The sequence below is a fragment of the Eptatretus burgeri genome, chromosome 11 (assembly GCF_056783735.1).
Source record: "Eptatretus burgeri isolate ZD-2024b chromosome 11, Ebu_testis_v1, whole genome shotgun sequence".
NCBI lineage: Eukaryota > Metazoa > Chordata > Myxini > Myxiniformes > Myxinidae > Eptatretus > Eptatretus burgeri.
In genome coordinates this window covers 56517556-56589644 of record NC_140971.1, presented here as the reverse complement: position 1 = coordinate 56589644, position 72089 = coordinate 56517556, and the positions used below count along the sequence as shown (strand labels likewise).

The window sequence follows — 72089 nt, the reverse complement described above, 5'->3', positions numbered from 1 at the left end:
TTTTGCTGACCTCTGAAGGATGACAGGCTTAGTCAAACCCAACTGGTATTAATTCAACAGCAAAGCAGGATTTCACCTCAGGACCCTGGGATCCCAAGCCCCCCATTCGGTGAATCTTTTTCTCGACCAATTTACAGAAACATTGACAGTGAGTCAGTAAATTGCAAACATGGTGAATCTTGTTTCCTTATTAATGTGGACAATTTTCTGTTTAAATACAGGACTTGTACATTGTACATCAGTTGTAGACTTTCTAAAGTTCCTATCTCAACACAAATATTTCCATGAACTTTTGCACATATGATATTGACACTGAGTGCTGGGAATTGATCGCTTCCTGTCCTTGCAGTGTTTGGTGAAAGTACGGATGTGCACCTACTGGGAACAGGATAGCCAGCTTGATGCATTGGTATTTTCAGTAACAGGATGTTGAGAAAGGAGTTCGCTGATATATTGTTGCGGTTATGGAAAATGGCCTACATGCATTCAGACACGTAGCAGTTCCCAGAGTCAGTTATATCTTCAAGTTATATCCTCAGAATAGATTTCCTTCCCATTGTTTAGACTTTAGAGGGATGAGGGACAATTGCGTTGTGTGGGTTAACCTATGTCTTTCCCCTTCATCTAACTTGCAATCCACGCTCCATCCACCTTCGCATCCAGTATTGTATCCAGTATTTGTTCCCCCACCACGCTATGCTCCTCACCCCAAATATGTCATTCCCCGCAACATCTTCAGCATTTTTACTGTGATCCCATGTAATGCCCTCACCCCCATGCCTATCAAACCCAGAAACCCCCATGGAAAACTTCCATCGCTTAAATTTAAACCACTCGTTCGTTCCTCCATCTCATACATCCCAACCAATGAGAGGAAACCACGAGCGAGTGGGAAGGGCCTCAAACAACGCCTGCGCTGGCCCCAATAAAAAGGAAATGTGCGGGTGGACAAGCGCAACCGCCATGGAGCAGAACCAGCGAGAGGGAACAAAACTCTGCCTGAACGAGCAGTCTTTACATAGGCTGTGCCGGAGCAGACTCTGCCTGAACGAGCGGTCATCACGTTCGCTGTACCGGAGTGAGATTGCCTGAACGAGCTGTTAATTGCCTGCACGAGTCACTTTTCGACGAGCAAAGTAGCGTGAGAATCCGAAGGCAGACACCTTCACGAGAACTGTTGAACCCAGCGGTTCCAACCACTTCACACCACATTCCGACACCACATCAGCACACCCCATTATCCCTTTTCACCAACACCCTCTCCCTGTTTCACTTTGGGCCCAACATAGGCAAGCATTTTTGTGTCCAGTAAGCCAGGAGTCAAACCAAGACTCTGCTCTTCCTCTAATCTTCTCATACTGTCAGTTACATTCCCAGGTGATTGATGGCGCCATGTCCTATATTTAGCTGGAGATAAAACTGAACAAGTGGGCCCCGTAACCGCTAAGATGAATCACTTTTTTCTTGTCTTTTAATTGGGCATTTCTATTGCAATTTCAGTCCATGCACTGTGAAAAACATGCCTACGATTGCCATTGTAATTAAATGCCATTGCTGGTTGATTAACTATTGGTTTATTGTGCTGATTGAATAAATGTACTTGCTGAACTGAACTGAACGGTGGGATATAATGAAACATTTCTGACCTGTTTGCTTTCATCATTTTCCCCAGTTGGTTGATTTAATGTGCAAGTATAGACAGAAGGGAAGTTATACCCCACCGAATGCTCTGTGATTAGCCAATAACAATCCACAGTTCACTCGGCCACACATAATAAATAGATGTGTGGCTGTTGAAGGTGTGGCCTCCTGTTCGGGTTGCCAAGCCAACGGTAAGGTAATGCGCAACCAAGGAGCGAGAACCCTGTTAGGTTTGGTGATACAAACCCGGCAGGGATGGTTGCCTAGCAATCCGTCAGACCGCAGAGTTATCTGTGGCTGGCGGCCCTCAGGTCTGGAGGTCGGGGAGAAAGTCCGAGGAGCACCTCGCGGTAACCCCCGACTCCAGTTGTGAAACAACATTATGGTCTGAGGTGGCTTTCGTACTCCTCAAACTCGATACCAGGAAAGCTTTTCAATGGAAAAGATAGACTGTTTTACACTTCAGGGACAAACTGGAAGGCTGGGCAGCAAGAATCACATCCCAATGTAATATTGTACTATTCCATGTGTAAAGGTACAATCGTTATTCTATAATAGTACTGCAGTGTTGTTACATTATTGTGCCAAATATATTTTCATTATTTGTGCCAAACTTTTGCCTGACCTTGAACGGGTGAATTATTGGGTTGATACTCATGGGAGCTTTTGAAATTACCTGGCGTACAAATCGGTCTTTGGTGTTATTATCAGGGTTATCTTGGTGATCACGTTGTTTATAACACAGACATCAACATGGAACATTCATTCTTTTGTGATAACATGTTTCTCTCCATTGTTGCAGATCTCTCCCCAAGAAACTGGTATTCCATAATGTGAAAACTCAAGTAACGCTGCACCATCTCGAGACTGAATGGAAGAAAGAAGTGGCAATCGCTGAAGATATTGAAGCCGATAAACAGATTGTGAAAGGTATTGCAGCCAGTAAACAGATTGTGCTTTAAATGGGACAATGGTTTCATTGTTGAGCTTCATCCAAGGGAGGTCACTGGCACAGCATTGGATTCAAGAATCACCCGATGACTGTGAAACCGTGATCCGCTCTCAATACCATTTGCACAGCATAAAGGAGGGACCGCACTTGTCAAATGATTCGTGAACAACTGTACACAGCAAGGATTGGAGGTGCTTTGTGCATTGTAACCTATTGGAAGTCCTCCTTTGTCCCTCAAGAATCAAGTGATGGAGTCGAAGGAGATCGTAAGAGGAGGGAGAATGTCTCGAGCCGCCATTGAATCCGTTGGTAAACAGCAGATGGGCAAAACTGCTCAATGTCCCTCTCATTGCCTTAGGTTTGTGATTAACTCATTTGTATGTAAAGCAGGTGTACCAGTGCTATAGATATCTATCTTATACTCATAAAAGTGTGTGTGTGTGTGTGTGTGTGTGTGTGTGTGTGTGTGTGTGTGTGTGTGTGTGTGTGTGTGTGTGTGTGTGTGTGTGTGTGTGTGTGTGTCAGTGTGTCTCTTCCATAACTCCAAAACTATCAAACCTAACAGCCTGAAACTTTGCATGCGTACTAAGAAAACTCCAAGGAAGTGCAAGAGTGAAAATTGGGTGTGTGGGTTCATTAAAACATCCATTTTGAAGATAATTAACGGCCTTATTTAATTATATCCTTCATCAAGCGATCCTCAGCCACCTCACGATCTGAGTCTTAAGGTGTTTCCTGGCTAACCTCGCTGGGGTCTTAAACCGCCATGTTTTCTGGCCTGCTCAACCATGACTTGACTTGGAACAGGCCGTGGCGATTAATTAATGATAAAGTTGTTGTTTTCACTTTCCTCACTCATATTATTGAATGTCTGTTCATCATAGCTGCACAATTCGGACATATTTGACATTTCAGGCGTCTTTGGGAGGTAAAAATAAAATAATGTCCACACGTCACATCCACCGAGCTGCATGATGGCGGGCGGTCCCTCGGCCCTCGGGTGGTGCCTCGCCGGCTGAAAATCTTGTGCAATTTCATTATTTAACTTTTCGTGCGATGCGTTTTCATCATATACTCGTCACTTTGACATTCATTCATCTAAATAAAAAAAATAATTTTTTAACTTCCATCGACCTCGTGCTCGGAGTTCTTTCATGTTGGTTTGAGCTGTAAAAAGTGTGTGCCGACATTTTGTGGTCGCTTTGGATTGTTTTTTTTTTATCCCCCGCCACGTTTTGGAAGGGGGATATTGTTGTCACCCAGGTCGTCCGTCCGGCTGTCCGTCCGTCCGTCCGTCGGCTGGCTGGGCGTCAACATTTATAGCTGTGAGTGCGATAACTCGTAAACTGTTCGCCATATCGATTTGAAATTTGGGTCACACATGGTACCACCTGAAAAGAAAGAACCCTATTGATTTTGGGTGTGGCCGGATCCAAGATGGCCGACTGGGGCGGTCTGTCCGTCCGTCCGGCTGGCTGGGCGTCAACATTTATAGCTGTGAGTGCGATAACTCGTAAACTGTTCGCCATATCGATTTGAAATTTCGGTCACACATGGTACCACCTGAAAAAGGAAGAATCCTATTGATTTTGGGCGTGGCCGGATCCAAGATGGCCGACTGGGGCGGCCATCTTGAAAAAATGTTTTTTGTAATAAATGGAAAACCACTTATCTGATTTCAATTATTTTTCAATGGCGGGGGATTCCCCATCTCTGATGGTATATTTTTCTTTCAATTACTTTTTGTTATTTTTTCGCTTGATTCGCATATTTAAAGAATTATATTTTTAAAATGTAATCCTTTGTGGTTCTATTTGTGTGCTTTATCCATGCGGAACTTCAAATAGAACTTGGAACAGGCCGTGTTTGCCCTCACCTCGTAATTTAACAAGCTTAGCGGGAAACCAACCATTACCTCTTTTAATTTGAAAAAGCAAATGTCACTGATGCTTCAATGGAGTTGGGTTCACCTGGAACATATGACGTCAAGAATTAATGCTTGGGTATTACACCACCTTGGTACGGCGACGATGGAGGTACAGACCTAAGCAGTTGGTTATCTTTATATGAACCGGGTTTGTTCTCAGAATCGTTTGAGGTTCTATTTGTGACTTTCAAAGCTCATAACACACGATTTCCGAGCTGTTTGCCGCATTAACATGTTTTACAAAATTTGAGCCTTTTTTTGTTTTTTTACCCATCACATGACAATTGGCAGCTGTTTATAAATAATAATGTATATGCACATCTTGAAACGTCGATAATGCAACGTTTAAAAAAATCATTTGTTGAAGGGTTAAAGCCACACAAGTTTTTGGGGTTGTATACAGTACGTACTGTACTCGGTAATTACACAAACTCCAATTTGCCGATTCCTGTAAAATTGGTGTGTGTGTGTGTGTGTGTGTGTGTGTGTGTGTGTGTGTGTGTGTGTGTGTGTGTGTGTGTGTGTGTGTGTGTGTGTGTGTGTGTGTGTGTGTGTGTGTGTGTGTGTGTGTGTGTGAGATTCATAAAGCATAACATTTTCTCTCTGCTAATTTCCTTCTCCCCCACCCCTCTCACTCTCTGTCCCATCCTCACTCCACCCCCTCCGACTACAATTCAGCACTCTATATTCCTCTCCATATATATATATATATATATTTATATATATATATATATATATATATATATATATATATATATATATATATATATATATACACACACGAGGTCTGTCTAAAAAGTAACGGGACTGACTTCACAGAAATTTTATTCCATAAAAACTGTTGAAATCACAGCTTGTCCCCTTCAAAATAGTTTCCCTCCAGTCTCACACACTTGTCCATCCTCTTCCTCCATGATTCGATGCACCCTCGGAAAGCTTCTTCTGGAATCCTCCGGAGCTCCATCATCACGGCCCTTTTGATGGCCTCCACATCAGGAAATCGGGTCCCCTTGCTCACCCCCTTGAGCTTGGCGAATAGGAAAAACTCACAAGGGGCCAAGTCTGGCGAATACGGGGGTTGCTCCAGAGTTGGCACGTTCCTCTCCGCCAGAAACTGTCGGATGCTCAGGGCACTGTGAGCAGGGGTGTTGTCATGGTGGAGCACCCAGGCTCTTGTCCCGGACTGATCTCATGAGGCACTGGAAGATCTCCTTGTACACGTATTGATTCACTGTTTGACCCTGTGGTAGAAACTCGAAGTGGACGATGCCCTTGATGTCAAAAAACGCGATGAGCATCACCTTCACCTTCGACTTCGACATCCTTGATTTCTTTGGTCTTGGTGATGCCGGACTTTTCCACTGACGACTCTGCCCTTTGGTCTCGGGATCGTATTTGAATATCCACGATTCATCGCCAGTAATGACTCTCCTGAGCAGGTCTGGATCGTCGTCAAGGCACTCGATAATGTCTTGACAGACAGCGACTCTTTGCTGTTTCTGGTCCTCGGACAACAGCTTGGGGAACATCTTTGCGCACACCTTGCACATTTCGAGATTTTCAGTGATGATGCTCCAGACAGTGTCCTTGTTGATGGAAAGTTCCTCAGCAATCATCCACACTGTGAGTCGACGATCTGCGTGCACTATCTGCTTCACACGCTCGATGTTGTCCACCATTCTGCTCGATGAAGGTCTTCCAGACCGTGGATCGTCTTCAACCTCCTCCCGTCCCTCTTTGAACCTCTTGTGCCATTCAAATGCACGTGTACGTGACATCGTTTCTTCCCCTTAGACTTGCTACATCATTGCGAATGATTCAGAAAGTGTTTTGCCAAGCTTGGCAAGAAGATTAGCTCTCTGTTCATGACTCATAGGGCAATGACTCAGACTAGACAACGTGTAAAGCACGACCTGTAAAAAAAATCACAGAATGAGCGCAGTCAACCATCACGAATCATATATATATATATATATATATATATATATATATATATATATATATATATATATATATATATATATATATATATATATATATATATATATATATTGCTGGAATGTTGCGAAAGACTGTGACGCAACCCATTCATTCAAGTTGTGTAAGTGGAGCACACAGCAGGCTCAGTGCCGTTACTTTTTAGATGGACCTCGTATATATACATATATATGTATACATATATATATATATATATATATATATATATATATATATATATATATATCTCACACCCTCCCCCCCACCCCCCAACAACCTCGCACCCCCTCTCTCCCGGAGTGTATTGCGACGTGTGGTAAGGCGTCACTCTTCTCCCCTCTTCCTTGCTTTCCCCTTCCCCTGTCTCCCTCCTTTATTTTGCAGGAAGATGGCTCCTATAAAAATAAGAAAATGTACAAGAAGCGAACTTGACAAAAAACGACTTGCGAAAGCTACATCTCGAGCAGCCTTAACTCCTGAAGAGCAAGAAAGAAGATGAGGGGCAACTGCAGCAGGAATGGCTGCATCCAGGAAACAGAACTGGAGGGTAAAATAAAAGTCTGCATTCTCCTACAATCCAGCCATGGATTATGTTTCTGATCCAAGAGCACATAACTTCCATGACCACAAGGGGCTATGCCAAAGCCATCTTGGCAATGAAAAATGATGCCGTCAATTCCAATGATGAATGAATCCAATTCCAATGAAAAATGATGCCGTCAATTCTTACACAGTTACTTGGCACAATGCAAATATACAAGTCGGTTTATACTGTACCAGACACAAATGAAGCAGTCCACTACCCCCACAGAATTTCTTAAGTCTCCGGAACTACCAGGTGTGCCTTCTCACAATCTGGAGCTCAAGGTTGGTGCACCCATTATGATTCTCAGGAATCTGGACCCACCAACACTCTGCAATGGAACACGTTTGGCTGTCAAGAAGTTTATGCCACAGGTCATTGAAGCCACAATCATGACTGGCCATGCAGCAGGACAGGATGTCTTCATTCCACGTATTCCAATCATCCCATTTGACTTGCCATTTCAATTTTGAAGGCTCCAGTTCCCTGTCTGCCTCAGTTTTTCCATGAGCATCAACATGAGCGGCACAATCGCTCAAAGTTGTTGGCCTCAACCTGCAAAGCCCATGCTTTTCTCATGGCCGACTCTATGTTGGTTGTTCCAGAGTTGGCAATGGTAAAAACCTTTTCATCTTGGCTCCACATGGAAAAACATGCAACATTGTCTATCCTGAAGCTCCACAAGGATAAAAAGTTTTTTGAAATGTCAAACACTGTGATAAAATGTGATGTGAAATCCTCAGTGCTGAAGAATAAGAAACAATGCTGGAAAAGAAAGGCAGAAAGAAGAAAGAGGAGAAAGGCAGAAAGAAGGACAGAAGACAGTAGAACAATGAAAAGACAACACAGGAAGAAGGAGAGGCTAATAGAAGAAGTGCTGATACACAAGAAGAAAAAAGTCAGAAGGACAGAAAGATGACAAAAAACAAGGAATAACAAAAATCCAGAGCAACTGAAACTACTCAACAGCAAAAAGCAAGATTAGAAACAAACACAGCAACAATGACTGCATTCTGCCCTCTTGTACCTGTGATCTCCCAGTCTTTGTGTTGTACTGACTGATTCAGGAGGACACAGTTAAAGCCGATGAAACCTTTGTCGCCACTGTGTGAAGTGGGGCCATCGCCGTAAAATACAAAACACACAGTAAATGGCGCTCTGTGTTGAGGCGCGGCGGTGATGGTCATGTGTAACCCTCGACCAGTCAAAGATCCCCGGGGGGTCAAACACAGCAAGGTAAGCCTTGTTCTTATTTGCTGGCTCCGACCTGTCTCTCTGCCCCCTCCTTTCCCTCTCTTTTTCACCCTCCCCATCCTCTCACCCCCCCCCCCACATTTTCTCTTTCCATCCCTCTCTCCCACCATACTCCCCCTCCCCCCCTCATCTCATCAGCGAAACAACGGGTGGTATTTGCTAGTTTTTAATATGATGCAATATACGTACTTTTTTGCTCCATTTTTGGCCAAGTGAAGCAGTTTCACTTGCTTCTGCTCAATGTGGACAATACCAACAATAACCTCGCATGCTCAAGCATCAAAAGCTGTCTGGAGAAAATTATATAGCAAGTAATTTGAGTAATTCATATTTTTACTTGCTTGTACAGAGGTCAATATATTTTTGTGGTGCCGTGGTGAGGAACGACCGCTAGATGGAGCAGTAGGGCCGTCTCCCACCGAACACCCGGAATTGAAGTTCGTCATCCCAGATAAGTCCGGAGTTGACGGGTCGCTTAAAGGACTGTGGTCGCCAATATTTTCACGGCGTGAGGTAGGGTTTATTTGTCTATTCCAATTTACCGAAGTACTCACACCATCTAACTACCGGGGAAGCCACACCCTTGGCCGGCTTTGTCCGAACTGAGTCGCTGTTACCGACTCGGATCCAGCGTAACCGAGCGGGAATTACCAAAGCCACGCCGGTCCAAATTACAATTTACGGCACAATCGGCCTCCCTAATTCTCAAGCCCAAACCATACTGGGCCAATGAAAGAAAACACAGACAACAAACTGGAACATTTAACAGAGGGTTTATTTACAATAATCGGGAAGGGAGACACAGAGCAGACTTGATCACGAATAAAAAATGCAGGCAAATGTACAATGGCAATCACTTAAACGATTTCTACTTCTCAGACTGGCCACAGACAGACACACCCACCAAAAAAGAAATGGACCTCGTGGGTCTATATTTGGCCCTTCAGCTCAGGAGGGAAAGCGAGCTGAGGGTCAGAGTCTGGCCGGGTACCTGGCCGCCTCGTGCGGTTTCACTGACCCGCACTTGTGGAACTCGGAGTCTATGGAAGGGAATAGGGATCCCCGGCTCGAGGGCTCCAACACAACCCACCACGGTGGGACTTGAACCCACGACCTAGAATCCAACGAGCGCAGCCAGGATCCCACGAACGACCCGGCTAGCCACGAACGATGATCGACACCACGAGCACCACAAAACACCTCCGCCATGACCACCACCACCACGAGCACCAACACGACCACCGACCACCAAGGAACCCCTAAAATGACCACCAAGAAAGATCTCTGAGACAGCTCATCACCCTTCTTATCCCTCCCCCGGGCGGGTGGAGGGATCCGCTCTGAGGGAACTCACCTCTGGATTGGTCGGGCGGGGGGGGGGACGTCGGGCGATCTGTGTCCTCCCCTCATTGGACAAGGCGAACATTCCATCTGGCTGGGGCGGGGTCGGCTCTGACGTGATCTCACCCCCGATTGGACGAGGGGAACATTCCATCTGGCTGGGGCGGGGTCGGCTCTGAGGTGATGGAAACTCCGTCTACGTTCGTGGCCTTGAACACGTGCGTAATGGAGCTAAAGAAGTGGAGGGGATTGATGTAGAAAACTAACTGGAAAGAAACTCGCAGCGCACACATGAAATTCCCATTAGACATAGGGGAGAGATTCTAACTACCCACATATACTTAACAAAATAACTAAACTTTGGGTCAACTGTATGTGTGAAGGCGAATGGTTTCCAGATTCATAACAATATGAATTTGAATTCATTTCAAACTGAGGTCTATTGGGTCATTAGTTTTGTTGCACCCAGCAGTGTGTATCTGCATTCTGCACCCCTGGATTGCTGGTATAAATTCACCGGAAGAGTTTTTCGTAAAGATTGGAGAACCGCCCACTCCATACAAGCCCTGATTGAATGCCTTTGAGTTGTAGCCTCAAGTGAATAGCCCCTCATGGGTGAGCATGCCTTAGCATCCTTTAAGGCTGGGCTGCTACAGGATTGGGATAGAATATTGACAATCTCGGGTCATGGACACTCTGTTCCATACATCCTTCCCACAATATTTGTTCAGGGCTTGAAGAACAATGGCCATCTGGCTTCATAGCCTCCAAAAAGGAAATCAAATTTGGCAAAATTATTCATTCATTCGAAACACTGAGCTATACCTGGCACCATGACTAAATTGCTGGAAATTGATCAACGGTTCCCTGCCTTGAGTCAAAATGACGACCTGACCAGGATTCTGGGCTCATAACTGCGTCAGCAGCAATAATGCTTTACACAGGGCATGGTAGGTGATAATGATGATAATAATAACATTTCTTATGCTTGACTCTCCATTTGCAAATTCAAAGAATCTGGATACGCTGGCCGTTCCTGGATACAGAGTGCAAGAGATAACTCACCTACTCTTCACAAAACACACCATGGGGGCTTTAAATTCCACCAATGAGGAATGTTGGCAGATTTGTCTTCCAGTTTAACATCCTGCTGGACGATGGATATTCATGAAGAGTTAACCCTGAATGAGAAACACAAAGGTGACAGTTTATAGCTGGGTGAGGATTCAAACCCAGATGAAAGCGCTCAGAGGTGAGTGTGCATCCCTCTCAGGTATCCTGTCAGCTTTTCACCTTGTTAAAAGAATAAAACCACCATTATGCTGCAGCAAACACCATTACATGCAGTGCCTTCAGAAAGTATTCACACCCCATGACTTTTTCACATTTTGTTGTGTTAAAGCCTGAATTCAAAATGGATTAAATTGTAATTTTTTGTCACCGATTTACACAAATACTCCACAACGACAAAGTGAAAACGTGTTTTTCGAAAAATTCTCAAATTGATTAAAAATTAAGAGCTGAAATGTCTTGCGCCAATAAGTATTCAATGCCTTTGCTATAATGCTCCAAATTGAGCTCAGGTGCATCCAATTTCCTTTGATCATCCTTGGGATGTCTCAACAACTTGATTGGAGTCCACCTGTGGCCAATTCAAATGATTGGACATGATTTAGAAAGAAATACACTTTTCTACGAAAGGTCCCACAGTGGTCTGATGAAATGAAAACTGAACGATTTGGCCTGAATGCAAAGGTCTACGTCTGGCGGAAACAGAGCACAGCTCATCACCTATCTAACACCATCCCTACCCTGAAGCATGGTGGTGGCAGCATCATGCTACGAGGTTGCTTTTCAGCGGCAGGGAGTGGGAGACTTTTACGGATAGAGGGAACATTGAATGGAGCCAAATACAGGCAAATAATTGAGGAGAACCTACTTCAGAGTGCAAAATACCTGAGACTGTGATGGTAAACATTTACATTCCAACAGGACAATGATCCAAGGCATACAGCCAAAGCAACACTAGAATGGCTTCAGAACAAGAACGTGAAAGTCCTTGTGTGGCCCAGCCAAAGCCCAGACTTGAAGTCCATTGAGAATCTGTGGAAAGACTTCAAGATTTCTGTTCACTGACCCTCCCCATCCAACTTGACAGAGCTTGAGCAAATCTGCAAGGAAGTATGGGATAAAATCCCCAAATCTGGATGTGCAAAGCTGATAGACAAACCCAAAATGCTGGAATCGCTGCCAAAGGCACTTCTACAAAGTATTGACTCAGGGGATTGAATAGTTGTTGACACAAGACACTTCAGCTTTTCATTTTTCATTACTTTGTAAAAATTTCTAAAAACATGTTTTCACTTTGTCATTTTGGGGTATTTTGTGTTGATCGGTGACAAAAACTTGAAATTTAATTAATTTTAAATTCCAGCTGGAACACAACAAGATGTGACAAAAGTTGAGGGAGTGTGAATACTTCCTGATGCACTGTTGTAACCATTCCTTAACCGACAAACATTCTTTAAAAAAAACAAGGAATATATTGTTGTCATTGATGCATAACATTTTGCTCACCTTGATAAACTCAAACTCTTCAGTTTCTTGTGTGATCTCATATCAGTTTCAGTTTCAGTTTCTTCTATCTTTGTCGAGTCTTTCTTCAGTTTCTTATATCTTTTCCCTTCTCACCTTATCCCCTCCATAACCATGTGATTTCTTTACCTCCTCTTCTTCCTCCTTCCGCATTTGGTGATCCACCATCTTCCTTCCACTTAAGCCGATCCACATTCACCATACACCGTCACGACCTTTTCTTCAACCTTTCCTTTACCTCACTTAACCTCACCTTTATTTACAAAAGAAAAAAAAACAAGGTCTCTTTAAATGACTAAACTTCCTCTTCCACACGTTTGGTTCTCCACATTGTATCATACTTCACTTCTCTTCATCTTCTTCATAAGACTGTCATGGCTCTTTCAATTCGACCTTTCCTTCATCAAATGTCTAAAAAGTCCAACTGTTAAAACATTCCTTTTCTTCATTCTCTTAATTCTCCTTAAGCCTGGTGTTGGCTTAGCGGTTAGGGTGGCAGCTTGGGATCCGAGGGTCCTGAGTTCCTTAGCGGTTAGGGTGGCGGCTTGGGATCCGAGGGTCCTGAGCTCAAGCCCCGTTTTCCACTGAATTAATACACCAGGGGTTGACTCAGCCTGTCATCCTTCCGAGGTCGGCGAAGTGAGTACCAGTGAACTGGTCCCGGTGTATGCACCGGTTAGAATAGGTGTACCATATCCCTGTGTCGTAAGAGGTGACCAGGGTTGGTGTCAGGGAGGGCATCCGGCCATAAAACATTGCCTCAAGAAAAAGCCCAACCCCTGCACAGCAGGGAAAAATGGCTGTAAAAACGGTCATTTTTAATTTTTCTTATTCTCTTAATTCTCCTTCATTGCATCCTTCACGTAATGTCTTTAAACGTATCTCTGACTGAAACATTTTTTAAATTCCAGTTTTCAATGCATGTTCGTGTTCCATCAATCGTCCTTTTTTTTCTCCAAATTCAGTGACAATTCACCCAACCTCCTTGATTATACCTCCTATGAACTCCTCACCTGCTATACCCTCTCCTTATCCCTTCCATCTTGCCCCTTATCCTACCTCCTCTCTCAGCACCTCTTCACTGACCTCTGCTTTACTATCAGCTCCTCCTCTGGTGTCCCGAACTGCGTGGTGTTCGAACATCTGTGGGCTCCGTTTTAACCTTCCAGATCAGATATCTCACTTTCTCAATCAGTACACTCTTCAACATTTCAAACATGCTCTTTCTTTCCTCTCATCCCACTTCTCCTCTTCCTCACCACTCAAATCTTGTGCCTACCCCTGCCTGCTGCTTTCTTCACCACACCACTACCAAGTCTCATCCTTCCCCTCTCCCCACCTCTCCCCTCGCCTGACTGCCCCTTAGCCGTGCCTGCTCTCATCGTCTCCTCTCCCTCTCAAAGCAACCTTCAATGTCTTCCCCCTCCAAGCTTCCCTCTCACTTTTCCCAAAAACTCGCCCCTCACCCTTCTCCCTCAACTCCCCCCACCTTTCTCCATCCAATCTCCCCCTCACTGCCCATTCTCAAAGTTGCACCCCCCCACTCCTCACATCGACAAAGTTGCCTCCTTCTCTTGCCCTCTCTCTCCCAACTCATTATTCACCCTCCTTCAATATTCAACTTCCCCCTGTCCCCTCTCATTATTCCCCACTTTGCCTCATCCTATCACTACCGAGCCTTTTCTCCTCCTCTTCCAGCCCTCTCCCCAGGCTCCTCTGCAATCCCCCACACACCTTCAACAACTCTCTCTACCCCCATCCTCCCTCATCATACCCTTTCCCCTCCTCTACCCTCCCCTGCACCCAAAGCCTCCTCCCCTCCCTCTCCTTAACAGTGTGGACCTCAAACACCCAAGGCCTTCGTTCTAACCTGACAGATTTCTCCATACATGTTGCCACTGACAAACCAGACATAATCTGCTTTTCAGACACTTTCCTCATTCCCTCCACTGCCACCTCACGTTTATGTGTGTGTTGTTCCATCCACCAAACAGGGATGACTCCATTTACATCTCGCTCTCTGAAAACATGCACCAACTTCTATCCTCTCAACCCAACTCTCTCTTCCTCATATGTGATGGCTTCAGTTGTCATCATGCCAGTTGGCTGAGTGTGGATACCTCTCTCACCTGCCATGACACTTTAGCAAAGGACTTCTGCAACTCATTAGGACTGACACAATCTGTCAACTTCCCATCCCAGATCTCAACCAACGGGACTCCATCTCTTCTGGATTTAATTTTGACCAATTTCCCTGAAAATATCTGTTGTTCTTCCTCTGCTCCAATCGGTTCATCTGACCACATGCTTGTCAAAGTAGACATGTCTCTGGCTGTTATTAGAGAACCACCTTCGTGCCGTCGAGTCTGGCATTTCACTGAAGCTAACTGGCAGGGGCTTCAAGCAGCCATCAAACTTCTCGACTGGTCTCCCATTTCTACTTTCTCCAACAATGGATGGAGATCCTCAATGGCAGGCATGACATCAGAGCCGTCTCTCGAGACGCATCATGAGCTTTTGATACCGTCTGGCACCCTGCTCTGCTCACTAAACTCTCTTCTTAGCTTTTCTAAAATTTATATTCCAGATAAGGTATTGTCACAGCACACTGTTTATTCATATGTCTGTCTGTCTCTCCTTTTTCAACTTCTCCGACCAAACCGATGGTCCGATCAGGCTGAAATTTGGCAGCAATGTTCCTCATGACTGGTATCACGAATTGCAAAGTTCGTTCCAGTCACATGCCTTTAAGTATGTCAAAATGGCCAACTTGCTCAAGTTTGGGGAAAAATCACATAAATTCGTTCAAAAATCTTCTTCTGCAGACCTACCAGTCAGAATGCCACCAAATTTGAGTGACAATGTTAGGCCAGGGTAGGGATGTTAAATTGCTCATCATTCTGATCACGTGACTGGATGCGCCGCTTCCCCCAAGGAACCACCTCCAAGAAGAGGTCGATGAGTCGCACCAAGCCGGGAACCAAACGGAGAAAAAAAGAGCTCCACGAACCAAAAAGAAGAAGAAGAAGCCACCACTCGCAGCTCGAGCCGAGCGACCAGCTCAACTCTCTTCCAAGCAAAGCAGCTCTCCAAAAAGCCTACCGAGCCAAGCAGGACCTGAAGCTCTGCTGAACAACTCCTCTGCAGAAGCAAAAAGCTTCCGAAGGCCTCAACCCTAACCCAAGCCAAACAGGACCTGAAGGTCTGCTGAACGACCACCACTCTGCTCCCACTTCCCCCGAACAAGACAGGATCTCCTCTTTATCCTTCTCCGCTCCCCTCCCCCGCGCCTGGCATGACTCATGCCCTCGTGATCCATCCCCCGCTCAACCACGGGTGGGAGGGAGTTGTTGACATCATGAATCACGGGACGGCAGGGTTCTTCTTCCTATTCGCAGAAGAGGGGAAGGGACGTCTCCATTGTTTCGTTACCTAACTATTAAATCGATCCGCAGTGCATCTAATTGATTTCTAAACATTTAAACAATGGAAGGTGAGCTATCTGGGGAACAAGCACTTATCGACATAGCTGACTAAAGGAACCTGTATGTCGTGTGCAATCGAATTCCCAAATTCGTAACAATATCATATATGGTGGATTATGATTGGGCGTTTTCCCATTTGTGAATCAGTAACCCCCACTTCGCGGTTGCGTCCGAGACCAGTTCAGGTGGTTTATGAACAGGAGAATCTATCACCATATTTTTCGACTTCATCACGTGGTGCCAGGTCACGCCGAGTCGCAGACATCTCTTTACCATCAGGGAAATGTGGTGAACATACTGAGGGTTAGCCTCAAGCAGTTCCACCTCCTCAATGACAGGGCCATAGTTTGATTGTCACACGTGACTTTTCAAGAGAACAGATCCAGGTGAGGAAAACCGTGGAGGAATTGATAACCCATTTGTAGATCTAAGATGGTAAGTGAATAAACGCATTTGTGGAGTAACGTTTGTAGCAGTCAAGAGGAGTGAACGTATAGCATGTCACGCATCTGGCAGAACATCCTCCAGGGATTGATAGGCTTCTCTTGATTTGACATCCATATTAATATTCTAACAAATCACACCATTTTAACACTCACACTCGCTGTTCCTTTCAGGATGATATGGGGAAGTGCGACTGGTCGAGGCGCAACGAGAGTGGAGGAAGTGCTTCAGTTCTGATCACGTCAAGGAACTTCCCCTGTCAGAATGTACTGTATCTGTATCTGAACCTCTCTTGACTTGCACACCCTTACCTTCCAGATTCTTCCTTCTCAACTTTGGAAACTTTTCTTTGGAGACCCTCACCTATCTATCGAGTGCAGCCTGTGGCTGCTGGTTGCATCATTGGTTGGGACGCGGCTATGCCGCTGATGCAGTGTCCCCCTTACCAGTGCACTGGTACTCATTTTGCCGACCTCGGAGCGATGACAGGCTGAGTCAACCTCCTGGTGTATTAATTCAGCGGCCCAACGGGGCTTGAACTCAGGACCCTAGGATCCCAAGCCGCCACCCTAACCACTAAGCCAACACCAGGCGTACGGAGATCCTCATGTCAGTGATTGATGACTGCAACCCATATTCGAGGGTTTGTACAGCCATGGAAGAACAAAAGATCGTTTTCCTGGACCTTTAATACAAATGTTTTATGTAACATGAGCAGGGATACCTGGTGTTGCCAGGCAACGTCGGCTCCTTCTTCCCACCCCACCCCTTCCCATGCCTCCTATCAACCCCACCCCTTGAGGGACGAACTCATCTATATGGCTGAAATAATGTTACTATAGATATTTACCATCATCGCCATGTCGTGCATCTCGTGTATGTTTCGTCCCCAAGTTTCTTGTTGAGCGTTTGCCAAGCGGCATAAGCACTCAAGCAAGCACTCCATTGGAAACTGTTGATAAGGAACGGCTGGCTTGGCAAGCGCTAGCGAGCTGCTTGGTAACTGAGCACACCACTGGACATCTCGACAGCATGCAGTACATTCAAAACACAGACAAAAGGACATTTTTTAAAATTAGACTTTCTTTATATATTAGATAAGGTGACAGTGACACACGTCGCATGAACCTGCATTGTTTGCATATTTCTACTCTTCTTCTTCTTTCCCTCTCGTTGTAATCAGTAAATAAACTTTCTATCCTCCATCATATCATTTTTCCATGAGTTTTGGTGTGTTGTAAAAAGGCTCCAATTATTGGTGAATTCCTGCGAAAGGCAGAAAGTAACTGCGTTTCACGTCACACAAAGTATTTTTTCATGAAATATCACCATTTTCATTCCTCCGCATAATGTGATAATTAACGTACCTTCATTGGGCAGTGTACACGAGACACCTTCCGGGATCGCTGTGGACAAAACGTGCATCACCTCGTCCCCTTGTAATTAAAATGTTACTTTTTTCCTCAAAACGGTATCTTCATTTAATGATCGAAGATGCGTTGTTCAGTCTTCAAATGTACATGAGGCCTTGAAAACAATCTGAGATACCTGGAGAGGAGGGAGTTCATCGGAAGGAGGAGAACATGTGGTGAAAATTTCGTGGTTAATCCACGAGACATGAGGGGAGGTCAAAGTGCACGAAGATGAACGAAATAACTGCCTGTGGATGACTGTATGTTGGGTGCCATTGCCTTAGAGGCATGCAGTTTTGCAGAACCGCAACAATATATGAGTCGTGACATTGGACATCACCACATTAATAAGAATTAAACCTTGTTTGTTTGCTGTTATTCCTTATTCCATCGAATATTTCAGTAACGAGCAGAGCTGGGCCGTGTATTTCTCCACAAAATCGAAGCAAACACATTTCTGGTGGTGTCTCAGGTGTGGGAGGTGTGGTGGTGCAATGCAATGTGGGGAGTGTGGTGTCGTGCCAGAGGAAAATGGGATTGCGAGTCTGTCATGATACTCTTTTGTGCATCCAAAGGAGACGGGATAGAGAGAGAGAGAGAGAGGAGAGAAGATGCGTGAGGCAAAAGATCCTTCACCGAGCCTTGTATAGGTCTGTTTCTGTGGCGTGTACCTCCGTGGGACGCTCCGGTTGAGTGTTCCCACCTCGAGATGCGGCGCGTTATCTCTGGCCTAGTAACTCTGCCAGGGTTCGTGGCAACGTGCGCTCTGCACTGGTAAGTCTCACTCCATGGGGGTGGCGAACGTTACCAGCCTGCTGGGAGGCTTGGCAGTCACCCCAGATCAGGCCCTCAGGAAGAAGCACGTCCTTTCATTTAACACCAACAGTGAGTGAAGAAGAGGCAATGAAGTGAAGGAAATGAAGAGCATAGAGGAGCAGATAAGAGGGTGAATGGCTCCACGCTCCCCTTTTATTATCCCCGAGCGAAGGGTGGGGTCATGACCCGAATCCCGCTCCTCTATTGGGCAATAGCGGCCTGAGCCACACCCTGCCAGGCTCCGGGGCCGGAAACTGTCTCAGTAGCCCATCCGGTTTGATACGGTTCGGAGCTCCTGACTCAACATAGGGCATGCTCCTCGAACCAGCACCCTGGCCCTGAACGTGCTCAGAGTGCAGTCCAATGCTGAATTGCAACGGACTTTCCCTGCCACACACGGGCCCCACTCATGAGCCAAAATGAACATCCAGACCACCCTCATTTGCTAAAATGCACACCCAGGCCCCGTACTAAACTCCTGGATCATCCTTCCCGCGACACCTCCTCGCCGCCCAACTTGCCGTGGTCTGGCAACTGGACGAGGGTCATATCAATTCCCTATGCCCACCCGGGACATCCCCTGCGAGATGTGGTCGAGCGATTCACGTCTGTTGCTCGGCCCCACATCGCCCGGTCCCGAAGACAGTCCGAGCCATGCAGTACTCTTCTCTTTCGTGGCGAATTGTGGCGATGCAGTGGTACGAGGAGGTACGGGAATATTTTTCCCATGCGCAGGAGGCATTTGTGGTCGAAATGGTGAGATTTGCTGATCGAGGTGTAAAGCAAGGTGAGATGCCGGTTGGAAATTGGCATGCAGATTTGGATTAAAAAATGACGCACGATGTGGTGTGGTGTGGTGTGTAGTGTTTCATGGAGGGAGTGTGGTGGTTCCAAGCCACGGGAGGCATCGTGGTGTGCTTATTCAATCGCATTTTGAATGGCGTGTGTGCTTGCTTGTTATTTTGTACCATGGCTAAAGGAAAGGGTTGAAGTAGAAATCAGAATAGGAGATAGTTATCTGTTAATAGTCCGAAACATTAAATGGATTTAAACCCACACAACGCACTTCATCCCGTTAATCCACGAGACATGAGGGGAGGTCAAAGTGCACGAAGATGAACGAAATAACTGCCTGTGGATCACTGTATGTTGGGTGCCATTGCCTTAGAGGCATGCGATTTTGCAGTACCGCAACAATATACGAGTCGTGACATTGGACATCACCACATTAATAAGAATGATACCTTGTTTGCTGTTATTCCTTATTCCATCGAATATTTCAGTAACTCACAGAGCTGGGCCATGTATTTCTCCACAAAATCGAAGCAAACACATTTCTGCTTGTTTTGATGTTTTCAAAAATCAATTATAAAACAATATTATCTCTATTTTGAAGATTTTCAAACACAGAGTCTTGTATACAATGAACAATTGACTCGTTGTGTCATCATAAGCAGAGTGGTCATGTGAACAGAGGATCAGCAATTGTACAGTTTATTTCATTGCAACTAAGATAAAGAGTATTTATTTGGTTATCAGTAAAATATGCCGAAGCGCACAACAAAGCTTCCAGCAGGGAGAAAAGAGAAGAACGTTCGTGATAGCAGAAGAAATGCAGAAACTGAAGAAGAACAAGTCCGGAAGAACAAAGAACAAGGAGGGAGGGGAGAGAGAGAAGGGACGGGGGGAGAGAGAGAGAGAGAGAGAGAGAGAGAGAGAGAGAGAGAGAGAGAGAGAGAGAGAGAGAGAGAGAGAGAGAGAGAGAGAGAGAGAGAGAGAGAGACAGACAGAGAGAGACAGACAGAGAGAGAGAGACGGAGAGAGAGAGAGAGAGAGAGAGAGAGAGAGAGAGACGGAGAGAGAGAGAGAGAGAGAGAGAGAGAGGGAGAGAGAGAGAGACAGAGAGAGAGAGAGAGAGAGAGAGAGAGAGAGAGAGAGAGAGAGAGAGAGAGAGAGAGAGAGAGAGAGAGAGAGAGAGAGAGAGATAGAGATAGAGATAGAGATAGAGATAGAGAGAAAAAATCAATCACTATGATTTTGTTTACTAAGTGGTAATCCATGGTTTTGCTAATTGTTGATTACTGATTATCCATAAGTTGATATGATTTTGATGAGTAACTCACCAAGATTCCATTCAGCATTGAAACAAAAGTTTGAAAGTCAATAATAATGATATCACACAATTAAAGCCACTATAATGATATCTTGCAATAAATACAAAAAATACACAATTAATCGATTCACAGCAACAATCAAAGGAATTATCGAGAACGACGCTTGGTAGCACGTACCTCCGCCAGGCTGAACAGTATATGTTTTGTATCCCACTGATAGGCCGGATCTGCATCCGTACCTCTAATAGGCTTGTTCTTGTCACCTACCAAACTCATCCACCAAGTTTTATCAGAGTCCGTCCACAACTTGTTGAAATATGATGCAATATATCGCTTTTGGTCCCATCTCTCAATGGTGAAGAATCACTTGACAAATTCTCATGTCTGTATCCAGATCCAGATCTTCACCAAATTCGAATCAATCTGTCCTTGTCAGACACCTAACTTGTCCACTGCGTTTCCTCTAAATCCGTCCACAACTTTTTGAGATATCCTACAGACAGACAGACAGACAGACACATTTTGATGAAAAAGCCGTCCACCTCTGGTGGCAGAGGTAATTAACCAACATGGAGCTGATATTCTCAAACCATTTGTGTCACTTTTTCATTCACTCTGATGATTGACCATTTTTATTAAATTTGTCCCACAAGGTAACATTTGCTGAAAGTGGATCAAATTGATTATGTCATAAAAAAAATACTATATTCAACCACTTGATGTGGAAGACATCACCACATATAAGGATACAAAAATATAATCATCATTGTATCTTTTGCGCAGGTTTTCAACAATTCCATCCTCGGTGATCTTGGACAGAAGAACCATATCATCCACTCCACTTTGCTTCACATTGTTACTTTGCCAATGGTAGTGGTCTTTGCTTCCCTGTAAACAAACAAAATAGATACAAAAGGGCATTACTGGTGACTGCTGCATGATCTGTATCCCCTATTTCTCAAAGATGGTGCGTAAGGATATGTGAGCTCGATACAAAATGCTTCCCCGACTTTAAACCCACTGCAGTCAGAGCTGTAGTTGTTATCAAGCCTTCATTCACAAGAATGCTACCCTTTAACCAAGGATTGCTGTGGATGTTCTGTTTGCTGAAATTAGTGCCACAAATATGAACCATATTGACATTATTGCGCTTGCATCTCAAGCTCTTCGGCAAACACATCTTCCGTTGTCTCATCTTCAAATGTGTTATCGTTGGAATGATCGTTAAAGTTACGGCAGTCATCTGGATACATGTGGGTCTGTTACCCTCGATTTGTTTTTACATGCATGTCATACTGAGAGATTACTGAAAGCATCTGGATGGGTTTTAGGCATGCAGTAGATCTATAGCCATGCGTCATACATACGCCTGCACAAAACAAATATCCATGACAAAGAAAAATCGCCGTACGTCGACAGCATCACGACCTCAGCCTTAAGCTTTTTGCTTCACTGTGGAAATGTAGAGGAGGTTGGTTCTGCCTGGATTGTTTTTGACACAAATAAGATTTCACTCCATCCTGTCCAGTGCAGATCATAACAAATTGTCTTGGCCTTGTGACAATAAAAATGTCTGAAAAATTATGAAATATGCAACAACAAAAAAGAAAATTATGCACTATAATAAATGAATAACAATATTTATCCCCACACTTAAAAAAAAATCAGAGGGAGAGGGTATTGCAATCGGCTGCGTCTGTCCGTGGTTACACTATCTCCTAAACAGTTGGGCAGAAATTTACCAAACTTGGTAGTAATGATCACCACATGGCAAGAGCTGTGAGAGCATTGTCATTTTTGCATTAAATGTTTCAATATGAAACGATTTTTTGGATTTGACCCCCCCCCCTCCCACACCTATTGCGAGGCAAGGTATTCCAATGCTGGTGGTGTGGAAAAGGAGATTGACCATGTTCTCATTGATGATCGCTGGAGGATGATCCATAAGTGCAGGGTCTACCGGAGTGCTCAGTTCCTCAATACCGACCACAGGGTTGTTGAAGCAACTCTGAAGTTGCAGCTTAAATCCGGGAGAATGGTACCATCCCAGCTTCGGCTGGATGTTGGGAAGTTCAAGGATGAGAGGGTAGCTGAGGAGTTTGCGAATAGGCTGAGTGGAGATTTGGGGGGCCTGGGTGCTTTGGGGAATCCTGAAGAGTTGTGGATTGCCTTGAAAACAACCATCCTTTATGTTGCTGGTGGATGTCTTGGAACTCACCATTGGGCGAAGAAGAATTTCATCTCAACGGACACTGGATGCCATTGACCAGAGTCTCCTGCGGAGAGAAGAGCATCTCCGAAGTCGACCTTCTAAAGAAGAGCGTCTCCTCCTCGACCTCGGTCGCGTTACTGGCCTCTCCCTCTGCAGCTCCCGGCACCGACGCGAGCACCCCCTCGTCCGCCTTCGCCGCCGTCACCTCTCCACAGCTCCGTCTACTCGCCCTCTCCGTCTCCTCTCTTGGCTCGTCCCAACTCCTCACTCTTGACTTCTCCCACTTCTTTCCAGCTCCACCGACGACTCTCTTGAACTCCGCACAACTGCCAACTGAACTGCCTTGACTGACGAACGCAGCCGTTTATATAAGCCCCGTGGCTTCGCTCCCCCACCTTTGACCCTCTGCCTCCGACCCTTCACCTCTCTAACTGGCTCCCCATTGGACCGAGGAAAAGTGGGCGTGAATGCTTTTGATCCATGAATTTGCATATCGCGTCCTCACTCCAACGCCCTGGAGGCGGGGCCAATTCGCCCCAGCTCGCCGATTGGACGGAACAAAAGTGGGCGCGAGTCGTTTTTGATCCGTTTTCTGCAGAAAGTCCGTGATGTTTTTGAATACGCTGCTCGGTGCGCGCCCTGCACGAGTCCAGTATCGGCGCCCACGAGTGGCGCGAGATGGTGTGGATGCGATGGTGGCGAGTTGTGACGGTAAAGGTTGTGGCTGTTGTGAAGCAGTGTTGTGGTTGGTGGTTGTTGTGATGACTGTTGAGACGTGGTTGATGGTGGGAGTAATGGCGGCTGGTCCAAAATAAAGATAGTAAAAGAAAAACGGCTATCCTGAAGAGTCGCAGCCCGCATGAATGACATTTATTCCCTCTAGACAACGGGTTTGGGCCTAACTACACATATACTCACCGAGATATCTCACCAAAGGGACCTGAATGGTGGTTTGTGAATTTCGTCAACCACAACAATATATACATATATATATATATATATATATATATATATATATATATATATATATATATATATATATATATATATATATATATATATATATATATGACTTCACAGAAATTTTATTCCAAAAAATATATTGAAATCACAGTTTGTCCCCTTCAAAATAGTTTCCCTCTTATATAAATAATAAAATAAATATAAATCTCATATAAATCAAAAAAAAATATTATACATATATATGTATATGTATAATATATATATATTATATACATATACATATACATATACATATACATATACAGTACATACATACACAGGGTGAGTCAGAAGTAGTGCCCAATTTCTGTCAGTTGATTGTTTGTTTGCCATTTGTATTACAGTGTACAAGAAGGTAGAAATAAATGAATGATGTGCTTATCTAACCATTTATTAAAGAAAAAATTATTACGGAACTGTACCAAGCTGTTTTTCTTGCAATTTTCAAAGTGCCCTCCCTCGTGATCGATGCACAATTGCAGCCGAGCAATCACAGAGCGGCACACACGTCTGCAGGGTTCAATATCAATTTGCTCAAACTTTGCAGTGATGTGAGCCTTCAATTCCTGAATGGTACGAGGCTTTTCACGATAAACAAGGTCTTTCATGAGCCCCCAAAGAAAGAAATCTGGAGGCGTAAGGTCTGGGGAGCGTGCCGGCCACTCGGTCGGACCGCGGCGGCCGATACACTTTCTGGGAAAGTTTTCATCAAGCCACTGACGAACATAACGTTCATAATGAGGTGGAGCTCCATCATGCTGGAAATAACAGTCCTAATCTTGTACCCTGGGCCAAAAGAAGGTTTGCAGCATATCCAGGTAAATTTCTGCAGTGACAGATCCCTCAAAGAAAAAGGGTCCAATTATCCCTAATGGAGATATGGCTGCCCAAACTGTCACTCCAAGTAAATTTACCTCCTTCTCAACTGTCACTCTTGGGTTATTCGCAGCCCAGTCGATACAATTGTGTCTGTTAATTGTGCCATTAAGCTTAAAACATGCCTTATCTGACCACCAGATGTTGTCTGGCATTGTGTCCTCTTCGTGAAGTTTATCCAAGAACTCTTCGCAAAGTTGAAGACGGCGGTCGTCATCTCCATCATGAAGGGCATGCAGTAAGTGTGGAATGTAAGGTTTCCATTTTTTCTGGTGAAGAATACGGATAACACTTGATTGGCTCACTGACAACTCTGCAGATAAACGGCGAGTTGACTTTTGCCGACTTTGTTCCAGTCTTCTGATGGCTTCTTCAGCCTTAGCTACATTCGTTGCCGTTTTAGGATGACCGGACTTCTTTGCAGTGGCTACCGACCCTGTTGCTTAAAATTTCTCGACAATCAATCATATGTTTCTTTCCTGAGGTGGGTTAATATCGAATTACTGTGCCAAACGGCATGCCGCCATCGTTGGTTGTTCATTACATTTGTAGTAATGTTTCATGGCCGCAATGCGTTGATTCATTGAAAGGTAATTCATGGTTCAATTTGGTGCAAATTCAGTAACTTTCAAAACTCGCGGCAAACCATTCAACCAGAAAGCATGTGATGCAATTTGGTGCAAATTCAGTAACTTTCCAAACTCGCAGCAATAACCTGCAAAACAAAATCAAAAATAAATAAATTACGAAAATTATTAATAATCTGCAAGACAATTATTAACAACATGACTTCCCAGAAAGAATCTGACAGTCGAAAAAACAGAAATCAGGCGCTACTTTTGACTTACCATATATATGTATGTATATATATATATATATATATATATATATATATATATATATATATATATATATATATATATATAATATATATATGTAGATATATACACATATGTATATGATATATGTATATGTATATACAGTAGACTAGGCGTAAGTAGTCACCATCGGGACCGAGAAAAAAGTGACGACTTAGACATGTGACGACTTACGCGTATGCGAACATTCATGATGACTGTGGGGTGAAGGATGAAGTAGCGTGTGGCCTGGACACGTACGTGTGAGAGGGCGCAACAATCTCGAAGCCGGCTATTGTACCAAAAGGGAAACACAATCCTCGGGGCATTGGTGGGGGTTCATTGGTTAGTTGGAAAGTGATCAAGCAAAGATGGAATTCATGAATCACTTTATCAAAAGTAAAGATAATGAACAACTGTAAGACAACTCGTGTACCATCGGTGATGGTATATGACCATCGACAAATGTGGAATGAATGGCTGTTAGAATTCATTCATTGGAATGAATGTACAATGAGTTTTCTTATGGAATGAAAACTCATATTCCATCGACAAATGTGGAATGAATGGCTGTTAGAATTCATTCATTGGAATGAATGTAGAATGAGTTTTCATATGGAATGAAAATTCGTTTTCCATCGACAAATTACATATATATATATATTGTTGTGGTTGACCAAATTCGCAAACCACCATTCAGGTCCCTTAGGTGAGATATCTCGGTAAGTATATGTGTAGTTAGGCCCAAACCCGTTGTCTAGTGGGAATACATGTCATTCATGCGTGCTGCGACTCTTCAGGGAGCCGTTTTTCTTTTGCTATCTTTATTTTGGACCAACCGCCATGATTACCACCGCCAACCGCGTCTCAACAGTCATCACAACATCAACCACCCACCGCGGCACCGCTTCACCACAGCAGCCACGACCTTTGCCGTCAACCCTCGCAACCGTCGCATCGCCACCGTTCTTGCGCCGCTTGTGGGTACCGGTATTGGACTCGTGCAGGGCGCGCGCCGAACAGCGTGTACAAAACCACGGACTTTCCGCTCCAAAAACGGATCAAAAACGACTCACGCCCACTTTTGTTCCATCCAATCGGTGAGCGAGGGGCGATTTGGCCCCGCCTCCAGGGCGTTGGAGGGCGGTCGCTATATGCAAATTCATGGATCAAAATGCATTCACGCCCACTTTTTCTCGGGCCAATGGGGAGCGAGGTGAAAGGTCGAAGGCAGGGGGTCAAAGGCGAAGCCACGGGGCTTATAGAAGCGGCTGCGTTCGTCAGAAAAGTGTCGTCGTCGTGTGCGTTGGAAGGAGTTCGCAGGAGGAAGAGTTCGGAGTTGGAGTCGGAGCGAAGAGGACGGAGCTGTGGAGAGGCGAAGGCAGACGAGGGGGTGCTCGCGTCGGTGCCGGGAGCTGCACACCAGGGAGGCCGACTGCGCAACCTGGTCGAGGTGGAGACACTCGTCGCGGGACCCGAGACAGAGTAAAAATCCTCCTTTCCCCGAGCATCAGCAACCCCCTCCTGTTTCCCCCCGCGCTGAGATAGTGCGACCCAGGGGGCCCCCTTCCCACCCCTACCAGACACTGTCCGCGAGGCCCGCGGAGTTGGGGCACCATCGCCACTTCGCGCCTCATCAGACGGGTAGGCCCGACCCGGTCTCGGCCCCAGGCCCGCCTCATCCTTGAGGGTGTTCTTTTTCTTTGCTTTGAGTGTGTGTGTTGTCGGTGCCGTCTGTGAAGTAAAATTGTATAAGTGTTGCCGTGTGCTCGCGTAATCGGTATTAGATCTGCATTGTCGCATTTCCTTTTTGTCTTCTTCTTTTCTATGTGCTTTTGGTGGAATTGTATATGTGTGCTTTCCGTTCATCGCGAATAAATGTGCTTATTGTTGAACTTTTTCCCGCTTCGCTTCGTCATTTCTTTCATTGAATCCTCATCTTGCTTCACGTAAAGGGTTGGTCCTGGGCTAAGACGCCCGATAATTAATCGAACCGTCGAGGCCGACGAATAACACCGCTCGGTTATCCCGATAGTACGGAACGGGTCGCTTAAGTGGCCCGTGTCCGAAGTCGACCTGCGGCGAGGTGCGATCGCCCGGTCTACCCTCCGTGTGGGTACTTAGGTAGGTCGAATTTGGCGAGCAACCCTATCCCACGCGGGGGCCGATTGGCTCGATCGCGGTGAGACCGAAAGGTCCACCCGTGACTGGTTCCCGGCGTTAGTCCGAGAGGGTCACGACTGGATTGTCCGTCCGGTGGGCGACGTGCCGCGATTTGAGTTACGTGGCCGTCAGCACGCCGGCGGGCGCGAATCCGCAACAATATATATATATATATATATATATATATATATATATATATATATATATATATATATATATATATATATATATATATATATATATATATATATATATATATATATATATATGTATATATATATATATATATATATATATATGTATATGTGTATATATGTATATGTGTATATATGTATATGTGTATATATGTATATGTGTATATATGTATATGTGTATATATGTATATGTATATATATATATATATATATATATAGATATATATGTAAAAGTCTAAAAAGTAACGGGACTGACTTCACAGAAATTTTATTCCAAAAAATATATTGAAATCGCAGCTTGTCCCCTTCAAAATAGTTTCCCTCCAGTCTCACACACTTGTCCATCCTCTTCTTCCATGCTTTGATGCACAACCGGAAGGCTTCTTCTGAAATACTCTGGAGCTCCATCGTCACGACCCTTTTGATGGCCTCCACATCAGGACATCAGGTCCCCTTGAGCTTGGGGAATAGGACGACTCAGACGAGACAACGTTTAAAGCACGACCTGTAAAAAAAATCACACAATGAGTGCAGTCAACCATCATCAATCATATATATATATATATATATATATATATATATATATATATATATATATATATATATATATATATATATATATATATATTGCTGGAATTTTGCGAAAGACTGTGACGCAACCCGTTCATTCAAGTTGTGTAAGTGGAGCACACAGCAGGCTCAGTCCCGTTACTTTTTAGATGGACCTTATATATATATATATATATATATATATATATATATATATATATATATATATATATATATATATATATATATATATATATATATATATATATATATATATAAATATATATATATAATTCTTCTTCTTTCGGCTGTCGCCACAGCGGATCATCCATTATGATCAGCATGATGATTTTATCCTCTGGATTATAGCTGCATTTGTGTTGAGGGTTGTCAGATTACACAGACATGTAGTTATGAGGCTCATTGGTGTAATGGTTACAGCATCTGCTCTGAGTCTGGGATAGTAGTGGTTTGAACCCTGGCCAAGTCATACCAATGACCTTTTTTAATGGTACTTGCTTCTTCTTTTGGATATATATATATATATATATATATATATATATATATATATATATATATATATATATATATATATATATATATATATATATATATATATATATATATATATGCAGAGCCAAAGCTCTGAGTTACTTATACTACTTAGTGCAACATCAGGCGTCAGAGGTTGAATTTGTCCAAAAAGATGGTAAACTATCTTGCTTGCAAAATTAAATTTGGCATCAACTTTATTACCCTCGCCAAAAGAGAGAGTGTTGCATTTTTGTCTGTTTGTTTGTACGAATGTGCTCACGTAGGCCAGAAACACCACCTGGTGGTAGCCAGTCACACATGTTCTCTTTTTTCAACTTAGTACAGTACCTCTCCAATGTATTCGCATGCGAGTACGTCCATAAAATACGTCCTATAAAACCACTCAAAACAAGTCCGGCGTGGGTATGCAGTCTTTATTTGTTTCTCCAAGTTCAACATTCATTTTTGAAATGATGGGAGAACAGATATGAACCAAAACAATGTGGTGGGAAGGCTGAATACAGAAGGAAACTTCTTCCCTCCCCCCACTCCTTCTCTCTCCCTCCCCTCCTCTCTCCCTCCCGCTCTCTCTCTCCCTCCCCCTCCTCTTGCCCTTCTCCACCTTCCCTCCTTCCTCCTCTGTCCCCTCCCTCCACTCACTCTGCCCTCTCTCCCTCCCATACGACATCATTTGCACTGTCATCTTCCATCTTCTTGGAAATCAGCCAACATCAACACATTACATAAAGAGGTGCAAAAACGATACACTTAAGTACAAACCTATTCGCTTCGTTCCAATCATTTCGAACTGTGTGGCAGATGGGCTAATAATTCCATTTTGTATCAATGTCACTTTGCCCTCAGAGATGTTGACCCGATTTTTTATTCATCTTCTCCATATTCTCAGGTGGAAATAACATCAGGTGGGTTGACTCAGCCTGTCATCCTTCCGAGATTGGCAAAATGAGAACCACCTCACTGGTGCACTCATGGTCAAGTGTCAGTGACGAAACTGACTCCCCCCACCAAGTCCTGGTGAGGAGGGTGTGTGGATATGGACACCCAGCAGGACTAAAAACAAAACCTGTCAAAGGGTGAAGGAGGTCCTCATGAGACAATGGCCATCTATAGCTGGTGCCAAACTGTCTCTGTGGATGTCCTCCTGCAGTGGGTTACCTTTCCTATGAGGTTGATGGCAGGATTTGCATTCTGGCCACCATAAAAACATATCACTCGACAAAAATACACAAAGTGGTGTCGTCCACCAGACGACGGTCTCCTCGGGTTAACCTGAGGCGGTCCCTTCGGGTGGGTGCCTGGAATGTTATATCCATAAGAGATGGGGATTGGCCAAGCATCGGCCTCGGAGATGGCCAGACGGAGGCCCCTTGAGTACAGGCGGAAAGTGGACTCAGAGACTCGCTGGTGTGGCGCATGCTCCCCATGTATGTATATCACTGGTAACAGGGGCACTGCATCAGTGGAGCAGCTGTGCTTCCAAAAATTATGCAACCAGCAGCCATATGCTGTATACAGAACAACAACTTGATTTTGTGCCGCACTCTTACAGGCAAGCGCTCCAGACATCAAAACCACAATTCAGGGTATTAAGGCCTCGGTCACATTTGCCACGGCGGCCGTGGGATCTCCAAAATCTGCGGCCACTAGCAATTCTACGGCGGCCGCAGTATTTCCACGGTCAAACAATGTAGCAGTCACATATGTTTTTATTTTTCGGGGAGCCGCACGGCGTGTTTATAAATTGTGGAGACCGAAAACGTGGGGGTGCCGTACGGTCTTTGATTTGATGTCGTACGGTGACCTTAGGGCGTCGCTGCGGCGGCCATAGAATTTTCAAGGCAGATGCAAGGAGACCTCAAGGTGCCCGCAAGGCGACCGCAGGGGGGCCCTAAGGTGAACGTGCGGCCAGACGGACGGTAACGAGTTGGTATATATACCAGTCCTTTTTTTACTGAAATAAAAATATACCAGTATATATATAACTGAATATACTATAACTATTATATACCGTGGTCCCCCAGAATCCGAACGGCCCATTGTTTGAACAAATTGGAATCAGAACAATTTTTTCGAGAAAGTTTGGCCCTAAAAACCCAATACATTTTAAAAAACCGAACACAACGTGGCGTTCATGTTTGTTCACGTGTCTCCCCCACCTGTTCGACCCGCATCTTCGCGCTTTGTTCATTCAGTTCGTAGGTGGAAGTACTCAGTCACATTTGCTCTACGGCGAGGATACGGCGGCCGTAGGCCCTCTGAATTGACAGAAACGTGCGGCGCCGCAGAGAAACTGAGGTGGCCTCAGGGAGGCCCTACGCCGTTTGGCTATATTTTACAGGCCGTAGGGTCGCCGTGGGAGCAAATGTGACTGAGGCCTTATTGAAGAGGATTATTGAGTACCTGGTGTCCCTTTAAGTCCGAGGTCGGCAACCTGTGGCCCGTGGGCCAAATGCGGCCCGCGAGCTCCTCCCGTGCGGCACCTTGTCCTGATTTCCATTAGGTGCGGCCCGCAAAACATTTTTCTGAACCGACAGCAAATTTAACATATGTGGACATATGATGCTTCCACATATATCACAGTCTCTGTCGTCACAATTAATTATTTTCGCTTCTAGTCCACTTAACTTGGTCTTAAATATTTTTTCGTTGTTGTTTCAGATGGCTGAAGGTCTTAAGGTTCAATTTACAATTACATTTATTATCATTGATTTTAGGTGTTTGTTATTTTTTCGGGTTGGGAGGGGGGTGTGGCGTGCGAGGTGGCCCGCGGCCTGGTTTAGGTTGCCGACGCCTGCTTTAAGTTGATAGAGCCACAAGTTCACACTCAAACATGTTAAATTAACAACATAAAGACAAATAAATTTTATTTTTCAATGATTAATTGTTTTCCCTCCCAACATGCAGCTAATGTGTCGGTCGATTCTCAGAGTGCAACTGCGTACATCTAAAATCCCAAAGCTTCCAGAGTCCTTCAGTGGACCCCGGACCACACGCTTCGTGGTTTCACGCTCGCAAAACCTGGGAGAGTATGGACCCATTCCCTTGAATTGTGGACCCCCCTTTTGAAAAAACATACCTGGATCCACCCTGAGTTGTGAGACCTTTGGCCATTGCAAGAATATGACCGAATTTTTATTTTTTGGTTTTCTCAGGTGAGTTTCTATTGGTGTGTGCTGGTGTATGTACTGTACGTACCTGATAGGAGCAATCAATGGTGGATTTTGCGATGGTCCAGTTCCGGCAGTGCGTACAGTGAGATGTACACATGGAGGGAGGGATACCAGGGGTGTGTTCTCTGAGCCAAGCGCTCGCCAAGGGGCTTCGTTGATTCAGAACGCTCAAGCAAGCACTCCAACGGAACGGAGTGCTCGACACCGCTTAACAACATGGTGGTCTCCATGGAAACAACGCTGTGGTGGTACTCGAGCTCTCCGGTCCGTCGTTTTCAGTTTTACTCGATCCTGTTGTTACAACTTTCCCAAACGAATGCGTGCGGGGAGGGGGGGGTTACATACCTGCCAACCTTTTTGAAGGGAAAGCGGTAGGCTGGCGTCGCATGTGTCCCAAGGGGGGTCCGGGGGCAACCCCCCCCGGAAATTTTTCAAAAAAAAGAAGCAAAATGGTGCAATCTCCTGCATTTTGAGACCACAGTGAGCTGAAATAAATCAACATATTTTTTAGAGTGAAAAAAAAACTTAACATGTTTGATCCACTCACCAATCTTTATTTTTCCAAGACATCATGATCACCAGTCACGTTTCCATAAATGACTCACCGTCCAAGCTCCACATGTATGTGCCCATCCGTGTACACAAGAGTTTACATAAACTCACCGATACGTCTTGATGAATGAAATGACTGGCCACTCTGATTTTTATAACATATTTACAGTTTACCTCACGCGAAGCCTTCATACACTTGAACTCTGTTGTCCAACTTGGCTTAAACTCGATGACCCATCGTGGTGGTGGTTTTTTTCTCTTCTGGTGTTTGCATTGTTGTGGTGCGCTGAAGCGATGAGTCCTCTCTGTTAACTGCAGTCTTTGATCATGACTGGAAAATGTCGTGTTGTCTTGAAATGAATTTCCGCTGTTTCCTGTCGTCCCATTTGATTGGTCAAGCTTAGTTTGGAACCAATAACCAATCGCTGACGAGATAACAAATCAAGGTCAGGCCCGAGTTTTGTAGAATGTAGAAGCGGCCGCGTGTGAGACGATCTTGGCAGTGAGAAACGAAGGGAAAACTGAAAAAACACAACTACTTTTTTTTCCAATAATAATTTCCAAATGCGGTTTGTCTGACGAACAAAATCGGGAGGCGTTGGGAGGTATGGGGTTGCGTGCTGAGAGGGGTGGGGGGTTGCGTTCTGAGAGGGGTGGGGGGTTGCGTTCTGAGAGGGGTGGGGGGTTGCGTTCTGAGAGGGGTGGGGGGTTGCGTTCTGAGAGGGGTGGGGGGTTGCGTGCTGAGAGGGGTGGGGGGTGGCGTGCTGAGAGGGGTGGGGGGTGGCGTGCTGAGAGGGGTGGGGGGTGGCGTGCTGAGAGGGGTGGGGGGTGGCGTGCTGAGAGGGGTGGGGGGTGGCGTGCTGAGAGGGGTGGGGGGTGGCGTGCTGAGAGGGGTGGGGGGTGGCGTGCTGAGAGGGGTGGGGGGTTGCGTGCTGAGAGGGGTGGGGGGTTGCGTGCTGAGAGGGGTGGGGGGTTGCGTGCTGAGAGGGGTGGGGGGGGGGTTGCGTGCTGAGAGGGGTGGGGGGGTTGCGTGCTGAGAGGGGTGGGGGGTTGCGTTCTGAGAGGGGTGGGGGGGATTGCGTGCTGAGAGGGGTGGGGGGGATTGCGTGCTGAGAGGGGTGGGGGGGTTGCGTTCTGAGAGGGGTGGGGGGTTGCGTGCTGAGAGGGGTGGGGGTTGCGTGCTGAGAGGGGTGGGGGGTTACGTGCTGAGAGGGGTGGGGGGTTGCGTGCTGAGAGGGGTGGGAGGGGTTGCGTGCTGAGAGGGGTGGGGGGGTTGCGTGCTGAGAGGGGTGGGGGTTGCGTGCTGAGAGGGGTGGGGGGTGCATGCGGGTTGATGGGGGGTTGCGTGCTGAGAAGAGTGGGGGGTTGCGTGCGTGTTGGTGGGGGGTTGAGGGGTTTCATGTTTATACATCTTGAAGATTTAGGATGAAAAGTGGAAGTATTGTATGAACAATAAAAGTGTGAAATGCACGTTTTAACAATATTATGGGTATACAGTACGGGGTGTGCCGAGGTCTGAAGATTTAATTGGTTGGAGACTTCTTGTATCATTTTGAATCCGACCACGAACAACGGCCATTTTTACTGACGAAAGTAAGCACATGTCGTGAAATCGCTTGTTCCGCTTGCCGAGCGCTTGATAGGGAACGAATGGCTTGGCAAGCGATGATGACGTTTTTATCACTTTATTGTTTTTTTTTTTTTGAGTTCGGGACGAGACCGGCACTCGGTTGATCGTGTACCTCCACCTGAATAAACAATTAACGTTTTCTATCTCACTGATAGACGGACAGTGTGGACAGTTCACGTTTTCTATCTCACTGATACACGTACAGTGTGGACAGTTCATGTTTTCTATCTCACTGATAGATGTACAGTGTGGACAGTTCACGTTTTCTATCTCTGATAGATGTACAGTGTAATACAGTGTGGACAGTTCGCGTTTTCTTTCTCACTGATAGACGGACAGTGTGGACAGTTCACGTTTTCTATCTCACTGATAGATGTACAGTGTAATACAGTGTGGACAGTTCACGTGTTCTATCTCACTGATAGATGTACAGTGTGGACAGTTAACGTTTTCTATCTCACTGATAGACGTACAGTGTAATACAGTGTGGACAGTGGAACTCCCCTCCCGTTGTCCCATTTCCCCCTCCCCCCCAATGTATCCTCCGGACAGGAACCCCTGACCTCTCACACTCAGATTAAACGTTCGAACCATCACAGAACACATCTCAGTTTGTAGGTGTGGTGTCTTCCTTGGGTATCCATCGGTATAACCTTCAACACACATTCATTATTTTTAATCCGGATCTTCATCAGAAAACAATTCAAATGGAGGAAAATAACTGTGACGTCACGCCCTCCCTTGAGGTCGAGGTGAGTTCCTTGTGCGCATGCGCGACACACGGGACAAACAACGGAGCTGAACGTTCTCAGTAAAATCTTCATGAAGTTGAACGCATCGTGGTCGGTCTGATCGTTTGTACATCACGACATTACAATATTAACCTTATTAAACAAAACCAGACTCGGTGTTGTCATGGTGATGGTTGGAGCGTCCGCTGTGACGTCTCAGTGTGGGAGGTTGTCGGCCAAGTCGAACCAAACACTAAAATGGTTCGTGCTGCTGCTTCCTTGTTTGTCACTCAACATTCAAAAGAGAGAGCACGGAAAACACCTCGTCGATCGCATCCAGGAGGAGGAAATTCCTTCTTAATTATCCCGCGAAGCGCGGAAAGAAAAATCATGTCATGAAGATGACGTCACTGGGACTCAAATTCTCTTGGAAGTGACGTCACTTCTCCCAATCCATCAACTGTTTGTGTGAAAGTAAAGTCTCGTGTTTTCTCTCATATTTGTTTGCACGAACACTTGATGTCGTCGTTCCACCAAGAGCTTTAGATCTTGTAAAAAATTCCACAAAAATCAGGACTGAACACACCTGTGTGCAGAGAAACACCTGAAATAAATAAAACGTGAAGGAGGTTTTTTTTCCCTCTCCAAACAAAACGTACAAGTTCGTTTTTTTATTAAATATTTTATCCAGTGACAATCACCGTGAGGAATGTTTGATGATCGTCACCAACCGGATTTTTCCAAAGCCGTTGAACAATGAACAATGGGTAACCATGGAAACGTTTGTTAACAAATCAATCGTTGTGGCGATGTTTGCTCGGTTCAGTTTGTGGATGTGCTCGGTGTGAACACGTGCGAACGTTTTTCTCTCCTCGTTCAAGGATTTAAACGTTTTTCTCTCCTCGTTCAAGGATTTAAATCTCGTGTTTTTCCTGAAACATCATGGGCTCAACTTCAACGGACTCTGTTAATGCTCCACGACCCCGTTTCCAAGAGGTGAGATGTTTATTTATCCCGGGACGCGAACACTTACTCTTCGTACGGTCTCCACGATTTATCTCCCAAACTCGGGAATATCAAACCTGTCTTTCTTCTTCGTTACAAAACTTTCACATTTTAACTTCTTTCATTCAGCATCCTCGTGTTCACGGTGTCCTCTGTGTGCATGTCGGGGTTACGTTGATCACAAGTTCATAAAGAGTATTTTGTCCTCCTCTGGAGGCTGTTCAGGGACAAGGTGATGTCCAGGACGGTGTTTATACAATCTTGTAAAAATCCATGTTCACCGTGTGTTGTTCTGGGATCACAGGATAGACCGAGAGGTGTACTCCATCTCCTCAAACAAAACTTCACAGCTCGGTACATGAATCGTGACTCCCTTACCTAAATGGAGGTGGATACTTCGAGACCTGGGAGAACTCTGTTCCACATTGTGAAACCCACATGTTGAGATAACAAACAACGGGCACGGATAACTCGTGTAACGTGAGATTTGGTGGTGTCAGAGATACTATGAAAATGGCGTTAAATTTCGGAATTACTTTTTTGATCCTCGTGGAGAATCTCGAAGTCTTCCTCACGTTGTTGTTCTTCATCCTCTTCTTGTGGAATTTTTTGTTTCACAGCCTACAGTTTTCATCGAAACTTCCTGAAACTTGGTATATACATGTAAAGATACCCTGCGCAGACAGTAACCATCTCCGATTTTGAAAATTCCTCCGAGAAAAAAAGTTGTGACGTCAAAATATCTCCGCGAATGGAAATCGCCTAAAAAATTATCTCCGAAACTCGACAAGCTTTTTGAATTCTGTTTGCAGGAATCGAACAGGGCATTATCAGAGATTAATTACCGCACATATGATACATCACTATGATGTCATATAAATTTTTATGACGTCATTCCTAATTTTGACATTTTTGTTTCACAACCCAGAGTTTTCATCGGATCTTCGTGAAACTTGCCATGTATATGCAGAAAGCCCACGTGCAGGCAGGAACCATCTCCGATTTTGGAAATTCTTCCGAGAAAAAAAGTTGACGTCATAATATCGCCGCTAATGGGAATCGCCTATACCATTATCTCCGAAACTAGGCAAGCTGTTTGAATTTTGTTTGCGGGAATCAAGCCGGGCATTAGCACAGATAACTTATCGCAAACCTGAAACATCACAATGACGTCATATTCGTTTTTATGGCGTCATCATTAAGAGGAGGACGATCTTAGCTCATTTGAGCTTGTTTTCAACAACCTTTACACTATTTTATTTAACTTGAATGATACACAGGAATACCCTCCAATTCAACGACATTCGCGGGGGATATGGTCCTGAAAAATGTCGGGGGCACTGCTTGATTGAGAAAACCAGGGATAAGTGAAGGTCTCTGAATGACGGTGGAATGATAGGTGGTGGTGAAATGACGACGAGTGAAGGTCTCCAAGGGGAGGTGGGAAATGAAACGATGAAGGAGGTGAGATGAAAGGACGAACAGGTGGTTTTAAATTAAGGGAGGGAAGTTTATGAGGAGGGAAGGGGTGAAGCATCACAAGGAATGGCAGCACGGAATGTAAAGATTCATCATGTCAGGGTATACAATGCTGGATGATTACGAGATAGATAGTGTATCGTTATTGGACAGGTACTGGATCAGTCGTGGATAGTACTGAATAGATAGATCGATGCAGGGGGAAAGTCCTAGCTGAACCCACACAATGACCAATGATGTGTATGGGGAGCAAGAATGAAAATTTCACACATCTACTGGCCTGCCGTGGACGTCAGTGACGATTGGGGTGAACTCAACAACTCCAAATATGGAGAGAAAATGAAAAAGACTTTCAAAGATAACATGTTGATCTGCATTTCGTTTTTGGATGGTTTGTTATCTTTTTTTATACCTCTTCCACATACTTTTGCTTCACAGTTTGATTTCCAGCAGAATATCATGTGACTGTGAACTTATCGTATGCCTGGTGTTGGCTTAATGGTTAGGGTGGTGGGCTTGGGATCCGAGGATCATGAGTTCAAATCCCACTCAGATGTTGAATTAATATCAGGTGGGGTTGACTACCTGTCATCCTTCCGAGGTTGACAAAATGATTGCCAGCATGCTGGTATCCTGTGTCGGAGTGGCGACCCATCTGGGATTGTGCCCAATCGCCACGGAGACTGCTCAGACAGCACCAACGCTCTGCATAGAGTATGGTCCCAATGGATGGATGGATGTGTCCCTCAACCCCCGACACATGGGGAAGGAAAATCTAATCTAAGAATTGTTCCGGTCTGTCACCTCTTCTTCTCCCTTTTCTTTCTCACCCCACCCCCCCCACACACCAACACTCCCCAGAGTTTGGCTTATGTCGTTTGACCCACAATTTGAAGTCCTGTGATTGGCTTTTGGGCGAAAGAGAAAGGGATGGTGATGAGGGAGATGAGGTTGTTGCCGTTTTTGGAGAGTGCTTTTGAACTTTGACTCAGAAAACCACACGAAAGGGATTTCCCAGACAAGAGCCTGATTCCCTCATGTTTCGAGAAGCGAAAGACATTCATGGCATCTCGGATGGTGGGGCTTGAGGACGGATTGACGTTGCTCAGGAAAAATGAGGCAGCGACGGAAGGGCGACCAGAGAAGAACTCATTCGATGTTGGCTGCTTGGACGACGCAGTGAGGCCAGGTCATGTCTACTGTGGCGTGACTCCGGTGGGGAGTTCACTGAGTGTGGAACGCTTCGAGCTGAGACATCTGAGGTCAGCCAGAAAACAAAGCCAAAGAGGGCCCTCGGGATGTGGATCATTCTGCCCTCCATCACCCTCGTGCCTGCACATTGCTGCCTTGAAGCATCACACCGGGAGTGAACTTGGGGACTGAGTCGGGATTAATGCCAACACAGGTTTCTCGCCCATGGCGGGTTGGCCTAGTCTGGTTTATATCTCCATCTATAATATATAAATACATTCCTTTGTTGTAACCACGTAATTAAATCGATGCTTGACCCTTGTTTTGCTTGTTATTTTTGCCTGTTACAACAGAATCTAAATTAATGATATAACACACACTGGGAACCTGCGTGTGTCTGCATGCTTGGGGGTCCATTTGCAAAACCAGAACAATATCTTTATCCTTTCACCATTCCCTCTCATTTATTCCTGCAGGAATGGCAGCATACAGAAGATTCTGGCAATATATTTGTCCAGCAGAGCTCCATGAGTGAAGACACAAATGAGAAGTTTTCAACTTTAACAACAATGATCTGTAACATGGCAGATGAGCAAGACTTCCAACTTAATGAGAAGAGTAAGGAACCCCTCAACCGCTCACAGTAAGTTTCTGCATTACCCTGGAGTGTTTCCACCTGGTGTACTCCGTGGTGCAGCACACGTGTGCTAGCTACCACATTAGATTCGGGGTGTTTTCCACCTTTGAGCTGTGTAACCTGGGTTTGAATCTCGACGCAGCTATAAGATGCGATATTGGTGTTTCACATGTGGGGTCAGGGATCAATGTGTGTGCCATCCATTGGAAGGTTTTCAAGCCAGAGGACCCGTCTGCCAGCATTAGTCGTTGATAGACTTTAATACAATTCAGGCTGAGCTTTTTTCGAAGTAACATTGGGGGGGGGGTCATTCTGACCCCCTCTCCCTCCCGATCCCCCAAGATCTCGGGGATGAAACGCTCAATGGACATGAAATTTGCTGTGTAAATATAAAATCTTTTTACCAAATATCCTGTGTCATTTAATTAGTGATAAAATGTTTAACTAATTTAAATTATCTAATTCAATTATTAATCAAACAACTATCCTAGTTTTATGGATATTTTTACAGATTACCGATTTGCATAAATTTAGCATCATGAGATGCGTAAGACTTCAAATTAAAAAGTCATGAAACCATATTTGGCAATTTTTGGGTGTTACTGAGAAAAGGCAAAATTTACATTGTGGGGACGGGGAGGGGTCTAAAGCATTTTTACCTTGAACGGGTGAATTATTGGGTTGATATTCATTGGAACTTTTGGAATTGCTGATGGTACAAATTGGTCCTTGGTGTTCTGATGAGAGTTATCTTGGTGATCACCTTGTTTAAAAAACAGACATCAATAAGGAACGTTCATTCTCTCGTGATAACACGTCGCTCTCCATTGTTGCAGATGTCTCCACGAGAAACTGCGATTACAGAATGCTGAAGCTGAAGAGATACAGCACTATCTCGAGTCGGAATTGGAAAAAAGCAAGGAAATTTTTGTGGTTAATGAAGCCAGAAAACAGATTGTGAAAGGTATGTGAGACTATTGCTTTCCATGAGACAATGGTTTGAGTCATGAGCTTCATCCAAGGGAGGTAACTGTCACAGCATTGGATTCAAGAGTCACCTGATGACTCTGGAACCATGATTCGCTCTGAATACCGTATGGTGGAGGAGTGCCGTTTGTCAAATGACTTGTAAACAGCATTGGAGCGAAAACAGCAAGTATTGGAGCTGATTTGTATGTTGTAATGTATTGGAAGTCCTCCTTTATCCTGTGAGAATCAAGTGATTGGGTCGAATGTCCTGAGGCTCCCTTGAATCCGTTGGTAAACAGCAGATGGACTGAACTGCTCAAGGTCCCTGTCAATGCTTTGTTTCCTTAGGTTTGGGATGGACACCTCATTGTGTGTCTAAAGCAAGTGTACCTGTTCTGCAGATATTTTTAATATGATGTATTATTTACCTGTACTTCTTTTTTTTGTACGTTTTGGCCAAGTTATCCAGTTTCACACACTTGTGCTCAATGTGGACAACACCAACAATAATCTCATGTGCTCAAGCGTCAAAAATTCTCTCTTGAGAAACTTCTATAATGAGTCATTTGAATAACTTGTATTATTTTGAGGTCTCTTGAGTCATTAGTTTTGATATGCCCAGCAGTGTGTCTGCACTCTGCACCCCACTGCACATTGCTGGTATAAATCCACTGGAAAAGTTTTTCGCACAGATTGGAGAACTGCCCACGCCATATAAGCCCTGATTGAATTGCCTTTGAGTCGTGGCCTCGTGGGAAACCTCAGATGGGAAAAAAAAACATACATTAGGGTTGAACTACTACAGGATTAGGATAGTATTTTGACAATGCAAGGGTCATGGACTCTCCATTCCATACATACTTCCCACAATATTTGTCGAAGACTTTATGAACAATGGACAGCTTGCTTCGAAGGCTCTGAAAAGGAAATCAAATGTGGAAAAATTATTAATTAATTTGAAACACCAAGCTATCGTTGGGACCATGGCCAAGTTCCTGCAAATTGCTCATTGGTTCCCTGACCCTGACTTTCTGAGTCAAAGTGACGACCTGACCAGGATTCTGGCCTCGTAACTGCTTCAGCAACAACAACGCTCTGCATCGGTCATGGTACATGATGATGATAATAATCACAAGAATTTTTGTGTTTGACTCTCCTTTTGCAAAGATGGACATTTGAAATGTGATTCTGGATTGTTATGGCCTGGTCACAGTGAGGGCTTTGTTCTCGGGCCTGAAATAGAAAAGACAGGACAATGTGATGTGAAATTCCTCTCTTGTAGGTGAAATGAAAGAAGAATTGAATACCTTTCCTCAATTGTCAAAGATAAGACTTCAGAAGGAGCAAATCAATAGATCGCTCGGTGAGAAGAAAAACAAAACGGAGACGTACCAAGTGGTGAGTGTGCACCGCACTGCATTCATGATTGCTTCCAGAGAACTGTGCTTATTTAATTTTTGCACACCCATGTTCATTCATGTGCAGTTTATTTTATCAGATAGTACACATTCCAAAAGTACAAGGGCCTATCTATTTAAGACGTTCAGATAGGAGGAGAAGGGGTGATGATTTCTCGTGGACCAAGCAATTCTGGATTTTTTTGGTCAGATTTTGGTCAGATTATTAATATTACTACCCAAGAACAAAACAAGTTTGATACCAATGACATCATGGGTCACATGTCTGATCAAAGCAAGGGGGTGTGGGGGGGGGAGGGAGGTTGAGCCCCGGCATCACTGCTCATAGTTATTAAGGTACGCATCTTGTTATTATTCTTCTTCGATTTTTGTATACAGAGTCGAGCCTCCCAGAGAATTTTCAAAGGGGTCTAAAGTGTCTGAAGGGTGTCTAGGTCTACTGGGTTTGTGTCTTGAGGGTTTTACCCTCAAGGGGTCGAAAGAGCAACACAGAACAAAAATAACAGTAGGAAGAGGCGGTGGGGGAACATGCAAACGTGGCATTTAGCAACAAAATAGAGGGAGACTATCAGGGACAAGGGATGTCAGGAAGAATGAGAGTAAGGGAAGGAGGAAGGAGGACACAGGGGGTGAAGAAGTCTGAAACAGCCACCAACTCTCGTTTTAGCTCTCATACGAGCCTCAACAAGGTAGACAAAAAAACCCCCAAAAAAACCTCTTAATCACAGAAGTGGAAGTAAAAACTGGGAACACGGAAAGACATTGGCATGGGGAGGGTTAATGGGGGGTAGAAAAGATCATGCCTGTGGATGGGTGATGGTCTGAGATGGTTGTGAATAGTCATCTTGAAGCCCTGGAAGAATAACATTGAGGAGACTGAGGAAGTTGGTTCCACAGGTGGGGTTAAGAAAAAAGAGGAAGGAATTAGTGGAGATGTGTCTGGATTTTGGGAATGTCACCAGAAGGGGGTTATTGGCAGACTGCGAGCACCCTGCAGAAACCTAGGGAGGACGGGTAGGGGCAGAGCGTGCATGAAAAGTTATCAAAAACTATTTTCAGGAGGAATTTTTTTCAATTTTCTTAGGGGTCTAAAGTGTCTGAAGGGTGTAAAGGTCTACTGGGTTCGTGTCTTGAGGGTTTTACCCTCAAGGGGTCTAAAGAGCAAATGGGGTCCAAAATGTTCAAAGGGTATTAAAGTGTTCCAAGGGTCTTATATTGTCGATGGGGTCTCAGAAGTATCTAAAGAGTTGAAGAAGGTCTATATGTCTCTGAAGGGTCTAATCCCTAGGGTGTCTAAATGGTGTAAAGGTCTAAAGGGTCAAAATGGGTATGAAGGGGTCCAACAGGTGTAAAGGTTTAAAGGGTTGAAGTACAAGAGGCTATCCATTTAATTTCTGCTATCTTCAGGGTTTAAGTTGTGTCAAGGGTCTAAGTCATGTCGAATAATTCAATTCCTCTTGTACAGTTGAACCATTTATTTAATAAATATGCATCATGATGGAGGATGAGAGGAAATTCAATAACACAAGCAACACGCATTATCCTCTGATCGTACTCTCGTACAAAGATCCAAAGTTTCTTTTGTAATAAGCAAAAGTGGAGAGGGTGAGATTATGGAATGATATCTGGTGATTTTTCAAGCCAAGGTCACTGCTGAGGCTTGAGTTTTTGGGGTTGGGGAAGAGATCACTCAAAAGCCTTTTGGCAGTGGTTATTGAGAGGTCAGATTGAATTCAAAGGCTCGAGAACAATTTACAATTCAAAGATTCAAAGGAGAACAATTCAAAGGCTGGAGAACAAACCAACTACCAAACCACCTTATAAGGTGATAAGAATTCAAGCAAACATCTGGACAATATCTTAGCAGTTCACACACATTCCATTAATGCGAGACCAGCTTCCAGCCAGACTTTCAGATGCCAGCGTATAATTATTCATATATGAGGATCCCTTATTATTAATAAGCTAAAGAGAATAATAGATAATTGTATTCTACTGAATAAACATTTAAGATTATTTGGAAGGCCAGTCTTTTTTGGGAGGGTCTTTTACTTGGCAGATTGGTAACCTTCTAACACAGTAATGAACTAGAAGGGCATTCGGTAGAGCGCATACCTCCTCCACGTAATGCCTGATCCACGAGAATATATCGGGCCCAAAACATTTTTGAAATATCATGCTATATATCGTTTTTGGCCATATCTCTCAAAGGTGAAGAATCACTTTAAAATTAAGTAATTCTCGTATCCAGACCCGGATTCGGGTCTTCACCAAAACAGAATCGATTTGTCCTTGTCACATGCCCAATCTGTCCACCAAGTTTCGTCCGAATCTGTTTACAACTTTTTGAGATATCGCGCTATATATAGTTTTTAGCCCTATCTCAATGGTGAAGAATCACTTAAAAAATTCTAGTAGTCGAATCCGGATCCAGATCTTCACCAAAATCGAATCAGATTGTCCTTGTTACACACTGAACCTGTCCACAAAATTTCATCGAAATCCATCCACAACTTTTTTGAGATCTGCTGAACACAAACAAACAGACAAAAACACAGAAAGGGGTGAAAACATAACCTCCTTCACCTTTGGTGGTGGAGGGGTAATAATAAGGCCGTTTGAAAAGCAAATTTACATATACAGTATATATATATATATATATATATATATATATATATATATATATATATATATATATATATATATATATATATATATATATGTAGATATATGTTCGAGCACATAAATGTGATAATCATGTTATATTAAATGGACATTTCCCATTAAAGGGTTATAACAATACATTGTGCTGCCTGTATATGCTAAAAACTTCACTCTTTCAAGTAAATTATTAATCAAGCTTAATTGGCTACATTTTCCTTTTATCATCACACTGAAAAGCATGAGGCCAATTTTGGAGAAATTGCATCTCCAACCCTAAGGGGTCTCAAGGGTCTCAAATAAGTATGAAGGGATCAAAGGCATGTAAATTTCAAATGGGTCGAAGGGGTGTAAAGGGGTCTAAATGGTGGAAAGGGGTCTAAATGGTGGAAAGGGGTCTAAAGTGTCTTTAAACTGTGTAAGGGGTGTGTCAAGGGTATGTGGTGTCTTAAGGTCTTAAAGTTGCATTCCAATAATATGTAACGGAATTGATAGATGACGGTCTAATAATACATAATTAATAAACGTAGTCACATGGGTCCATCGACACTTCACCTCCGTCCCTGAACCACCTCGAGGGGAGGTGAAGTTTGCACATTTCAGCTCAGTATTTGCACATTAAATAGAATTTAGATAGATAGAATATAAAGAAGATTACATTGCAGATAATACATTACAATTCCAAATGAGAGTTCAAGTCATGACACTTGTAAGTAAAATAATTTCAAGGTAATCCTATCTTTACTACCAATCAACCTAATTGCCAACATGTCAAATTTGTGCTTTAACAGGAAACACAACCTGCAAAGTGGAGTTGGAATCGATCTTTCAGTGGGACTTGGAGAATGTTCATGTTTTGGTAAGAACCACAACCTGGCTCATAATCTTATTCATGTCTCAATCTTGTTTGCACAACACACAAAGTCGGGGCTGATGCACCCGCAAAGATGTTCTGATGGTCATGTTTTCCGGTAAATCTTTGCACAAAGTCATCCAGAGTTTGCATCCACTCCATTTTAAAACCCAAACATGTTTTTTGCAATCACTGCACTCGGATTTAAACTGAGGAATATATGTCGTCTTCCTCTACGACTACTACCACCTACTACTACTGCTACTACTATGACTACTACTTCGACCACTACAACTACCAAAATTATTCTGGTCTTGTGGGGTTGACTGTAGAAAGTTTTTGGCCCAAGTCTTTTACGAACCGGCTGGCCAGGCCCGACATTTGACAAGGTGATTTTGATAGGAATTTATAATAAATTCAGGATTCCAGAGATAACTCATCTACTCTTCACGAAACACACCATGGGAGCTTTGACGTTCACAAATGAGGAGCGTCGACAGAGTTATCCTCCATTTTAACATCCTTCTGATGGACGAGGGATATTCATGAAGAGTTAACGTAGTCACGGTTAGGGTTAGAATTTACGGAGTCGGTGACAGTGCATCCATCCAATGCATTGGATGGAATCCCAAACAGTTAACCCTGCATGAGAAACACTTGGGAGACAGTTTATAGCTGGGTCAGGATTCAAACCCAGGTGAGACAGCTCAGAGGTGAGTGTGCATCCCTCTCAGGTATCCTGCCAGTCTTTCACCTTTATTTAAGGTAATAAAACCACAATTATTCTGCAGTAAACACCATTACATAACCATTCCTCAACTGGCAAACATTCTTCAGAAAATATTGAAAATATTGTTCTCATAAATGCATAACATTTTGTTCACCTTGATAATCTCAAACTCTTCAGTTTCTTGTGTGAAGCTTTAATCTAAGCACAACAGCATGTCTGTATCTGAACCTCACTTTACTTGCATACTCTTGCCTTCCAGGTTCTGTTTGACGTTTGGCCTTCTCTCCTTGGGAAACTTTGCTTTGGAGAGCCTCATGCCAGTTATCATTCAATGCAACCCTTATGCCTTCGCCTCCGAATACTCGACTGTCTGCAAAGCCCTGAAACCCTTCTACTCACGCGTTATTCACCAAGCAATTCCAATATAACTTTGCTTGTGTTCATTCCGTGTTTGTACCCGGTGTGAAAGCAGGCATGATCTTTGCTCTCATCACTCAAGGGTTTAAACCTCATGTTTTTACTCCAAAAATCTTGACTTTGAGTTCCATGGACGATCTTTCTGAAACACGATCTCCTACCTCCAGCAAAAGGTAAGATGTTCATTTATGCAAGGATGCCAAAGCCTGCTCTTTGTGCCTCCACAATCTGGAAATGGATTTGTGATTGGAGGCTTCAGAGGTATGCACAGTTGGCTCTGAGTGTATACTCTGGGTTTTAATCCCAAACCAAGAATAAGATGTTGTCTTGATGTTCCACATGTAGGGTGAAGCATCATTGTGGAACCATCTCTCAGATGGACATTAAACTGGTTGTCCCTTTTGGAGGACATTAGTTAGTTGATGTTAAAGATCCCACGGTATCTTATATGGAGTCACCGAGCCATCGCCGACACCTTGAAAAAAATTTAAATTCCTGCCATAACTACGACTGATAGAGGGATGCCAAACTACCCAGTAATACCCCAAGGCTGAGAAATGGCTTCGGTAGAACCAACGCTTGTAATACAGAGTGTAATACATCAGATCGGATGGCAAAGCCTTGAATATTTATTTTGTCTGGGTTAAATTTCCAAACCAACCGTAAACTTCCATTCTGGTCTGTCCTTTGAAGGCAGGTTCTTGAATCAACCAATAGGTCATTCGGAGAGGATGTTAAATCGGCGATCATATGTGTCAATGTTTGCTTGCTTGTGGAATTTAAATAACTCTCTATCTTTCAAAGAGTAGGCCATTGTTTTCCCTTGCCTCACCAAATTCCTGTCCTGACAAACAAGTGAACTCCATAAAATTCCCCACCATGTATTGGTAAGGATGTAACCAGCAGACCAGATTCCTGATGAACTCCTGCTTTCAATTCTCCTGCTTTCCTTCCTGAAAGTCCCTTTAATGTCCATCTTCCCCTCGCCATGTTCCCCGTCCCATCCCCATCCCACTCCCTTCCACAGTTCACCTAATGTGTCTGTTCCCCACTGTTTTGTCCCTTCCACTCCCGCCCCTCTTGTCTCATGCCTCCTTGCTGTGAGTTGTGTGTTAGCTCTCATACGAGCCTCGACCAAGGTATACAAAAAAAAAAAAAAAAAAAAAAAAAAAAAAAACTGATGATACAGTATTACTCTTTCAATCAACTGTACTCCTCTAATACAGTATTACTCTTCCTTGCTTTCCCCTTCCCCCGTCTCCCTTCTTTATTTTGCAGGAAGATCAAAATAAGAAAATGTACAAGAAGCGAACTTGACAAAAAACGACTTGCGAAAGCTAAATCTCGAGCAGCCTTAACTCCTGAAGAGCAAGAAAGAAGACGAGGGGCAACTGCAACAGGAATGGCTGCATCCAGGAAACAGCCCTGGAGGGTAAAATAAAAGTCTGCATTCTCCTACAATCCAGCCATGGATTATGCTTCTGATCCAAGATAATATGTTTAGGCGAGATACCATGTATGACTGTACGTTTACAATATTTTTTTATCCTTTCACCATTCTATCCCATTCATTCCTGCAGGAACGGCAACAGATCGAAGATGCCGACAATAAGTTCGCCCAGAATCGGTGAAAACACGATTGAGTAGATGTCATCTCTAAATGCGATGAACTGCAGCATGAAAATGGATCAGCTGTTTCAATTTTATGAGAAGAGAAATGTAACACCTCAACATTTCACAGTAAGTTTCTGTGTTACACTGGAGTGTTTCCGACTCGTATGCTTGGGGCAGTACACGTGTGCTACCACACTAGCTTTGGGGAATGCACACCTACCTTTGAGCTGTGTCACCTGGGTTTGAATCTCGACCCAGCAATAACATGTGATGTTGGTGTTTCACATGCGGGGTCAGGGATCAATGTGTGCACCATGCATTGGAAGGTTATCAAGCCAAAATAGCCATCTGCCAGCATTGGATGTTGAGAGACTTTAACCCTATTCATCCTGGGCTTTTTTGAAGTATTTTGAGGATGGCGTGGGGGGGGGCGTCAGTCCCGTGGATGAGACGTCCAACTGACACAAGGTTTGCTGTATAGATACAAAATATTACTAATATCCAATATCATTGAATTAGCCCACCCCTTCACCAAAATAGGGTTAAAGATCCCACAGTGTCACTGCAACATCAGTCTGTTATCATCAGAATCCCAAACAGGTTATAAATTCCTCTTCAAATCATCTCAGTTTAAACCTGAGTCTTGCCCAGCCAGTTTGTGAAAGTCAAAAACGTTCCCCAGCCAAACCCACAAATCCATGCATCCATTGGGATCATACTCTGTACAGAGCATTGGTGTTGCTTAGCAGTCTCTTGGGCCATTGGGCACAATCATGGACGGGTCGCCGCTCCAACACAGGATACTCAAATGGCTCAATCATCCCAGCAAGCTGGTACTCATTTTGGTGACCTCTGAAGGATGACAGGCTTAGTCAATCCCAACTGGTATTAATTCAACAGCGAAGCAGGATTTCACCTCAGGACCCTGGGATCCCAAGCCCCCCATTCGGTGAATCTTTTTCTCGACCAATTTACAGAAACATTTACAGTGAGTCAGTAAATTGCAAACATGGTGAATCTTGTTTCCTTATTAATGTGGACAATTTTCTGTTTAAATACAGGACTTGTACATTGTACATCAGTTGTAGACTTTCTAAAGTTCCTATCTTAACACAAATATTTCCATGAACTTTTGCACATATGATATTGACACTGAGTGCTGGGAATTGATCGCTTCCTGTCCTTGCAGTGTTTGGTGAAAGTACGGATGTGCACCTACTGGGAACAGGATAGCCAGCTTGATGCATTGGTATTTTCAGTAACAGGATGTTGAGAAAGGAGTTCGCTGATATATTGTTGCGGTTATGGAAAATGGCCTACATGCATTCAGACACGTAGCAGTTCCCAGAGTCAGTTATATCTTCAAGTTATATCCTCAGAATAGATTTCCTTCCCATTGTTTAGACTTTAGAGGGATGAGGGACAATTGCGTTGTGTGGGTTAACCTATGTCTTTCCCCTTCATCTAACTTGCAATCCACGCTCCATCCACCTTCGCATCCAGTATTGTATCCAGTATTTGTTCCCCCACCACGCTATGCTCCTCACCCCAAATATGTCATTCCCCGCAACATCTTCAGCATTTTTACTGTGATCCCATGTAATGCCCTCACCCCCATGCCTATCAAACCCAGAAACCCCCATGGAAAACTTCCATCGCTTAAATTTAAACCACTCGTTCGTTCCTCCATCTCATACATCCCAACCAATGAGAGGAAACCACGAGCGAGTGGGAAGGGCCTCAAACAACGCCTGCGCTGGCCCCAATAAAAAGGAAATGTGCGGGTGGACAAGCGCAACCGCCATGGAGCAGAACCAGCGAGAGGGAACAAAACTCTGCCTGAACGAGCAGTCTTTACATAGGCTGTGCCGGAGCAGACTCTGCCTGAACGAGCGGTCATCACGTGCGCTGTACCAGAGTGAGATTGCCTGAACGAGCAGTCTTTACATAGGCTGTGCCGGAGCAGACTCTGCCTGAACGAGCGGTCATCACGTGCGCTGTACCAGAGTGAGATTGCCTGAACGAGCTGTTAATTGCCTACACGAGTCACTTTTCGACGAGCGAGGTAGCGTGAGAATCCGAAGGCAGACACCTTCACGAGAACTGTTGAACCCAGCGGTTCCAACCACTTCACACCACATTCCGACACCACATCAACACACCCCATTATCCCTCTTCACCAACACCCTCTCCCTGTTTCACTTTGGGCCCAACATAGGCAAGCATTTTTGTGTCCAGTAAGCCAGGAGTCAAACCAATACTCTGCTCTTCCTCTAATCTTCTCATACTGTCATTTACTTTCCCAGATGATTGAGGGCGCCATGTCCTATATTTAGCTGGAGATAAAACTGAACAAGTGGGCCCCGTAACCGCTAAGATGAATCACTTTTTTCTTGTCTTTTAATTGGGCATTTCTATTGCAATTTCAGTCCATGCACTGTGAAAAACATGCCTACGATTGCCATTGTAATTAAATGCCATTTCTGGTTGATTAACTATTGGTTTATTGTGCTGATTGAATAAATGTACTTGCTGAACTGAACTGAACGGTGGGATATAATGAAACATTTCTGACCTGTTTGCTTTCATCCTTTTCCCCAATTGGTTGATTTAATGTGCAAGTATAGACAGAAGGGAAGTTATACCCCACCGAATGCTCTGTGATTAGCCAATAACAATCCACAGTTCACTCGGCCACACATAATAAATAGATGTGTGGCTGTTGAAGGTGTGGCCTCCTGTTCGGGTTGCCAAGCCAACGGTAAGGTAATGCGCAACCAAGGAGCGAGAACCCTGTTAGGTTTGGTGATACAAACCCGGCAGGGATGGTTGCCTCTCAATCCGTCAGACCGCAGAGTTATCTGTGGCTGGCGGCCCTCAGGTCTGGAGGTCGGGGAGAAAGTCCAAGGAGCACCTCGCGGTAACCCCCGACCCCAGTTGTGAAACAACATTATGGTCTGAGGTGGCTTTCGTACTCCTCAAACTCGATACCAGGAAAGCTTTTCAATGGAAAAGATAGACTGTTTTACACTTCAGGGACAAACTGGAAGGCTGGGCAGCAAGAATCACATCCCAATGTAATATTGTACTATTCCATGTGTAAAGGTACAATCGTTATTCTACAATAGTACTGCAGTGTTGTTACATTATTGTGCCAAATATATTTTCATTATTTGTGCCAAACCTTTGCCTGACCTTGAACGGGTGAATTATTGGGTTGATACTCATGGGAGCTTTTGAAATTACCTGGCGTACAAATTGGTCTTTGGTGTTATGATCAGGGTTATCTTGGTGATCACGTTGTTTATAACACAGACATCAACATGGAACATTCATTCTTTTGTGATAACATGTTTCTCTCCATTGTTGCAGATGCCTCCCCAAGAAACTGGTATTCCATAATGTGAAAACTCAAGAAACGCTGCACCATCTCGAGACTGAATGGAAGAAAGAAGTGGCAATCGCTGAAGATATTGAAGCCGATAAACAGATTGTGAAAGGTATTGCAGCCAGTAAACAGATTGTGCTTTAAATGGGACAATGGTTTCATTGTTGAGCTTCATCCAAGGGAGGTCACTGGCACAGCATTGGATTCAAGAATCACCCGATGACTGTGAAACCGTGATCCGCTCTCAATACCATTTGCACAGCATGAAGGAGGGACCGCACTTGTCAAATGATTCGTGAACAACTGTACACAGCAAGGATTGGAGGTGCTTTGTGCATTGTAACCTATTGGAAGTCCTCCTTTGTCCCTCAAGAATCAAGTGATGGAGTCGAAGGAGATCGCAAGAGGAGGGAGAATGTCTCGAGCCGCCATTGAATCCGTTGGTAAACAGCAGATGGGCAAAACTGCTCAATGTCCCTCTCATTGCCTTAGGTTTGTGATTAACTCATTTGTATGTAAAGCAGGTGTACCAGTGCTATAGATATCTATCTTATACTCATAAAAGTGTGTGTGTGTGTGTGTGTGTGTGTGTGTGTGTGTGTGTGTGTGTGTGTGTGTGTGTGTGTGTGTGTGTGTGTGTGTGTGTGTGTGTGTGTGTGTGTGTGTGTCAGTGTGTCTCTTCCATAACTCCAAAACTATCAAACCTAACAGCCTGAAACTTTGCATGCGTACTAAGAAAACTCCAAGGAAGTGTAAGAGTGAAAATTGGGTGTGTGGGTTAATTAAAACATCCATCTTGAAGATAATTAACGGCCTTATTTAATTATATCCTTCATCAAGCGATCCTCAGCCACCTCACGATCTGAGTCTTAAGGTGTTTCCTGGGTAACCTCGCTGGGGTCTTAAACCGCCATGTTTTCTGGCCTGCTCAACCATGCTTGACTTGGAACAGGCCGTGGTGATTAATTAATGATAAAGTTGTTGTTTTCACTTTCCTCACTCATATTATTGAATGTCTGTTCATCATAGCTGCACAATTCGGACATATTTGACATTTCAGGCGTCTTTGGGAGGTAAAAATAAAATAATGTCCACACGTCACATCCACCGAGCTGCATGATGGCGGGCGGTCCCTCGGCCCTCGGGTGGTGCCTCGCCGGCTGAAAATCTTGTGCAATTTCATTATTTAACTTTTCGTGCGATGCGTTTTCATCATATACTCGTCACTTTGATATTCATTCATCTAAATAAAAAAATAATTTTTTAACTTCCATCGACCTCGTGCTCGGAGTTCTTTCATGTTGGTTTGAGCTGTAAAAAGTGTGTGCCGACATTTTGTGGTCGCTTTGGATTGTTTTTTTTTTTATCCCCCGCCACGTTTTGGAAGGGGGATATTGTTGTCACCCAGGTCGTCCGTCCGGCTGTCCGTCCGTACGTCCGTCGGCTGGCTGGGCGTCAACATTTATAGCTGTGAGTGCGATAACTCGTAAACTGTTCGCCATATCGATTTGAAATTTCGGTCACACATGGTACCACCTGAAAAGGAAGAACCCTATTGATTTTGGGCGTGGCCGGATCCAAGATGGCCGACTGGGGCGGTCCGTCCGTCTGGCTGGCAAGCTGGGCGTCAACATTTATAGCTGTGAGTGCAATAACTCGTAAACTGTTCGCCATATCGATTTGAAATTTCGGTCACACATGGTACCACCTGAAAAGGAAGAACCCTATTGATTTTGGGCGTGGCCGGATCCAAGATGGCCGACTGGGGCGGTCCGTCCGTCTGGCTGGCAAGATGGGCGTCAACATTTATAGCTGTGAGTGCGATAACTCGTAAACTGTTCGCCATATCGATTTGAAATTTCGGTCACACATGGTACCACCTGAAAAGGAAGAATCCTATTGATTTTGGGCGTGGCCGGATCCAAGATGGCCGACTGGGGCGGTCTGTCCGTCCGTCCGGCTGGCTGGGCGTCAACATTTATAGCTGTGAGTGCGATAACTCGTAAACTGTTCGCCATATCGATTTGAAATTTCGGTCACACATGGTACCACCTGAAAGGGAAGAACCCGATTGATTTTGGGCGTGGCCGGATCCAACATGGCCGACTGGGGCGGTCCGTCCGTCTGGCTGGCAAGCTGGGCGTCAACATTTATAGCTGTGAGTGCTATAACTCGTAAACTGTTCGCCATATCGATTTGAAATTTCGGTCACACATGGTACCACCTGAAAAGGAAGAATCCTATTGATTTTGGGCGTGGCCGGATCCAAGATGGCCGACTGGGGCGGCCATCTTGAAAAAATGTTTTTTGTAATAAATGGAAAACCACTTATCTGATTTCAATTATTTTTCAATGGCGGGGGATTCCCCATCTCTGATGGTATATTTTTCTTTCAATTACTTTTTGTTATTTTTTCGCTTGATTCGCATATTTAAAGAATTATATTTTAAAAATGGAATCCTTTGTGGTTCTATTTGTGTGCTTTATCCATGCGGAACTTCAAATAGAACTTGGAACAGGCCGTGTTTGCCCTCACCTCGTAATTTAACAAGCTTAGCGGGAAACCAACCATTACCTCTTTTAATTTGAAAAAGCAAATGTCACTGATGCTTTAATGGAGTTGGGTTCACCTGGAACATATGACGTCAAGAATTACACCACCTTGGTACGGCGACGATGGAGGTACAGACGTAAGCAGTTGGTTATCTTTATATGAACCGGGTTTGTTCTCAGAATCGTTTGAGGTTCTATTTGTGACTTTCAAAGCTCATAACACACGATTTCCGAGCTGTTTGCCGCATTAACATGTTTTACAAAATTTGAGCCTTTTTTGTTTTTTTACCCATCACATGACAATTGGCAGCTGTTTATAAATAATAATGTATATGTACATCTTGAAACGTCGATAATGCAACGTTTAAAAAAATCATTTGTTGAAGGGTTAAAGCCACACAAGTTTTTGGGGTTGTATACAGTTCGTACTGTACTCGGTAATTACACAAACTCCAATTTGCCGATTCCTGTAAAATTGGTGTGTGTGTGTGTGTGTGTGTGTGTGTGTGTGTGTGTGTGTGTGTGTGTGTGTGTGTGTGTGTGTGTGTGTGTGTGTGTGTGTGTGTGTGTGTGTGTGTGTGTGTGTGTGAGATTCATAAAGCATAACATTTTCTCTCTGCTAATTTTCTCCCCACCCCTCTCACTCTCTGTCCCATCCTCACTCCACCCCCTCCGAATACAATTCAGCACTCTATATTCCTCTCCATACATACATATATATATATATATATATATATATATATATATATATATATATATATATATATATATATATATATATATATATATATATATATATATATATATATATATATATATATATACACACACACACACGAGGTCTGTCTAAAAAGTAACGGGACTGACTTCACAGAAATTTTATTCCATAAAAACTGTTGAAATCACAGCTTGTCCCCTTCAAAATAGTTTCCCTCCAGTCTCACACACTTGTCCATCCTCTTCCTCCATGATTCGATGCACCCCCGGAAAGCTTCTTCTGGAATCCTCCGGAGCTCCATCATCACGGCCCTTTTGATGGCCTCCACATCAGGAAATCGGGTCCCCTTGCTCACCCCCTTGAGCTTGGCGAATAGGAAAAACTCACAAGGGGCCAAATCTGGCGAATACGGGGGTTGCTCCAGAGTTGGCACGTTCCTCTCTGCCAGAAACTGTCGGATGCTCAGGGCACTGTGAGCAGGGGTGTTGTCATGGTGGAGCACCCAGGCTCTTGTCCCGGACTGATCTCATGAGGCACTGGAAGATCTCCTTGTACACGTATTGATTCACTGTTTGACCCTGTGGTAGAAACTCGAAGTGGACGATGCCCTTGATGTCAAAAAACGCGATGAGCATCACCTTCACCTTCGACTTCGACATCCTTGATTTCTTTGGTCTTGGTGATGCCGGACTTTTCCACTGACGACTCTGCCCTTTGGTCTCGGGATCGTATTTGAATATCCACGATTCATCGCCAGTAATGACTCTCCTGAGCAGGTCTGGATCGTCGTCAAGGCACTCGATAATGTCTTGACAGACAGCGACTCTTTGCTGTTTCTGGTCCTCGGACAACAGCTTGGGGAACATCTTTGCGCACACCTTGCACATTTCGAGATTTTCAGTGATGATGCTCCAGACAGTGTCCTTGTTGATGGAAAGTTCCTCAGTAATCATCCACACTGTGAGTCGACGATCTGCGTGCACTATCTGCTTCACACGCTCGATGTTGTCCACCATTCTTCTCGTTGAAGGTCTTCCAGACCGTGGATCGTCTTCAACCTCCTCCCGTCCCTCTTTGAACCTCTTGTGCCATTCAAATGCACGTGTACGTGACATCGTTTCTTCCCCTTAGACTTGCTACATCATTGCGAATGATTCAGAAAGTGTTTTGCCAAGCTTGGCAAGAAGATTAGCTCTCTGTTCATGACTCATAGCGCAATGACTCAGACTAGACAACGTGTAAAGCACGACCTGTAAAAAAAATCACAGAATGAGCGCAGTCAACCATCACGAATCATATGTATGTATGTATATATATATATATATATATATATATATATATATATATATATATATATATATATATATATATATATATATATATATATATATATATATATATATATATATATATATATATATATATATATATATATATATATATATATATATATATATATATTAGCCTGGTGTTGGCGCAGTGGTTTGGGCAGCGGCTTGGGATCCAACAGGTCCTGAGTTCAAGCCCCGTTGGGCCACTGAATTAATACACCAGGGGGTTGACTCAGCCTGTCATCCTTCCGAGGTCGGCGAAATGAGTACCAGTATACTGGGCCGGTGTATACCCCGGTTAATATAGGTGTACCATATCCCTGTGTCGTAAGAGGCGACCAGGGTTGCGTCAGGAAGGGCATCCGGCGTAAAACATGTGCCAAATCACTATGCGGATCATACGGATGATCCGCTGTGGCAACCCCAAACGGGAGCAGCCGAAAGAAGAAGAAGAAAGATATATGTATATATATATATATATATATATATATATATATATATATATATATATATATATATATATATATATATATATATATATATATATGTATTGCTGGAATGTTGCGAAAGACTGTGACGCAACCCATTCATTCAAGTTGTGTAAGTGGAGCACACAGCAGGCTCAGTGCCGTTACTTTTTAGATGGACCTCGTATATATACATATATATATATATATATATATATATATATATATATATATATATATATATATATATATATATATATATATCTCACACCCTCCCCCCCCCCCCCCCACAACCTCGCACCCCCTCTCTCCCGGAGTGTATTGCGACGTGTGGTAAGGCGTCACTCTTCTCCCCTCTTCCTTGCTTTCCCCTTCCCCTGTCTCCCTCCTTTATTTTGCAGGAAGATGGCTCCTATCAAAATAAGAAAATGTACAAGAAGCGAACTTGACAAAAAACGACTTCCGAAAGCTACATCTCGAGCAGCCTTAACTCCTGAAGAGCAAGAAAGAAGACGAGGGGCAACTGCAGCAGGAATGGCTGCATCCAGGAAACAGCCCTGGAGGGTAAAATAAAAGTCTGCATTCTCCTACAATCCAGCCATGGATTATGCTTCTGATCCAAGAGCACATAACTTCCATGACCACAAGGGGCTATGCCAAAGCCATCTTGGCAATGAAAAATGATGCCGTCAATTCCACAGAGGCCTTCTTACACAGTTACTTGGCACAATGCAAATATACAAGTCGGTTTATACTGTACCAGACACAAATGAAGCAGTCCACTACCCCCACAGAATTTCTTAACTCTCCGGAACTACCAGTTGTGCCTTCTCACAATCTGGAGCTCAAGGTTGGTGCACCCATTATGATTCTCAGGAATCTGGACCCACCAACACTCTGCAATGGAACACGTTTGGCTGTCAAGAAGTTTATGCCACAGGTCATTGAAGCCACAATCATGACTGGCCATGCAGCAGGACAGGATGTCTTCATTCCACGTATTCCAATCATCCCATCTGACTTGCCATTTCAATTTTGAAGGCTCCAGTTCCCTGTCTGCCTCAGTTTTTCCATGAGCATCAACAAGGCACAAGGACAATCGCTCAAAGTTGTTGGCCTCAACCTGCAAAGCCCATGCTTTTCTCATGGCCGACTCTATGTTGGTTGTTCCAGAGTTGGCAATGGTAAAAACCTTTTCATCTTGGGTCCACATGGAAAAACATGCAACATTGTCTATCCTGAAGCTCCACAAGGATAAAAAGTTTTTTTAAATGTCAAACACTGTGATAAAATGTGATGTGAAATCCTCAGTGCTGAAGAATAAGAAACAATGCTGGAAAAGAAAGGCAGAAAGAAGAAAGAGGAGAAAGGCAGAAAGAAGGACAGAAGACAGTAGAACAATGAAAAGACAACACAGGAAGAAGGAGAGGCTAATAGAAGAACTGCTGATACACAAGAAGAAAAAAGTCAGAAGGACAGAAAGATGACAAAAAACAAGGAATAACAAAAATCCAGAGCAACTGAAACTACTCAACAGCAAAAAGCAAGATTAGAAACAAACACAGCAACAATGACTGCATTCTGCCCTCTTGTACCTGTGATCTCCCAGTCTTTGTGTTGTACTGACTGATTCAGGAGGACACAGTTAAAGCCGATGAAACCTTTGTCGCCACTGTGTGAAGTGGGGCCATCGCCGTAAAATACAAAACACACAGTAAATGGCGCTCTGTGTTGAGGCGCGGCGGTAATGGTCATGTGTAACCCTCGACCAGTCAAAGATCCCCGGGGGGTCAAACACAGCAAGGTAAGCCTTGTTCTTATTTGCTGTCTCCCACCTGTCTCTCTGCCCCCCTCCTTTCCCTCTCTTTTTCACCCTCCCCATCCTCTCACCCCCCCCACATTTTCTCTTTCCATCCCTCTCTACCAGCATACTCCGCCTCCTTCCCCCCCCTCATCTCATCAGCGAAACAACGGGTGGTATTTGCTAGTTTTTAATATGATGCAATATACGTACTTTTTTGCTCCATTTTTGGCCAAGTGAAGCAGTTTCACTTGCTTCTGCTCAATGTGGACAATACCAACAATAACCTCGCATGCTCAAGCATCAAAAGCTGTCTGGAGAAAATTATATAGCAAGTAATTTGAGTAATTCATATTTTTACTTGCTTGTACAGAGGTCAATATATTTTTGTGGTGCCGTGGTGAGGAACGACCGCTAGATGGAGCAGTCGGGCCGTCTCCCACCGAACACCCGGAATTGAAGTTCGTCATCCCAGATAAGTCCGGAGTTGACGGGTCGCTTAAAGGACTGTGGTCGCCAATATTTTGACGGCGTGAGGAAGGGTTTATTTGTCTATTCCAATTTACCGAAGTACTCACACCATCTAACTCCCGGGGAAGCCACACCCTTGGCCGGCTTTGTCCGAACTGAGTCGCTGTTACCGACTCGGATCCGGCGTAACCGAGCGGGAATTACCAAAGCCACGCCGGTCCAAATAACAATTTACGGCACAATCGGCCTCCCTAATTCTCAAGCCCAAACCATACTGGGCCAATGAAAGAAAACACAGACAACAAACTGGAACATTTAACAGAGGGTTTATTTACAATAATCGGGAAGGGAGACACAGAGCAGACTTAATCACGAATAAAAAATGCAGGCAAATGTACAATGGCAATCACTTAAACGATTTCTACTTATCAGACTGGCCACAGACAGACACACCCACCAAAAAAGAAATGGACCTCGTGGGTCTATATTTGGCCCTTCAGCTCGGGAGGGAAGGCGAGCTGAGGGTGAGAGTCTGGCCGAGTACCTGGCCGCCTCGTGCGGTTTCACTGACCCGCACTTGTGGAACTCGGAGTCTATGGAAGGGAACAGGGATCCCCGGCTCGAGGGCTCCAACACAACCCACCACGGTGGGACTTGAACCCACGACCTAGAATCCAACGAGCGCAGCCAGGATCCCACGAACGACCCGGCTAGCCACGAACGATGATCGACACCACGAGCACCACAAAACACCTCTGCCATGACCACCACCACCACGAGCACCAACACGACCACCGACCACCAGGGAACCCCGAAAAAGATCTCTGAGACAGCTCGTCACCTTTCTTATCCCTCCCCCAGGCGGGTGGAGGGATCCGCTCTGAGGGAACTCACCTCTGGATTGGTCGGGCGGGGGGGGAGGGGGGACGTCGGGCGATCTGTGTCCTCCCCTCATTGGACAAGGCGAACATTCCATCTGGCTGGGGCGGGGTCGGCTCTGACGTGATCTCACCCCCGATTGGACGAGGGGAACATTCCATCTGCCTGGGCGGGGTCGACTTGGAGGTGATCTCACCGCCGATTGGACGAGGGGAACATTCCATCTGGCTGGGGCGGGGTCGGCTCTGAGGTGATGGAAACTCCGTCTACGTTCGTGGCCTTGAACACGTGCGTAATGGAGCTAAACAAGTGGAGGGGATTGATGTAGAAAACTAACTGGAAAGAAACTCGCAGCGCACACATGAAATTGCCATTAGACATAGGGGAGAGATTCAAACTACCCACATATACTTTACAAAATAACTAAACTTTGGGTCAACTGTATGTGTGAAGGCGAATGGTTTCCAGATTCATAACAATATGAATTTGAATTCATTTCAAACTGAGGTCAATTTGGTCATTAATTTTGTTGCACCCAGCAGTGTGTATCTGCATTCTGCACCCCTGGATTGCTGGTATAAATTCACTGGAAGAGTTTTTCGTAAAGATTGGAGAACCGCCCACTCCATACAAGCCCTGATTGAATGCCTTTGAGATGTAGCCTCAAGTGAATAGCCCCTCATGGGTGAGCATGCCTTAGCATCCTTTAAGGCTGGGCTGCTACAGGATTGGGATAGAATATTGACAATCTAGGGTCATGGACACTCTGTTCCATACATCCTTCCCACAATATTTGTTCAGGGCTTTAAGAACAATGGCCATCTGGCTTCATAGCCTCCAAAAAGGAAATCAAATTTGGCAAAATTATTCATTCATTCGAAACACTGAGCTATACCTGGCACCATGACTAAATTGCTGGAAATTGATCAACGGTTCCCTGCCTTGAGTCAAAATGATGACCTGACCAGGATTCTGGGCTCATAACTGCATCAGCAGCAATAATGCTTTACACAGGGCATGGTAGGTGATAATGATGATAATAATAACAATTCTTATGCTTGACTCTCCATTTGCAAATTCAAAGAATATGGATATGCTGGCCGTTCCTGGATACAGGATGCAAGAGATAACTCACCTACTCTTCACAAAACACACCATGGGGGCTTTAAATTCCACCAATGAGGAATGTTGGCAGATTTGTCTTCCAGTTTAACATCCTGCTGGACGATGGATATTCATGAAGAGTTAACCCTGAATGAGAAACACAAAGGTGACAGTTTATAGCTGGGTGAGGATTCAAACCCAGATGAAAGCGCTCAGAGGTGAGTGTGCATCCCTCTCAGGTATCCTGTCAGCTTTTCACCTTGTTAAAAGAATAAAACCACCATTATGCTGCAGCAAACACCATTACATGCAGTGCCTTCAGAAAGTATTCACACCCCACGACTTTTTCACATTTTGTTGTGTTAAAGCCTGAATTCAAAATGGATTAAATTGTAATTTTTTGTCACCGATTTACACAAATTCCCCACAACGACAAAGTGAAAACGTGTTTTTCGAAAAATTCTCAAATTGATTAAAAATTAAGAGCTGAAATGTCTTGCGCCAATAAGTATTCAATGCCTTTGCTATAATGCTCCAAATTGAGCTCAGGTGCATCCAATTTCCTTTGATCATCCTTGAGATGTCTCAACAACTTGATTGGAGTCCACCTGTGGCCAATTCAAATGATTGGACATGATTTAGAAAGAAATACACTTTTCTACGAAAGGTCCCACAGTGGTCTGATGAAATGAAAACTGAACGATTTGGCCTGAATGCAAAGGGCTACGTCTGGCAGAAACAGAGCACAGCTCATCACCGATCTAACACCATCCCTACCCTGAAGCATGGTGGTGGCAGCATCATGCTACGAGGTTGCTTTTCAGCGGCAGGGAGTGGGAGACTTTTACGGATAGAGGGAACATTGAATGTTCCCTCCACTCACTTTGCCAAATAGAGGCAAATAATTGAGGAGAACCTACTTCAGAGTGCAAAATACCTGAGACTGTGATGGTAAACATTTACATTCCAACAGGACAATGATCCAAGGCATACAGCCAAAGCAACACTAGAATGGCTTCAGAACAAGAACGTGAAAGTCCTTGTGTGGCACAGCCAAAGCCCAGACTTGAAGTCCATTGAGAATCTGTGGAAAGACTTCAAGATTTCTGTTCACTGACCCTCCCCATCCAACTTGACAGAGCTTGAGCAAATCTGCAAGGAAGTATGGGATAAAATCCCCAAATCTGGATGTGCAAAGCTGATAGACGTACCCAAAATGCTGGAATCGCTGCCAAAGGCGCTTCTACAAAGTATTGACTCAGGGGATTGAATAGTTATTGACACAAGACACTTCAGCTTTTCATTTTTCATTAATTTGTAAAAATTTCTAAAAACATGTTTTCACTTTGTCATTTTGGGGTATTTTGTGTCGATCGGTGACAAAAACTTGAAATTTAATTAATTTTAAATTCCAGCTGGAACACAACAAAATGTGACAGAAGTTGAGGGAGTGTGAATACTTCCTGATGCACTGTTGTAACCATTCCTTAACCGACAAACATTCTTTCAAAAAAAAAGGAATATATTGTTGTCATTGATGCATAACATTTTGCTCACTTTGATAAACTCAAACTTTTCAGTTTCTTATATCTTTTCCCTTCTCACCTTATCCCCTCCATAACCATGTGATTTCTTTACCTCCTCTTCTTCCTCCTTCCGCATTTGGTGATCCACCATCTTCCTTCTACTAAAGCCGATCCACATTCACTAAACACCGTCACGACCTTTTCTTCAACCTTTCCTTTACCTCACTTAACCTCACCTTTATTTACAAAAGAAAAAAAAAACAAGGTCTCTTAAAATGATTAAACTTCCTCTGCCACACGTTTGGTTCTCCACATTGTATCATACTTCACTTCTCTTCATCTTCTTCATAAGACTGTCATGGCTCTTTCAATTCGACCTTTCCTTCATCAAATGTCTAAAAAGTCCAACTGTTAAAACATTTCTTTCCTTCATTCTCTTAATTCTCCTTAAGCCTGGTGTTGGCTTAGCGGTTAGGGTGGCGGCTTGGGATCCGAGGGTCCTGAGTTCCTTAGCGGTTAGGGTGGCGGCTTGGGATCTGAGGGTCCTGAGCTCAAGTCCCGTTTTCCACTAAATTAATACACCAGGGGGTTGACTCAGCCTGTCATCCTTCTGAGGTCGGCGAAGTGAGTACCAGTGTACTGGTCCCGGTGTATGCACCGGTTAGAATAGGTGTACCATATCCCTGTGTCGTAAGAGGTGACCAGGGTTGGCGTCAGGAAGGGCATCCGGCCATAAAACATTGCCTCAAGAAAAAGCCCAACCCCTGCACAGCAGGAAAAAATGGCTGTAAAAACGGTCATTTTTAATTTTTCTGATTCTCTTAATTCTCCTTCATTGCATCCTTCACGTAATGTCTTTAAACGTATCTCTGACTGAAACATTTTTTAAATTCCAGTTTTCAATGCATGTTCGTGTTCCATCAATCGTCCTTTTTTTTTCTCCAAATTCAGTGACAATTCACCCAACCTCCTTGATTATACCTCCTATGAACTCCTCACCTGCTATACCCTCTCCTTATCCCTTCCATCTTGCCCCTTATCCTACCTCCTCTCTCAGCACCTCTTCACTGACCTCTGCTTTACTATCAGCTCCTCCTCTGGTGTCCCGAACTGCGTGGTGTTCGAACATCTGTGGGCTCCGTTTTAACCTTCCAGATCAGATATCTCACTTTCTCAATCAGTACACTCTTCAACATTTCAAACATGCTCTTTCTTTCCACTCATCCCACTCCCCCTCTTCCTAACCGCTCAAATCTTGTGCCTACCCCTGCCTGCTGCTTTCTTCACCACACCACTACCAAGTCTCATCCTTCCCCTCTCCCCACCTCTCCCCTCGCCTGACTGCCCCTTAGCCGTGCCTGCTCTCATCGTCTCCCCTCCCTCTCAAAGCAACCTTCAATGTCTTCCCCCTCCAAGCTTCCCTCTCACTTTTCCCAAAAACTCCCCCTTACCCTTCTCCCTCAACTCCCCCCCACCTTTCTCCATCCAATCTCCCTCCTCACTGCCCATTCTCAAAGTTGCACCCCCCCCCCACTCCTCTCATCGACAAAGCTGCCTCCTTCTCTTGCCCTCTCTCTCCCCACTCATTCTTCCCCCTCCTTCAATATTCAACTTCCCCCTGCCCCCTCTCATTATTCCCCACTTTGCCTCATCCTTTCACTACCAAGCCTTTTCTCCTCCTCTTCCAGCCCTCTCCCCAGGCTCCCCTGCAATCCCCCACACACCTTCAACAAATCTCTCTACCCCCATCCTCCCTCATCATACCCTTTCCCTCCTCTACCCTCCCCTGCACCCAAAGCCTCCTCCCCTCCCTCTCCTTAACAGTGTGGACCTCAAACACCCAAGGCCTTCGTTCTAACCTGACAGATTTCTCCATACATGTTGCCACTGACAAACCAGACATAATCTGCTTTTCAGACACTTTCCTCATTCCCTCCACTCCCACCTCACGTTTATGTGTGTGTTGTTCCATCCACCAAACAGGGATGACTCCATTTACATCTCGCTCTCTGAAAACATGCACCAACTTCTATCATCTCAACCCAACTCTCTCTTCCTCATATGTGATGGCTTCAGTTGTCATCATGCCAGTTGGCTGAGTGTGGGTACTTCTCTCACCTGCCATGACACTTTAGCAAAGGACTTCTGCAACTCATTAGGACTGACACAATCTGTCAACTTCCCATCCCAGATCTCAACCAACGGGACTCTATCTCTTCTGGATTTAATTTTGACCAATTTCCCTGAAAATATCTGTTGTTCTTCCTCTGCTCCAATCGGTTCATCTGACCACATGCTTGTCAAAGTAGACATGTCTCTGGCTGTTATTAGAGAACCACCTTCGTGCCGTCGAGTCTGGCATTTCACTGAAGCTAACTGGCAGGGGCTTCAAGCAGCCATCAAACTTCTCGACTGGTCTCCCATTTCTACTTTCTCCAACATTAACTCATCCTGGGAATTATTTCAAAGAACTTTGCTCTCTCGCCTGCACAGATTTATCACATCTCATCTTCAGTTGTCATACCCTTCAACCCACCCATGATAGACTGAAGATTGTGGTGAGGCAGTTGTCCTGAAACAACTTGCCTTCGCCTCATGGAAGGAATATACAACAGAAAGCAATCTCAGTTCCTTCCACAAAGTTCGGAACAAGTGTATGACTACTTCAGGAGAGCCAGGAGACATCTTTCTAATCTCAAGTCTGAACTCTCAAACCTGTCTCCCTCCTCCAAATCCTGGTGACCTTGAGTTAAGTCTGTTTCTGGTGTTTTTTTCCCCTTCCATCCCCTCCCTTACCTCAAATGGCTGCACAGCTGACACTGCACGTGAAAAGGCTGAATGCCTAAACTCTGTGTTTGCTTCTAAATCTTGTGTCCCAAACCCATTGCTTTCTCTACCCACCTTACCCAGTCGCACCCAGTGTTCCTGGACTGTCCTTTTCTCCCGATAAGGTGGAGAGTAGACATCTCTCTTGCTGTTATTAGAGAACCACCTTAGTGCCGTCGAGTCTGGCATTTCACTCAGGCAGACTGGCAGAACCACCGCAGAACCAAAAATAAGAGAACCACCAAAGCTTGACTCAGATTCTGCAACCGATCTAGACGGCATCAGACCACGCGTCCTAAAAACCTGCTCCACTGCTCTTGCTCACCCTCTCTCTGCTCTGTTCACCCTCTCATTTAATCAATGTCATCTGCCATCTCCTTGGAAATCAGTAAACATTACCGCTCTGCACAAAAAAATATAAAAACAGATCCCTGCAACTACAGACCAATCAGCCTTCTGCGAATCAGCAAGATCATGGAATCCATCATCGCTTACCACATTAAATCCTTCCTCTTCTCCAATGGCTTGATTTCCGATCATCAATTTGGATTCATATGAGGTCATTCTTCCCTGGACTTGCTGCTTCTGCTTTCCCAACAATGGATGGAGATCCTCAATGGCAGGCATGACATCAGAGCCGTCTCTCGAGACGCATCATGAGCTTTTGATACCGTCTGGCACCCTGCTCTGCTCACTAAACTCTCTTCTTAGCTTTTCTGAAATTTATATTCCAGATAAGGTATTGTCACAGCACACTGTTTATTCATATGTCTGTCTGTCTCTCCTTTTTCAACTTCTCCGACCAAACCGATGGTCCGATCAGGCTGAAATTTGGCAGCAATGTTCCTCATGACTGGTAACACGAATTGCAAAGCTCGTTCCAGTCACATGCCTTTAAGTAAGTCAAAATGGCCAACTTGCTCAAGTTTGGGGAAAAATCACATAAATTCGTTCAAAAATCTTCTTCTGCAGACCTACCAGTCAGAATGCCACCAAATTTGAGTGACAATGTTAGGCCAGGGTAGGGATGTTAAATTGCCCATCATTCTGATCACGTGACTGGAAGTGTATGACCAGAAGTCCTTTGGCATCCAAGGCAATCTCCAGTCATGGCTCGGAGACTTGCTCTCCTGTTGCAGTCAACATGTGGCCCTAAATGGAATTCTCTCATCCCCTCTTGCTGTCCAGGCTAGAGTTCCTCAAAGTAGTGTTCTGGGCCTTGTGCTTTTTCTGGTTTTCATCAATGATCTCTCCAACTCTGGAAAATCCTCTTTATCTCTTTGCTGTTGACTCCACCCTCTGACGTACCATCTGTCATCCTTCAGAACGGCAAGCAGCAGCCTCTTCACTCTCTGCAGATCTGGATGGTCCAACACTTGGAACATGTCTTTCAATCCTTACAATTCTCACACTCTCACTTTGTTTCTCTTAAATGACTGTCTGGACTTCCCCTGCCCCCCATTTACTTCCTCAACAATCCTCTTGAAGAAGGCCTTTCATTCAAGCTTTTGGCTCTGAATATTTCCTTGGAAAGCCACATTTCCAAGCTGGCCTCCAAAGCCAGTCGCCAACTGGGCATCCTCCATCGTACAAAGTCCTTCTTTGGCACACCTGAGCTCCTGACCACATGCAAAGCTTTCATCCACAGCCTGATGGAGCACTGCTCTGCCCTATGGGCTGGTGCTCTTGCCTCACACCAAGCTCGGCTTTATGCTGTGGAAACCAAGGCTTTAGGATCATTGGTATCTCTCGCGATGAAGCTGAGTCTTTGGGTCTCTCACCGCAGGTAGGTCAGTGGTCTTTATGTCTTCTACTGTCTCCTCTCCGGTCTTGTCCCCAATGCTTTGTGATCTGTCCCCCCTACCCCCCCACCCCATATTTCCGCAGGGCATTCAAGTTCTCCCAGCAACCACCTTCTGAAGAAACTACCAAAATCAAGAACTACTGCTTACCTTCACTTTTCTGCCTCAAGAACAAACTCCCACTCTCTTCAATCACACTCTCCCCTCCAGGTTTTCAAAACAGTTGTTCACAACCATCTTATATCTTCTCCCATAAAAAGCCATGATCGTTTCTACTCCTGTTTATCCACCCCAAACCCACCTCCTTCAAATTCCCTGCCTTCCTTCCTGAAAGTCCCTGCAGTAGCCATCTTGTTTTACCCCATATACATGCCCCATCCCTCTCCTTTCCACATAATATCTCCTCATGTCTCTGTTCCCTGCTGTTTTGTGCTTCCCTCTCCCACCCCTTTTGGATCCTGCTCCCTTTGTTCTTAGTTCTTTGTGTTAGCTCATATACGAGCCTCGACAATGGAAACAACAACAACAAAAAAAATAATCCCAGACAAATATGCAATCATTGCTTCCACCACCAAAGGTGGATGGAGGTTATGTTTTCTCCCTTGTCAGTCTGTTTGTTTGTTATCTGTTAGATAGGGTGGTGTAATAGACATTGCATCAACAGCAGTAAATTCCAGAATTGATTTATTGAAACGACTTTTACAATCTTTCTTTTATATAAATTTAATTACAGACTTGAACACTGGAGAACACAAATCACCTTCTTGTCACTTTAAACACCCTTCTGTTTGGTCGTACTGCACTCGGACATGTGAATAGGGTGATGTGTAGGCCCGCTTCATTGGCACTAAACTTCCAAAAGCATTTTAACGATCTTTAAAATCGTTATTCTATGTACATTGAAATATATTCCTGAACATTCCACGGGGTAACATGTTGTATGACTTCTCTTGTTTATAAAAGCAGACAAGAATGTTCCGGTACCAGGTTTGCAGCATGTGAACATCCTGATTGGCAGCTGGTCCTTCCTGTTCAGCCAATCAAAGTTCATCAGACCAGATATGTTTGGTTTTATTGTTTTATTTTAATTCCTGTTTTGCTGGTCATGTTTTTCATCAATTTTCACATCCCAGACCATATCTTGTTGTGTTGAATAGTCCATTTTGTATCACAGGTAATGTCAGGCCCATTAGTACTAGTCTTGTGCCTCTCTATCTGCTCTTTGTCTCATTTTTGCTCCTTTTATCCCAGGTATGATTACTTGTGATTCCTCAGCACAAGCCATTTCCCTTCCTCACTCAAAAATATAAAAAAACACTCCACTCTTCTCCACTCCAAAATCCAACCCCACCAACCAACAAACAACATCAAAAGAAGCAATATTCCCAAACAATCTTCACTGAATAAAACGTTTGGCTTCCTTTAAAAGCTCTTCATAACATGAAAAATTCTTCCAAAATGTATTTTAAAATGTCTAACTCTGCTTATGACTCTGCCTGGAACAACCAATTCATTATTATTATTATTATTCATAAAAAAATCTCTTCTTTTTCTCTTTCACAAAGCTGATTTCACAAAAACTCTTCACTCCTAAATACTTGTTTCATCCACCCTCGTCTTTCATTTACAGCCAAATTGTCCTCCTTGCCTTCTACCAAAAACATTCTCACCACCTTACCCATGAAGTCTGTCAGTTTATCCAGTCTGGGAACCTTGAGGAATCCATTTTGCAGAGGTTGTGGCACAAGACAATTCTTGAGAAATATGCCAGGTGCAGAGAAAAAGGCCCCTTTATATGGTGTGTACGGAAACGAAAACGCATAAGATAAGGTACATGTGTATGATTAATTTGTAAAAAAAATTGTCGCTTTTAGCCCTTTTATATGAACTTTTCTAGAGCATTACTTGGTTCCTCCTAAGAACACAAAGGGAGTACAACATGCACACGAGATTTCTTGAATGCTCCTTATTTTTTATAGTTTGACATTTCCCACAAGCTATGGAATATCCGTTCTTTTCTATCGTTTGGCATTTTCTACAAGCCATGGAATGTCCCTTCTTTTCTATCGTTTGCCACATGACACAGACCATTTTAAGGGGCCTTTTCTATGCCCCTGGCATTTTTCTCAAGGATAGCCTTTGAGATATGAGTGCCAACACATTTTGGGCGGACGGACAGACTGACATACACAAACGATAATTTTGAGAGTTTTTGTTAAAAACTCTAGAATTCGGAAATGGACGTTGCTGAAATTTGGAACATATTACCTCGACGTACAAAGGATTTACTTCTGAAAGTTGCAGCCAATTTCATCCAGTAGAAGCCAAGACACAAAATTTCAGTCCCCTTGTTAAAGTTGCACATAGAGAAAGTGTTTCATTTAAAGGGAGAGGTGCTTTGCGCTTCCCTTGATAATTTTCCCCTTAATATGCCTAATTTCTGTGTTTGCTTCCAAATATTGTGTCCCCAATCCTCATTCTTTGCACCTACCCCTCCCCGGTCATACCCAACTGCTCCTGGATTCTGTGTTTTTTTTTCACTTGAGAAGGTGGGGAAGTTTCTGACAACCCTCGACTCTGATTCGGCATTTGGACCAGACAGCATCAACTCACGAGTCCTGAAAACCTGCAGTCAGCCAACATCACTGCATCACATAAAAAGGTGCAAAAACTGATCCTCTTAACTACAGACTCATTTGCTTCCTTCCAATCATCAGCAAGGTTAACATAAATCATTCCTTTTCTCCAATGACCTCATTTCAGATCATCAATTCAGATTCAGACCAGGTCATACACATTACCTTGGACATGCTACTTCTACTCTCCCAAGAATGGATAGAGGCCTTCAATACCAGACATGAGATCACAGCAGTCTCTCTCGACATATCAAAAGTCTGGCATCCTGGTTTGCACTCCAAATTCTGTCTTTGGCATCCAAGGCCAACCCCCACTCTTGGATTACTGACTCCTCCACTCTCATAACAAACATGTGGCTCTCAAAGTAACGCTTTATTTTCCTCTCCCTGTCAAGGCTGGAGTACCCCAAGGCAGTGTTCATGGCTCCAACCTTTTCCGAATCTACATCAATGATCTCTCTGACTCTGGAAAATCCTCTTTATCTCCTTGCTGATGACTCCTTCTGACAGACAGTTAACAGCCTCTTCCCTCTCCTCAGACCTTGACAAAATCACAAACTGGTCCAACACTTGGAATGTGTTATTTAACTCTGAGAAAACTCTTCTCTTCTCTCTCTCTCTTTCTCTGAAAGAACCATTTGGCAAACCCTATCTACTTTCCAAACAACCCTCTCAAATAAGTTGTCGCTCTAACTCATGGGACTCATTCTCACCCATGATATTTCTTGGGCAAACCACATTTCAAAGCTGGCCTTGAAAACCAGTTACTAACTGGGCGTCCTCTGTTGTGTAAAGTCCTTCCTTGGCACACCTGAACTCCTATCCATCGACAATGCTTTCATCCGCAACTGGATGAAATACTGCTCTCTCCTCTGGGCTGGTGCCCCTGCCTCATTGCTTGCTCAGCTTGATGCCGTGTATACCAACGCTGTAAGGATCATTGGAATCTCTCACAATGAAGCTGTTCTGGGCCTACAGCTTTGCAATCACTGACAGGTTTGTGGTCTCTTCTTCCTTCTTCCCCCTCATTTCCTGTCTTGCACCCTCTGCCCTGTCCCCTCTCCATGATCTCCCCACCTACCCCCCCCACCCCTCCACCCACCAGACACGATGATGCATGTGGCCCACCAGCAATCCCCTTCTTGAGAAACTGCCAAAATCCAGAACCACTGCAGACCTCCACTCATTTGTTCCTTCTTTTTCCCCACCTGTGGAAGCAACCTCCCTAACTCTCTTCAATCCCATTCTTCTCTCCAGTTCTTCAAGACAGCTGTTCACCACCATCTCAAATCATCTGCCATCCAAAACCATGATCTATTGTGTTCTCACTCTTCTTTGAGCCTTGACTGCATACAAAACGAAAATACAATGAACTACAAGTTCTTCAACAGTTCCAATACGATAAGTTATTGTGGTTATGTGATGAGGAGTAAAATAGGAATAATATCGCCGAGTTATGCCATCAGTACATGTTTTGCGTAAGCATATGGTATCTGTGTTAAAACGAAAGGACATGTGTCCAAGAGTGTATGAGGAGATGATAAAGTGCTCCACCTCCCTTCCACATGTATCTGACCTCCCCCAGTTTCGTCTGTCCCCCTTCTTAACCCAGCACCGCAAGCCAGGCAGTCCCTCCCCCCCCCCCGCCCTCACCAAGGACGATACTGAAGACAACTCGCGGCCGCACGTTTGGGCAAAAGCCGTCATTTGCTGCTGAGAAACTGTGGGTAAGTCACAGCATAAACACTTTGTGGGGAAGACCAACGAACGTATGGCCGTGGGGTCAATAAGAATAAAACTCAGTACGTTCTGGGCAGAGAGCTCGGTACATTCAGGGTACAGTTTGTTTGTCAGGGAACGGGATTGACTGAGGAGTTCAGGCAGTATCGAGTGAGCAATTGGTTCACGGAGTGGAGAAAGACGTCCTGCGAAGCCAGTCCCCGGAGACAATGGAGCCGGACAAAATGCGTATGTACGAAGAGGCCATGGGGCCGGATGTGATACCACCAGACCCATGTTTGCCCACCAAGAGCTACACCATTTAAATCTCCCCAGAGAAAACCTTTGACAACGACCTCAAACAGGCATTGTGTGGCGGTTGGGGTTTTCTCTCCTTTTTCTTGTCATTTCCTCCTCATTTGTCCGAGTGATTTCATATAAATACGACAAGCCATCATGGATAGTGGGCTTTATAATTGCATCGTGACTTGTGAATTACCGTGATACGTGCTTTTCTTTCTTCCCTTTTTATTCTTGACCAGATCTTGAATGAACAAAACTAACTGAAGAAAACTGAAGAGGTAGAAAAATAATTTTGTGGTTTAGGAACTGGAAAAGGGCTGGCAGGATGGCCTGGACCAGTGATATTCACTATTTTTGAGGGGGGGGGCACTTTTGCTGATGAGACATCAGTTTGAGAATGACCACACCACTTGCAGGACTCCATCATAGCTGCGACTTGGCCCCATCTCCACGTACTCTTCTTCGTTGTAGTTAACTGAGCTGCAAGCAGAATTGTTTGTGTACAACAACCATATCCTGATGTAGTTATGTTACTCTAACTAATGCTTCACGTTGTAAT

The 72089-nt window shown here is 44.4% G+C and overlaps 2 protein-coding genes and 2 long non-coding RNA genes across 5 annotated transcripts in view; 3 read left to right on the top strand and 1 right to left on the bottom strand.

Annotated features, from left to right (window-relative positions):
- The window catches only part of LOC147017129 (uncharacterized), a 17024-nt gene extending 11925 nt beyond the window's left edge, over window positions 1-5099 (top strand). The window contains exons 8-9 of one of the 2 annotated variants that reach the window (XM_085846519.1): window positions 2444-2571; window positions 2833-5099. The gene's annotated coding sequence lies outside the window, so the exon portion shown is untranslated. Of the gene's footprint in view, window positions 1-2443 lie in introns of both variants that reach the window. The other variant, XM_085846518.1, reaches the window with a different exon arrangement.
- Window positions 5100-7614: 2515 nt separating this feature from the next.
- On the top strand, window positions 7615-17409 carry LOC147017127 (uncharacterized). Its single transcript, XR_015049359.1, has 2 exons — window positions 7615-8316; window positions 16373-17409. It is a non-coding gene; the product is annotated as an uncharacterized LOC147017127 (long non-coding RNA).
- Window positions 9092-12847, bottom strand: LOC147017128 (uncharacterized). The gene is made up of 2 exons (XR_015049358.1): window positions 9689-12847; window positions 9092-9593 (listed from the first exon to the last, which is right to left on the bottom strand). It is a non-coding gene; the product is annotated as an uncharacterized LOC147017128 (long non-coding RNA).
- Window positions 17410-38578: 21169 nt separating the features above from the next.
- Window positions 38579-47311, top strand: LOC147017126 (uncharacterized). Its single transcript, XM_085847963.1, has 6 exons — window positions 38579-38731; window positions 39184-39350; window positions 40181-40308; window positions 41596-41711; window positions 45184-45251; window positions 46235-47311. The coding sequence occupies exons 1-6, from the start codon at window positions 38579-38581 to the stop codon at window positions 46401-46403; spliced, it is 801 nt and encodes a 266-aa protein (XP_085704089.1). The 3' UTR covers window positions 46404-47311.
- The last annotated feature ends 24778 nt before the right edge of the window (window positions 47312-72089 follow it).

Excerpts from the sequence above, each read along its gene's own strand:
- LOC147017126 (XM_085847963.1), top strand. The coding sequence starts at position 38,579 with ATGGCATCTCGGATGGTGGGGCTTGAGGACGGATTGACGTTGCTCAGG. Across the intron at positions 40,309-41,595 it reads CAGAAAACAGATTGTGAAAG|GTGAAATGAAAGAAGAATTG; the intron begins GTATGTGAGACT and ends CCTCTCTTGTAG. Across the intron at positions 45,252-46,234 it reads TGGAGAATGTTCATGTTTTG|GTTCTGTTTGACGTTTGGCC; the intron begins GTAAGAACCACA and ends CTTGCCTTCCAG.